Consider the following 51786-nt stretch of genomic DNA (forward strand, 5'->3'; position numbering starts at 1 on the left):
GTGCAAAAGCACAGAATTCCCACTCAATGCCTTGCTGAACCCATCCTTGCCAAAAATGAAGATGGATCCCAGAACTCCAAGGGAAAGATCTTGTTTTCTACCACCCTCTACTTCAAAATTAAAGGACTCATTCATCAGTCCTTCTTCCATGTCATCAACTGTGGGTCAGAAAACATGATTCTTGGCCTCCCTTGGCTACAAGAGAATAACCCTGTCATTGATTGGAGAATGGGAACCCTCTCCATCAATGAAGAGACTGATCGATCAAAAGAACTATCACACAACATCTCTTCTGTTGCTGTTGAGGAACCCCTGAAAAGAAAGGAATCAACAAGTGTATGGATTATGAAGAACCAGAAGATGAGACTATATGTGCCCACTTCATAATGGCACTAGGAAAACTTGTCAAAGAAGCAAAGAAGGTCAACCCAAAAAATAGCCTTCTTAGAAAAATCACCACTGCTACTGAGTTAGCACAAGAGGAACACAAGAAGAAACTGAAGGCAGTCCTCCCTGAAGATTACAAAGAGTTTGCCTCAGTTTTTGAGAAGCCATCTGACAGAGTACTACCTCCATCAAGACCCTATGACCATGCCATAAACCTTGTTGAGGACTTTGTCCCCAAGGTGGCCAAAGCATACCAACTCTCTCCCTCTGAAAGAGAGTCCACAGAGAAATTTATCAAAGAAAACCTTCAAGAGGGAAAAATCTGCCCCTTGAAGTCCCCTCAAGCTGCCCTGTTCTTCTTTGTTGGAAAGAAGGATGGCTCCTTCCACCCATGCCAAGATTACCAGTATCTGAACAAAAATACAGTGAAGGATGCATACCCCCTGCCTGTGATCTCAGATCACTTCAGTCAACCCCCCCCAGAGACCTATTAGGTCTGGAGATTTTGATATAAGTATTAACCTAATAGGTGTCATTTTAGTGGGAATTCCCAACTTTTGGGGATTCTCCACCACCATTCCTGGAGATTCTCCAGAGCAGCAATTTAATATGGTTGGAGAAAATGTTTTCTCCATAATATATATATATTATACATCAAATGAAAGGGTAGCTGGGGTCCAAATTGGACTTTCTCCAGGCCAAATAGACCCCCTTTCCAGGTTGATCCTGGGCTTTCCCCAGACCAAATAGACCCACTTGCCAGGGTGAACCTGGGCATTCCCCAGGCTAAACAGACCTGCTTTCCAGGTTGATCCTGGGATTTCTCCAGGATAAATAGACCCACTTGCCAGGGTGAACCTGGGCTTTCCCCAGGCTAAGTAGACCTGCTTGCCAGGTTGATCCTGGAATTTCCCCAGGCTAAATAGACCCACTTACCAGGGTGAACCTGGGCATTCCCCAGGCTAAATAGACCTACTTTCAAGGTTGATCCTGGGATTTCCCCAGGCTAAATAGACCCACTTACCAGGGTGAACCTGGGCTTTCCCCAGGCTAAATAGGTCCATTTTCCCAGGCCATGGCAAGTTGGAAGCCATTCTTACAGAGTGAAACAACTTGAGACCATCAATTATGGCACTTGCATTGGAATCCTAGGTGATCAGGAGGATTCCTTGAAAGGCAGGGGGGATGGAGAAGATCAGACAGCAGGTGAGTGGTACAGGGGGAGAAATGGGCAGGGCAGATGATAGAGGAAAGGGGAGGTAGAATGACACCTTCTGCATATGACATCAGAATCATCTGGGTGTTAACTCTCAGGAAACACCCCCCTGACCAAACACTCCACTCATCCTTATGCACTCAAACTATCCTACCCTGTGCTTTAGCTCACCCTGCCCCTCATGCTGCTCTAACAAGATGATGGAAGACAGTTTGGACACCAACAAACTCCCATGATGAAGTCAACAAATATACCATTGAAAGAACTCTGTGATTTTCAGAAGTTGGGACACTACCATCTCCTCTATGTCACCAGGAAATCACACAGGTGTGAGAGGATGGAGACAAGGAACATGAAGCAGAGGGTATTGTCCTATGAAAGAATGAACTGTTGAGTGGCTCAAACACTAACAACACCACAAGGTATATCAGCAGCTGGTGCAAAGGACAGAGAAGGTGGTCCTCTAAGTGCATACTCCATGTCCTGCTGGGGATTGAGTCTATGTCATGTTGGGGATTCTCCTTGTCAAGTGTGGGGATTCTCCATGTCATCTTGGAGATTACCTATGGCCTGTGGGGGTTCTCCATGTCAACTGTGGGGATTCTTCATGACCTGTGGTGATTCTCCATGTCAAGTGTGGGGATTCTCCATGACCTGTGGAGGTCCTCCATGACCTGTGGAGATTCTCCATGTCAAGGCAAACCATATAAATAGCACTGCAAGAAGCTTTCTATCTGGCTTGTTTCCTTTGAAAGGGGTTGAAGCCATCCATATTAAGGCTAAAGATATGTTGGCCTTCACCACAGTTAGGTGATATGAATCACTGTCCATCTGGGCCAAGAAAATTCTGGAGAGCAGGTGTGTCCCATATATCCTGATGGACACCTGACATCTGCTGTCTGCCAGATACTATTGGATTCTTCTCCAAGTGCTTTTCAATCTCTGGTCGTGAATAAAGGTGCCCAAGCCATTCTTTAAAGTTGTGATAAATGTAGAGTCATGTTGGAGGGTATCCCTGGGGTTCATCTACCTGTGACCTTCTTGTTGGTTGCTTTTGCAGTAGCCTCTGGCATATGGCGCTAGATGGGGTGTCCTGATTGGTGCATCGTTCAGGGAAAGACTCGAGTGGGTAGCAGCTGAAGCACTTGGGACAACAAACAAACTCCTTTGTGACAGGGGAAAGAGAGAGAGCATCCACAACTGATCTTATATCCTGGGGAACACTATCCGCATTATTGGCAGCCTCTCCCGATGACATTGACTGCACCAGAAGTGATAGTTTGAGCACCAAATGCAAGCCAGACAGTATGAATGTGCAGTGATCCATTGAAACACCACAGAGAAGGTGGAGAACAGCAGCGATTATGTGCATGAGGAGAGAGATGGGATCAAAGAATTGGAGTAGTGTGAAATAATGTTCTGGATAGGGCGAGATGAGTAGCTTATAGCAATTTAAGGTGGAAAACTAACCTGTCTGTACATCTGCAGAGGCACTGTGGGTGCCATGACCAATATACTGTTGCATCTGTTCTTTGTGATTTGACTCACAAAGGGAATGTATCTTGTTTGTAGCTGCAGTCTCTAGGGCTCTGGTGTTCAAGCATACATACACATTAGGATGCAAAGACACATTTTGTGCCGCAGCTAATGCACTGCATAACAATTCCTCATATTCCAAGATGTCAAAGTCTCCCTTCATATCATGGGTTAGGGACAAAGGACCATCAACAACATTGTCCATGCTCTGTGGGTGTGCAGATGAAGGGGATGGTGGGGCACAGAAGACAGGAGGATACAGAGCACCCTTCTGCACACAGCATTGTTTTTGTGCTGCCAATCAGCCTGACAGGTATTGCAAATACCATAGAATGTCTCCATCAGGTGGTTCGCGGGACCATTCCTCGGTCACAGCAGAAGCCTCATCTTGCAGAACTGAAGGCATACATGGTGGCCGAGATGGAGATGGCAAATCAGGATGATCGCAATGTGTGCTGATATATGAAACACCTGCAGAAAATACCATGTCTGGAGCTGCAGTGGGGAAAACCTGAGAACAGGTTGCAAGAGCAGTGGCTCTTGCATTCTGTGCAGCACAATGTGCTGCATATTCCTTTCTTCCAAGGTGGCATCCCCTCACTGGGAGCCCAGTGACAAGGTCAACAGTGGTGTGATCATAGCACTGCCAGCACAAGCAATGAGAAATGACACATGAATGCATTGGTACTCAACCTGTGTCAGGAACACTCAAACTTTGTGGAGAGAATAGTGTGACAAGCTTCACAGCATATCCAGATCCAGAGATGATTACATAAGTCGCAGGCCAAACAAAAGGTAGAAAAATTGCATTGAGTATAGAAGACCCCTAGATAGAAATATAAGATTCAAGGCAGTCTGTTGTTGGCCAACATGCCACACTCTTCATAGTATCTATCTCAGTATGCTGGCCTGTGTGAATGGAATCATGTTTCGATCCTGCCTTCTGTTGGGGTAAGAGGCTTGGATCGCTTTGCAGGGAGAAGAAGCTCACTAAGAAGACAAAAGCATGGCGATGAGATGACCAACACCTGAGAAGATTCAATAGGATAAAGTGATATGAGAACAGAGAATTGACCAGTGGAGAGATGATAATTGACAAATGTGATATTGGACTGGAACTGCGAGAAGAAGGCAGTCTCAACCCCTCTTTGTCATGCATATGCTGTTGGTCCTGATCTGCAGAGATGATTGATGACAACACAAGAAAACTTAAAATGAGAAGGCACATTACCACACCCTCTGCACCTGCAAGGATCTTCTGTGACTCTTCCTGCTCCTTCTTCAATTTGCACCTGGGCTTGTTGGATCAGAGAAGCACCTCCTGCACCCTTCGCATGTTGGGAATGGATTTGATGCAGAGGGAAGGGAAGGGATGTTAAGTCTAAGTGCAGGTGTAAACCTTGATTGGAAGGGACAGTTCCAGAATAGAGTTGTTGGGAGTGCAGAAGACTGCTTCAAATGGGGAGATCACGGGCATGTGTTTTGTTAGCCAAATACATAGTAGTAGTGGGGCAATGGTCAACCACTACAGTGAGGCTACGAAGGAGGGTCTATCCCAGTGCACAAGCATCGGATGAGCTGATGAGGGGAAGTTGCGACCATCTGAAGCATGTACACTGCATGCATGGTCGGTACATCTGTGGTGTGGGCCCAGGGGCAAGGTAGAAATGACATACAACATTACGAGGTGTATGACACTACAACTGTCACATATTGATGCATGTTTTTCCGACTCTTAGTTACCCTGCACTTTTTTTTTGTGTGTACCATGCACATGTTCAGAGTCCATCCCACTAGGGGAATTCACAGTTCATTTTTGATGGCTGTTTTTGACCTCATTTTTGATGTCCTTGATGAAAATGGCACGAAAACAACCCCTGACATTTTCATTTGATGCAGGCACTCCCCAGTGGACTTTGAAACATGATCCTTTGCCTAGTAAGTACAGTTATCCCATAAAATATACAAGCTGTGTCAGGGGCGCCCCAAAAAGGGTTAGCAGGGGGGTCACATGCCCCCCAGCAGCATTCTGTCCAGTTCTGAAGGGGGCAGCATTATGTAAGCGACTGAGTTTGGCATATGGGACACTGTTCGCGCAATTGCAAGGTTGTGAATGCATGTAGGGCACAAGCATGAGAGGCAGGCAGCTATGCACACACACAGCACCTTCCCCCATCGTGTCTGCACGTTTTTCCTGGGGTCTGAACAGTGTGATTGTGTAGTACTAGTGTTCAGTATCTCTGGTATCATTTCCATTGCCCCCCCTGCATATAGATTAGCATGTCCTGCTTTGGCCCTGGGCTGTGTGCAAGGTATTTGCTCATGTAGCTACATACATGTCATAAGGTATCCTCACAGATTTGGACAGAGCTTGCCATGTGCACCAGTGCAAAGTGCAGGTGTAAGCCTGTACATGCTGTGGGGCTGCGACTGTGGTGGATGATGTGGAGGGGTGGGATATGGCTTTGTAGCCAGGGACTGGGGGAGCTGACAGGTCCCTGACTCCCTCCTGACAGCATAGACCTTCGCTTATTGCAAAATATACAATGTTTATGCCAAACATTGTATATTTTACACCTTGGTATGGCACTCACCACTTACTTCCAACTTATCCCTGCCATTCTGTGCACTTTACACACTTTGTAGTCTGCTCTTTCTGTAGTTGTTTGTAGCCCTTTGGCCTCTACAATGTAGCACATCCACCAACTAATAGACCTTCCAGATCCAGTAAGCTTACTAAGCCATTGGTGTCAGGCTTGTCGCTGCCCATCCACCTGTGGCACTATGTGCACATCCACATTTGTGCTCAATGTGTCATATTTCATCAGTGTAGGTGTGTGCCATTGATGTCCATGCTCATGCTCAACCCATTTCCTGCCAGCTCTTCCCCATTGCCCTGTGGCATGCACACTCTCTGACCGCACATATCCCCTCCCAATGTTCTGGCTCACTTTGGAGTGCATACCCATCCCACTGTCAAAGACAAAGATGTTTGCATTTGCATTTGCTCTGAATGGTGATTGGTGGGTGAATTTTCACCCCCCATCCTTTGTTTTGTGCACTCACTGAGTCATCAAAGACACAGATGCTTTGTACTCACTTTGCCCACTGATCAGTAGACAAATTTTAGGCCCCCCACCCTCATTCTTTGTGCCTGCCCCATCACTGAACATGAAGGCATTCACATTTGCTCTGCCCACCAATCAGTAGGTGATTCTCGGCCCCTGACCTTTGTTTTGGGTACTCACCTGGTTGTTGAAGATGATGATGTCCACACTTGCTTTGCCCACTGATCAGCAGATGGTTTTTGGGCCCCACCCTGTCATTGCAGATGAGGTGTGTTTGTATTCCCTCCATGCACTGATCAGTAGGTGATTAGACATCCATGCTTGCTTTGCCCACTGATTGGTGAATGATTTTTGAGCCCCCACCCTGTCCTCAAAGATGAAGATGTTCACATATGTTCTGCCCACCGATTGTTGGGTGAATTTTTGCCCCTCCCCCCACTGAGGTCATTGAAGACAAAGATGTTTGCATTTGCATTCATGTTCACTCCACCCATCAGTTGGTAGGTGATTTTTGGCCCTACAGCTTTGATCTGCACACTCACTGTGTCCTCAAAGACACAGAGTTCATGCTCACCCCACCCACCGATTTATAGATGGTTTCTGGGCCCCTGCCCTTGTTTTGCATGCATACCTTGTTGTTGTCAGAGATGAGGATGGCTGGTCTTGCACACATGATTTACACCATGTGCCTGGACATTGGCCACACTGATGAATGTGTGCACAATGCCACTGCCTGTGCCTTTTCTGTTGTTGTGCCTGCACTGGGTATCCCAGCATCACTTCCCTTCCTCAAGCTGATTCACCATACTACATGAGAAGTCATGGCAGGCTTGTCACACAGGTGTCCATATCAGTTCAGCAGATTGCCATCCTGATTGGCTGTGCTGTCCTTCCAAAGTCATTGGCTGCATCCTATACAAACTCAACAACCTTGTCCAGCCCTATGTTCATAAAATTCTAGTCATCATCAAGCTGCTCTTGTAGATGAAGACTGCTATGCTCACTTTGATGGCCATGAGATCATTTCCAAGCCTTGCACACACAATTTCCACCATGCATCCGGACATTGACCATGCCAATGAATGTGCATGCAGTACCACTGGCTGTGTGTTTTCCATTGTCACACCTGCATGGGGCATCCCAGCATCACTTCCCTTCCTCAAGGCAGTTTGTCATATGACACAAGAAGTCATGGCAGGCCTGTCACACAGGTGTCCATATCATTCAGCAGACTGCCATCCTTCCAAAGTCATCAACCATGTCCTATACAAACTCAACAGCCTCGTCTGGCCCCATGTTCATAAAATCCTAGTCATTATCGAGCTGCTCCTTATAGATGAGGACTACTTGTGTTGGAGGCCATGAGGTCATTCCAACCTTGCAAAAAGTGGCCAGCCTCTTGCACACATGGTTTCCACCATCTGTCTGGACATTGACTGTGCTGATGAATATGTGTGCAATACCACAGCCTGTGCCTTTTCTGTTGTCGCACCTGCACTAGGCATCCCAACATTGCTTCCCTTCCTCAAGGCCATTTGTCATAGCCAGAAGTTGTGGCAGGCTCATTGTGCGGGTGTCCATATCATTCAGCAGATTGCCATCATGATGGGCTGTGCCATCCTTCCTCACTTGTGCAGCCTTGTCAGCTGTGTTGCTCGTGGTCTCACAGACAAATGGCAGAAAGTGCAGACAGTGACTGCACTTGCTACTGCTGCCCTAGCTGAAGTGGCTGCACCCTATAGAATCGAGTCTTCTGATGAGGTTCTATGGCCACTGTGGCTCAGTATTCACCAGCATCGCAGAAAGGGACTTGCTGCCTTCTTGAAGGTGATTGGTTTCATCATTCCTCTCATGGACCCAGAATATGCTTTGTACTACATGAAGGAGGTCATGGTCATCTTGATCCACAAATTCCAGATGTTGGATGAAGAGATGAAGAAGATTGTCTTGATGGTCATTAAGCAATGCACTGCCACCAATGGTGTAACTGCTCAATACATTAAGCAGGACATTCCTCCAGACTTCTTCAAGTTGTTCTGGGTCTGTCACATGGTGCTGGACAGGCAAAACTATTGTCAAATGGATGCAAAGAGCTGGGGTCTCCAAGATCGCAGGGAGGATCATGAATGAGTTGAAAGATGAAGCAGAGCTGTACTGTAAAATGGTCATGGAGACTATCACAAAAGTTGTTGCCACTCTCAGTGACTCTGATATTGACAAACATTTGGAGGTCTGTCTGGTCGATGGCATTGCATGCTCCTTCCAGGAGCAGACTATGGAAGGCCAAGTCATGCTGGATGGGTTCAGCACTGTTATTGACACTCTGGGTATCTGTGTCAAACTGTACCTTACACAGATTGTCTCTACTATCCTCTGGCAGCATTGAACAACAAATGTGCCAAAGTTTGTCAACAGACTGCTGATCTCACCACACAACTCACTATCATCATCATCAAGCAATGTGATGAGGACCAGCTTTTGAGCAAGCTTGGACTTGTCTTGTTTGAACAACTCAGAGAGGAGTACCCTGGCATGCTCGATAGTATCATTGCCACTGAGGGTGCTATCACAAATGTGGTCAGTATGATGCAAATGAACCTCCCCTCCCCCCCCCTGGTGAAAGATCTTTGCAAGTATTTATTACCTCTTGATTACTCAACATCTGACCCAACATATAGTTCCTCGAATGACCCCCATTCTTCATAGCCATCACAAGAAGGCCCAAGAGGCATCTATGAACTTGATTGGTCATATCATGGATTGTGGTGCCGAGTTCATTCCAGCCCAAGAATGGATGGGTATCTGCTTCGAGTCATTGGATCTCTTGAAAGCCCACAAGCAAGCTGTTTGTCATGCTGCTGTGGACTCATTCAGATACATCACAAAGAGCTTGGGTCCTCAAGATGTGCTGCTCTTGCTTCCAGTTCCCCTGTGTGCAGTATGGTTGCGATTGCCATCTGGGCATGAGCCCTCAACAAATACAGGACAGCTGAGTCAAACATCTGTGCTGGACATCTCAACACACTGATCACCCCTTGTAGGTGCATGGAAATGGAAATGGCAATGCCTTATCGGTGCCGAATGACCATGCATATATGTATTTAATATCACCACATGAGCCCCTTCTGCTTCACCCCAAGCTCGAGGGCCTCTGCCCCATGATCAACTGAATTATGAATTACAAGATGGAGACACTGTAGTGGCAGCACTGGTTGTACATATGTTTGCTATCCATTTCATCCATGTAATGTGTGTAGTGTGCTATGCATCCCCATAGTTGTGTGGGCCTGTGGTGTGGCTGCAACTAGTTACCTGACTTGAACCCTTCAGGTGTGACCTCTGCTCTGGCCTTCAGCACTCAGTGCCCAGCTGTGACACAGCTCCTTCTAAACCCCTGGCTTATCCCAGAAAATATATCTGACCTGATGGGTTGAAATCAAGAGTCGAAGAAGGCTCTGGTGGTGTTGCAGTCACTGCAGAAGAAGTTGAGTTGGAAGAGGCAGACCCCTGCAGTCAACACTGGCACTGCTGCAGCCATGTCTCTGAAGGACATCAACCAGCTGAAAGAGCAGGGGAAGCAGACACACCTCAAGGCAGCAAGAACAAGAACTGCCTAAGCTGCACATGTCCACCAAGGTCAAGAGTGGCTCAGCAGCTTTGCTGCCTCTGGAATGGAGAGCCAGCCTGAGGATGCTGGCCCAGCCCTGACTCCCATGGTGCACAACAACCCATACAGCAACCCAGAGTTCAGAACAGCCTTCGAGAGCACACCAAACAGCTGCTCTGACAAGGCATTGGCCTTGTACATGATGTGGAAGGGATTCCATGAGAATTTAGGCAAGAGCACTGTGGAGAGCATCAGGGCAGCATTCAAAGACATTTGGGCAAATGCATAAGCAGACCTTTGTCCCAGTGTTCAGACAGCCAGTGGGTGTGCAGACCACTGACTGGGCATTGGTGGATACCATGCCATTGCCATCTAACAGGGACAGAAATACCTTTCGAGGCAAGTGGGGGTTCAATGAGGTGAGGCAGTGCTGGGAGGGGAACCCAGCAGAATCAGCTGATGTTCAAGACGACGTCCTGACTTCGATCAAGCACAAGGCAAGTGTGGAAGCAGGTGATCGCAAGCACTCACTGCCCATCACATGGGATCACTTGGATTGGATGTTGCAGTGGGCATGCACAGTGTGCCCTGACCTTGATTTTGCCTTGAGTGTCCTTCAAATGACTTTCAGCATGCCTGGCAGTGGGCCCACACAACAGCCACTGTTGGAACTTCTTGGTCTCAAGGTGCAGACACTGGTGACATGCCACCTTGAGCAACTTGCATTTGCATCCACAGCATGGACACTATGGACAAGGTCAGTGAGGTGACTCCATTGTGGAGTGTATTGTGTGACCCCCATCTGAGAGATACACACAGTCACATAGGTGCTATGAGCTGATCCAACTCAAGCAGAGGCACATCACAATTGACTGCACAATGGTGGACCACACACTGGAAAAGTACCTTGGAAATGAGCCACTGATGCTGTCCAACAGGTCTGTCTACTTCGAGGTCTACCTAGCAAACTGAAAGGGGTGGCAGCACAAGGTTGACAAGAGGATGACTGAGGCTGATCTGCACAGTGAGTCCACCATTAGCCTGATCGCCTTGTTGGTAATGCACACAATAAGGCTGTGAGTGAGCTGACATCAAACCAAGCATGCATTTCCCTGCAGGCAACCAGTATAAAATCTTCCCCCAGCCTGAGCTCCCAGGAGCCGACTGCTTCCTGTGGCTGCCACTCTGGGTACACTGGCTTGAACGTGTCCACTACCAACAACCACTTGACCCTGATGACAATGTCTTCCCTGTGATGGGGGCTAATGGTGTTGTACAGCCCCATGAGCCAATCTCGCATGATGCCATGCAACAGTGGATCAACAAAGCAATGACTGGCATGGGAATTCAAGGCTCCTTCTTGACCCATTGCTTTCGACGGGGTGGAGCACAGTACAGGTTTATGCTGGCCCCTGTTGGCAAGTGCTGGTCCCTCAAAAAGGTCCACTGGTGGGGGGGCTGGGCTGAGGGGGAGCATGTAAGTGCTGAGTTTGAGTGTCCCATCATTCATAGCGTTGACCTGGATGCTTCACACCTGGTACTGTACTACTGACCTGCTCTGACATGGCCTCCAGCATAACACCCTCATCCAATACCTCCTAGATGAGCTTTACTGTTACAAGACAGACTACAGTGATGCACTTGCTCTGATTGTACAGGATGTGCAGGATTCTCTGGTAGGCGAATCTACCCTCATGCAACCTGTCACTGCAGAGGAGGTTCGCACAGCCCATGCATCCATCACCTCCAATGTTCATGGCCTGTGGACCAGGATGGGGCAGGTCAGCAAGTCCATTCATGAGCTTGCCACCATCATTTGCCAAGGTATGGCTGGTGCTCTGTGGCAGCCTTGCACTGGATCTACAACTCATGGTAGCTATGCTAGTGTACCCCATTCTGTCACACCACCCTCACAGTCACAGCTGCTGCATGGGCATCCCAGCTCAATCACACCCACACCTATCCCCCAGCTGGCACAGGCATCTGCCCTGGTCCTGCCAGTGGGCCCAATGGCCTGAGTCCCTGCAAATCACATTGTCACTGCTGGTGCTGGCCTGAGCCAGACAGCAAGCTGCCATGACTACCCTATCGTCCCCCTTGCCAAGCAGCCACCACTCTCTAGGCTCAGGATTCCAAACATACCCATCAAGCTGCTGGATGGCTCATGACATCCCAGAAGGGACTCCTGGCAGGACATCATCACCCATTGGCTCATCAGCAATCCCCCATGTGGCCTGAGTGTCCCATTGAAGGACTGGCCTGCAGACTGGTACCAGGGCTGCAACCGCACCTTCGCCTCCAAGTACAGCCAGTGGGCCACAATTGCACTGGAGTTTATTGACATGTGAGTGCCCCCATCCAGCCCTCTCCTTGAGTAGCCTGCCTGCTCACCCAATGCTTCCCATGCACTCGATGTGAATGTTTGACATCCACTGCCATATGACAGCTCCAAGTGTGATGAGGCTCACTTCCTCGCAGCCTACCCCAAGGCAGAAGAAGGGCACACACACCTCTTCCATGCCATCAACAAGGCATGACATGAGTGCTGGCAGCTGGAGTCGCAGGCCTGAAGCACTGCTGGGCCACCTGCAGCATCCACTGCTCCTGCTCGCCATTCCATTCCATCAATATTCAACCCCAACCCGTCACGTTCGAGCTTCAGAACTGCAATGTAGCCTACCCCCACCTCCTCTAATCATGTCCACAGCTCACTCGTGGTTGCACCCCCAACCTTCACTGCTTCCAGCTGTCAGCCCCTACTTGCTCTCCTGCCATCATTTCCTTTGTTCATCTTGTTTCTCCTTCTCCTTCTCCTTCTCCTTCTCCTTCTCCTTCTCCTTCTCCTTCTCCTTCTCCTTCTCCTTCTCCTTCTCCTTCTCCTTCTCCTTCTCCTTCTCCTTCTCCTTCTCCTTCTCCTTCTCCTTCTCCTTCTCCTTCTTCTCCATTTGTTTCTATTCTTCTTCTTTCCTGTTCTTTGCTTTGCCACCCTCGCTTTCTCACCTCTTTTCTCATCTAACTTGTCTTGCAATCGGTGTGCCCATTAGCATGCTCACACTCACACTTCCTGTCACATCCCATCCCTCATTTATGCACATACTAGCTGCTACCACTACCCTTTACATTCATGGCCTGTGTGCATGCCCGTTAATTGACACAGTTGCATGTCCTGCTCCGCTGCTCCATCCCTTTCCCATTCCAGGCCAAGGAGGCAGGGGGTCAGGGTTAAGGTTAAGGTCATGTGTCCCCACCTTGTTCAGGAGCCATTGGCACACATCAGGTTAGGGTTAAGGTCACATGACCCGGCATGACCCCACCTGCCACATGGGGCTGGCACCACCACTGCACCACTTGTATATTTTCCAGGATAAGTAGACACACCCACCGGTGACCCTATGCCATGTCTTCTTGGTAATTCCAGATGGATTTATGCCTCACATCAAGTCAATACCCACACCATCTGTTTTGGCCAGTCTGCCAGCAGCAAAATCACATGCGAAGAAGGCAAAATCCCCGAGGCACAGTGGTCTTTGATGTGATAATGATAATCATTTCAGAGTGTAACTACTATGTATTCAAACTCCAGAACTTTGTTGTGAGTGAAAACACGAGCAAAAATGATCCTGTGACAATTCCAGACTATGAGAGGCTTGATCAGTGAAAGCATATGCAGCCATCATAGGAAATTGTATGTGCACTGTTTGCATAGCTATGTTGATATTCAACTTGTTCATTTTGATTCTGGATGTACCACACATCACCACTATGCAAAGCAAGGTTGAACATTGAATGTTGAACCCCAGTCAAGTATAACTAACAAAAATGAAATTGTGCCCTTTGCTCCACAGCATGATGGTCAAATATTCTACATGTACAATTACTATTACAGATTCAGGATAAATTCAGCTGTGTAACATGATACTACCTGCTGAGTTCATGGGCAGATGGCCTACTGCAAGACATCCCTATCTGCCAGAATACTGTAAAGACCCATCAGTAAGTTGGCCCAGTGGTTACTAGGGGTGGCTTACCAGCATTCCACAAACTCAATGAGGGTATTTGCAAGTTCCATAAGGCCCTTGGTGCAACTCACTTGGAGTGGAGAGAATATTCTCTGAAGTGGAATGCTGAGCAAGTTAATTAACAAATGAGAGTAGAGGCGCACCCATTCTTTGTCCAAAATTGGCTCTCCAGCTTCTATTTTCAGTATGCTGCCATTGCTCTGAATGAACACTAGAACTCCTGAGGTATAACAAGGGTGGTACTCACATGTGCTGCTGCTCAACATACACAGCATCGACTGTTTCTGTGCAATTGCGAGCAAACACGAGGATCATAGAGTAGTATATATTGTCCTGCAGAAATTGGTTTTCATGAAAAGTGGCATGAACAAAGAAAGTATGCACCAGTGGAATACCATTGAGTACCGCTTGGTGCACAATGTCATACATAGAGGTACTCCCATGCATGTCAAGACCAACAGCAGGGACCAGATGAGGGCCAGAGGGGTTGCAAGGGCAGGTAGGGGTCCTCAAGGGAGTAGGTAGGGTCTCAAACATTTGGCAGGAGCCATGAGATCATAGATTGTATGGGGAATAGTGTCTGACACCTTTACGAGACATGGAGTGTGTTGTAGGGGACATTGTGTAAAAAACCTTGGGAGGGGATGTGAGCATTGGAATGTTCCCCATACAACAACCTCTTTATATAGCTAGCTGGCATTCAATGCACAAAGGAATAGTAGTAGTGGCACTCTGGGTTTTTTCATTAGAAAGAGAATGAGTGGTGCTGCAAGCCATGAGGACCTGGCCAATTGGTAGCTATAGATAAATGTCACCCACCCAATGAGTTACTTGATTGTCTTGCATGAGCACATACACCTTTGTGAACATGGCTAAAGCAAGTCACTCTTTCTTCAGCCCTTACCATTGGTTTGGGCATCAGCTCAATGCATATTCGATGGTCCAGTCAAACTCATCCCATCTATCTCTGATCTACTCATGAAAATAGTCCATATTATGACTTGATGTCTGAGCAAGTGACCTCACCCAGATAGCTGCCCTGCTTGATGAAAAACCTTTAGCTTGGACCAAAAGAGGTCAGGAATGAAAGGATTTGGTTATACTTCCTTGCATTGTGATCAGTGTAGTGTGGGGGGAGGGGGGGCCAAGCCTCCAGAATCCAGATAGTTGAAAAATAGGAATGAAAAAGTTAGTAATGGTTTGGCGCCCTGGCTGGCCTAGTGACTGTGCCCCTGTTTGGCTGCCCGCTGGTCAATTGACCTGCCGATGCCCTCTTGCAGGCCGTCAAAGATGTCCTCCCCATTGTCCCCACTAAAGTCACAGGCCCTGGGGCAATGTGCCGAACAATGAATCTCTCACTCTCAAAATGCATGATGCACCCACCATGCATTCTTCTGGTGCCACCACCATCAGCATTAACCCTATGGTGCTTCACAGAGCCAGCAATGACTCTGTGCCCAGTGGTGTCAAGGCTGAGTGCAGCTATTGTCCATACTTAATTAGAGACTATGGATTGAAATGATTCCATGCTTGCGTCCAAGTATTGGTATGTCAGAATCTCAAAGATCCAGCAGTAAATCATTGAATCATTCTGTGTAGTGTCACCTAACTGTCTAACTGGCATTTTGTTCATTCGAGCCATGTAGGTCGTAGAACTGGTTTTTCTCATGGCTCCTCATGCCTGGTGTGGCCAGGTCACAATCTTCAGGATCAACGACTTGCTGGATCCTTTCCATCGCCATATTGGACTTTCGAAGACATACAAATACAGATGTCTTGCTGAGGCAAGGGTCAATACATTGGATGTCCATGACTGACAAGGAATTTTCATGACCCCTGGCAAGTCTGATATGAAGGTTGCTGATGGTGATCTTGTCGAGGTTGAAGTAATACTCAAATTGTTGGTTCATCCCTGAATTTTTCCACCTGCTGTTCTCTAACAACCATGTTAGGTGATCCATCCAACCCAGTATGAAAAACCTTCATGGCTTTCATGTCTGTCAAATGATCCTATGCCTCGCATTTCAATAGCATGCATATGTATGTTGGTCAACATCAGTTGCTCTAAGCCCATACAAGTTACATAATCATGCATCCTATTTTCTTTATTGTGTCCCTTTGTAGAAAACCACAAAGACATGTGCTTTGTCTCCCTTGGCCAAGTACTGTATAAATCCCATCATGCCCATGAGTGGATGATGTCTCCATCCTCACCCTGCAATGGGCCATGTGCATGCCACCCATGTCTCTCACAAAAGCATACCTTATGACCTTCGATCTTGGCATCCTCACTCAAAGCAAGAAGATCATGAACCACCACACCTGAATGGTGGCCCCTTCTGGTCACCCCCTGAAACCTTTTCCCCCATTGTAAGCCACTGAAGATTTGGCAACATCTGTTTTAACTGCTGATCTTGTTCTCTTATGAATAATTTCAGATGTCCCTTTCTCTGTAGTGAGTGGATCCAAGTTGCTTTGATCCAAGTGACCCATGAAATTCCAACAGAAGCAGGAGGGCATTCAATCTCCAGCAAACTGTCGCTTCACTCCTGTCTTCCCTATGGCAAGTCAAGGAGGCTCGAAGGTGAACACTGATTATTGATCAACCTTTCCTTTTGTAGAAAGAGGCAGACCTATTGATGCCAGTTGCACATCCCAGCTATAGTGCTAACTTGGAAATGCAATACCCAGTTGTAAGTGGACACTTCTCAGTTCTCTGGTGAAAGCTTGTGAATATTGACTGGTTTAGAAGCAAGAATATCTGCAGTCACCACTGCTCTTGCAACAGCTACAGGGCTATCCCTCTTTCTCCATGGTAGTTCCAAGCAACATCTTTGGCTGAAATAAATATGACAATTGACCATATTGAATTACCAGATATTGGAAGCTGAGCCCATGACATCTGCAGCTCAGCCCTCAACATCTGCAAAGCACCAGGAAACATTATATTGATCCTGCTGCTCCTATCCCTCTTGTGAGTTCAAACTGAGATGATACACCCACAGCACCGCTGACTCATGCCAAAGAGTTCTTTGACCGATCCTGCAACTGGCAAGATCATTGTCGATGCCATGTCATTGGTGGGTGTCTACCACTGTTGTTATGAATTGCAGGCCAAGCTGTTCATTCTGCAGGAAATGCATACTTTTGCTGTAGCCTACAATCGTATGTTGGATGCTATGATAGATGTTGAATGAGTTGCGAGGTACACATTGGGGGCCTGATTTTTATTCACTAGCCAGGTGTTTATGTAAATGTCTACATGGGAAGTATACTAGTTAGGTATTAAGATATGCATGCCAAAGCATAACTTTGGATAGCTGACTGCATACCCACCCCTCACTAATTCATGATGCGTCCGTCGGTTGAACCTAATGGGTCAGGCTTGGATGTACCACTATTCCCTGGGTTGAATGGGCAGAACATAAGTACTTATTTATGAGGGGGAGAACAGTGCAAACACTCACACATGACAGCTGTGCTGCCAATACTTACACATTCACTTGATATCCTCACATCCTTCGCAAATTCACATTTGGATTCCTGAAGACCCTTATCGATGGTGCCTCTTTGATTGACTCAGTGAATTGTTTAGCTATCCTTCCCTGGTCTATTTTCAGAGACTACTGATCACGTATTGCTATCAAAATGACATGATCTAGACAAAAGCTTGCTACCTGAAACTAGCAGGACCCTCACTAGTGCAGATGTTCATTGGTGACAGTGCCAAGCTAGTGCACAACACCTTTGAGTTGGCAAAGGAAAAGGCACCTGCTATCATATTTATTGACGGACCCGATGCCACTGCTACCAAGCGGTTCAATTCCAAGAAAAGTGGTGAGTGTGAAATACAATGAATGATGTTGGAGCTTCTCAATCAACTCAATGGTTTCTCAAATGACAAGCATATCAAGGTGACTACTACCCATAAAGAAACAACCCTCTCCCAGGCCTTCTAATTAACTGTTAACCATCCAGGTCATCACAGCTACCAACTGGATCAATATCCTCGATCCTGCACTACTTCATTTGGGGCATTTAGATCGCAAGATCAAATTTCCAATTCTGAACGAGACTGCTAGGGCACATATTCTTGAGATCCATTCCCGTAAAATGACCATCAGCCCCGATGTCAATTATGAGGAACTTGCATGCAGTTCTGATGAGTTCAATGGAGCACAGCTCAAGGTTACATGTGTGGAAGCTGGTATGGTCACTCTCAGGGAGGGTGCTATGAAGGTAACCTATGAACACTTCTTGAGTGGGATTGCACTCAGTGAGTGTCTTCTTCCTGCTTCTTTTCAACCTGTCTGATGGACCTAAACAGTGCAAAGCAAGAAGAACAATCTTATGTATTTCATGTGGTTCTAGTCCTCATGGTGATTCTTTCTCACTTGCCTGAATGCAATCAACATTGTGCATGAAAGTCGAGGTGATGAATATACATGGGCAACCACCAGTTGGTATTGGTGGAGAATGTCAGACAACTGGCCTCACACATAATTGGTGTAAAGCATGAGCTCCAAGATGAGTGGGTTTGGTCACTATGGCCATGTGGCATGTGAATTACTGTAATGCAGAACTTGAGTTGTGCAGGTAACTGTAGAAGTAACTGAGACACCCCACTATATACAGTTTGGGTTGCCAGTCTAATCGCAACAATCCAAAACAGTAGTGACTGGTGTGATTGCAGCATTCCAGCGCACGAAGCCAAACTATGTGCAATCTTGGATGAAGATGTGGAGCCCTGATGCAGTAGAAAGGATGATATACCACCAGTTTCCAGCTTACTGCAGTTTGCGAAAATGATGACAATAGTCAAGGCCTGTCAATGGTGTGATGGATGGCCTTGTCACAGCACAAAAGACACCAGACATTTTAGGGTGTGGCAATAACTGAGTGTCAGCCACGAGCATCCAAAATTGGCTGGTTATGAGAATAACATCTTTGCTCAAGGACAGAGGGTGCATCAATGTAACCAATTGCCTCTGGAAAGCCAAAAACTTGGATTGACATTGCATTGTAATGAACCTCCACCATGTGGTATGTAGTTAGTTGAGCACATGCTCCCACAACAGACAAAAGATGATTCAAATCCACAGTGCTACCTTGGGCACTCAGATCTTCTGAGTGAACTTCTAGTATTTGGAGGTGGGGAGTAGTAAGGGATTCCAGCAGGAATGCCATATGCACTGCAGTAGCTTCCAAAATGACCATATGAAGACATGAAAATGATATTCTTGATGGGTTAGATGGAGGAACAGATTGCTGCAGGGCTTGGCAAATGACAAGGACCTGAAGGAGAGGCATATCCAGTAGAAATGCCATCAAATCATTCAGAGACAATCTGGAATCTGCAGGGAGACAGCAGAGAGTGAAATTCTGCAGATTACAAAAGCCTTCAGGGTGGAACAGCAGCCAGTGGATTCCGAAATTATTGCAGGTGGTGATTCTGTGGGAATTTCCCGAAATGGCAATCCCACCACTGGGAGGGGGTCGAGCATTCAAGTGGGCCCTGCAGGGCATCCATGAGGCCCGGGATGACTGGGGAGAGTGCCAATGAACTGTGTTCATGTCCTGCCTATGTTTATCTACTTTATCTGCCCTCCTAGCTAGTGCAAAGTGGTACAAAGTGGCTGTGTTAAAAAGTATGCAGGGGTAGTATAAAAAGTTGCACAGGAGCAGTACTAGGATGCTAAACCCGGCACCATCAAACACATGTTCACTCACTTTCTGAGTCAATCAGCTGTTGCCTGCAGCCCCTGCAAATAACATCCTTAGCAACCCCAGTCTCAAAACCTGTCCCAAATTCAACAATTCACATACCTCCACCACTAGATGCAGTGTCAGGCTACTCATTGGTCCAATCACAACTCTGTTGCAAGTGACGGCCCCAACAACAACCAGGACCCCTCTCCCCTGGGTGTGGCATCCCATAAGCGAAACCACCCATCCTTTACTATGCATGTTCTACAACAGCTTACTGTCAAATTCCCCTCTTTGTTTTCCAATGATTTCAGTCCTTCAGCTCTCTTATCAGCAATCCCCATGCTGACCACACACATGAGCTACAGCAAAGACATCACATGCTCTTCTTCCACATGTCATCATGCCTTAAGTATCTTCAGGAAACCATCGAACTCCAAGCATCAGTGACTGGTAGATGACCATTTTCAACAACATCCATCCCCCTGGGGCATTCGTGAAGCCTCACCAAGCCAGCCATGGGATGTTGTGGAGGATCAGTTGCAAAGCACAATGACCAGTACAACAACCATGGGCTGCCTCCTCAGCATCCCAGTGGGCAAGGACAAGCAAGTATGTTGCCACAATGAGCTCATCCATACTATGAATGTGAACTGCAGCCAGAGGCCTGCACCTTCAAATGTAGCCAGATCTATGGCTCACCTGCACCACAACTGCTAGTTCAAGAAGCTGTCCGATAAGTGACAGCCTTGGAGGGAAAATGCCAGGTGTGTCACTTCTCTCACATTAAATAGATGCTATATCCTGACATTACCACCTGTGAGTCTGTGACACAGTTGTCAGGCCTCTTTCACCCTCTGCTGGCTCTGGGAAGCACAAGTTTTTGGGCTCCTGTAATGACATGTCCTCTCTTAGATTCCTGTCACTCTTCTCCAACAAATTTGGCTCATCTGCCTTCCTTCACACTCAGCTGCCCTTTTCCAACACCACAAGTCATGGCAAAGACATCACCAACACAACTTCTCATGGCTTCAGCACTGTGTGCCCAACTATATATCTTCTTCTCAACAGACTCCTTAGCATTATCAAGCCTACCAAGGACATGCCTTACTACTGCTCACATCCAAGTATCAGTATGTCAAAATCTCAAAGATCCAGCAGTAAATTGTGAATAACATTGAATCATTCCACATAGTGTCGCCCAACCATCTAACTTGACGTCCAGCCTTGCCTCAGTATGTAGCTATCACTTCCTAGAGATGTATTTGCATTTATCGACCTGCAAAAAATTTAGTTGCCAGGATGATCTGAGGTCAAGCAGGGGATCTCACCTCCATACCTGGAAAATTGGGTGTGGCCTTTCCAGGTATGCTTTCCAGAATGGGCCACTTCTTTCATCAATCGAACTGAGGTCCTCTGACAACTGTTGCAAAAGACATTGGGACCACTGGGAAAGCTCTGGAGCAGCCAGAGCACTCTCAGGCAGCAGCCAGGATGAATGTGATCTACCACATCCAATTGCTACTGTGATGCTGGGTGTTTTGTTGAATAGGCTGCCGCCTCAGTGTGCTTCACTCATTTTGGGCTGAACACTCCTTCAGGATCCAGGTCCACTGATGATTATTTCCAAAACAGGATTTGGACCAGCTGTCATGTTAGTCACAAAGCCAGCATATTCTCTTTGTTCTGTGCTTGGCCACTGACAAAGTATCTTTTAGTGGGTCATTGGTTATGAGTTGGCATCTGTCTTTCAACATTCCATTGGCTCTACATGCAGTCCTCTCTCTTCAGTCACATTCTACACTATACTCTGTGGTGCAGGCACACTTTTGAGCCATACAAGCATGCTCATCAAGTCCGAAAGGAGAGAATTTCATGACATCATGAACTGGCAGAGGTGCCTAACATAACTCTAGCAGGCGATCCAAGTCCTGTGGATGAGGCAGATACTGAGCCACTTACTTCAGAGGTGCTCAACACAACTCTAGCAGATGATCCAAGTCCCACAGATGAAGCAGGCACTGAGCCACTTACATTAGAGGTGCCAGGTGAAGCTCTAACAGATGATCCAATCTCCATGGATATGGACGCCAAGCCATATACCCCTTCAGCTACACATCACGATCCCCTTGATGGTGTTAGTGCACCTGTCAGACTGGACCATGGACATATCAAGGTTTGCAACATTTGGCTGCTTCAGGTGTAGGCTGTCTCATCTTTGCTGTTTCATTCTCTCATAGGAAACGAGTTCACATCTAGGTTCTACTGTCAAGCTGCCTGGATTTTCTAACCCACTGCATTCTACATCGAAGAGGCCCAGGTCTCCTACCCTGCCAATCAAACTTACTGGTACAGCAAAACATGCAACCAGTCCACATCTCATGAAGAAGATGAAGACCAGTCATGCTGTCTCCAGTATGAGCTCTCATGGACAACAACCCACCGTAAAGCCCCATGTTGTCAGTCCCTCACAGGGGTCTAGGTCAAGATTGGAACAGGATTCCATACACACTGGACAGGATGCCAGAACCGATCATTCCAATTGTGTTGAGAGCATGGTATGTTGTTTCACCTTGTCAATACATTCATGTGTTCTATATTTTATATAGGAGTCTTCAGCCCAACTTGGCCCCATAAAGGAAGTTGATGTGGAGGGGGGCCAGGCCATCTGCTCCTTCACTTTCAGATTTCCAATGCCCCAAAGGATACTTATGGGTGCAATGGCAACACTACTTTTAGCTGGCCAAGAACAAAGTCATGAAGCCAACACCAGTCCTCACACCAAACATGATCCTGACCTGAATGATGGACCCTTTAGCAGCCTTCCACGTGATGTCAGATCTAATGCTCAATGGAATGAATCCACCTTGAATGGTACTGTCATGTGCACATTGTTTTCTGATGCACCACAGGACTCGAACAAAGCATTCTCATCTGCCTTGTTAACACCTAGCCCTCCTCTGTTCCCCTGCCTGTCACTTCCCAGTCCATCACCCCCGACTTTTACAGACCAGGATCAGTTGCAACTTCTGGAGGAGAGAACTTCATGTGTGCAGATCACACAGTGTGTACATCACCCATGGCCTTCCACCTTGTTGGGTGAGGACAGCACACCCAGTCTGACATCTAGTATTCTACAAAACCAGATTTTCGATGACAGTAGGGCACCTCGTCCTCATAGTGAATGACCCTCTGGAAGCCTGCCACATGGTGTCAGGCCTAATGTGCAACAGAATGAATTGACTTCCAATGGTATTTTCACACCTATGTTATTTTCTGAGGCACCACAAAACTTGGATGATCAACTCTCATCCATCTTGTCAACACCTGACTTGCATCTGCTCCCCTGCCCATTGCTTCCCAGTCTGTCACCCTCAACTTTTATAGACCAGGATCAACTGCAACCTCCAGAGGAGAGAGCTTTGCATGTGCAGATTGCACAGTCTGTACATCACCCATGGCCTTCCAACTCGCTGGGTGAGGACAGCATACCCGGTCCAACATCTGGTATTCTACAAAACCAGATTTTCGATGACAGTAGGGCACCTCGTCCTCATAGTGAACGACCCTCTGGAAGCCTGCCACATGGTGTTGGGCCTAATGCACAACAGAATGAATTGACTTCCAATGGTATTGCCACACCTACATTATTTTCTGAGGCACTGCAAAACTCAGATGATTGACTCTTGTCCATCTTGGCAATACCTGACCCTCATCTGCTCCCCTGCCCATCACTTCCCAGTCCGTCACTCCTGGCTTTTACAGACCAGGATCAGCTGCAACCTCTGGAGGAGAGAGCTTTGTGTGTGCAGATTGCACAGCCTGTACATCACCCATGGCCTTCCAACTCACTGGGTGAGGACAGCATACCCAGTCCAACATCTAGTATTCTACACAACCAGCATTGCTCAATTTTTGATGACAGCAGGGCACTATCTCCAACTCATACAGACCAGGGTCAGTTACAACTTCCAGAGGGGGGGATGTCATCTATGCATACTGTGCAACCTGCACATTACTGGGAGTTGCCCAGCTCCTTTGGTGATGGCTGTGGGGGGTCTCCCTCACGTTTTCAACCTGGTACTGTGTTTATTGATCTACTGTCACTGTTTTCTACTGACAAAATCCAAGTAACTGATTTCTGTGATGATTGTGCGATGGAATATGGAGAGGTTGATCATGGCAATGAAGGGTATGTTGCAGCTTCTACTGATGAATCCCAAGCCCCTGGTTTCGATGATGACCATGCCATGGAACATGGACATGACAATATCAATGCCAAGGATTATGATGAAGATCGGGGAGGCTATGGAGCAGACTCCAAAGGCGAAGACGAGCCTGTTGGTTTTAGGGCAGCTACATCAGAGAATCCAGGTGGAAGCGAGCAATTTGCAGGACAGCAGCCTTCAAACAAGGCAAGCGATAGATGTATGGTATGATCTTGCTCCGACATTCCTTCTTTATAACATGTACTGAAATAGCTGTACACAGGATATAGCTCTTGAAAGCTCTTGGAAGGTGACCAGGTACATACTACTGTACAAAGCTATGCTACATATGCTCATGAACATTCAGAACCAGTCCATGACAAAGGCAGATCTGATCGTACTCACATTGGCAGTACTAGACTTGTGTGATGCCATCATGATGCAGGGGGCAACAGAAAAATCATCTCCAGTGCTGAAAGCCCTCTCTACAGTTGCACCTGCCGACCCCACTCTCAGCTCTGAGGAAGATCAGGTGCCCAACTATGAATGAAAATACCAAGATGGTGCAATGCTCATTTTACAGGCAGGTCTAGCACCCTTAGTGAGGCATCTTGATACTAGGGCTAATATCTTACAGGAGAACATGCACCAGCATGCAGTCCACCTACTGGATTGAGGGAGCAAGTGGCATCCTTTTCTGATGGCAAGGGTTGCATCATCACAAGCAACTGCACTATATACTGCTACAGGACATGGAGGACCCACTGCTGAGGACTTCCATTTGGACTTCCATGGAGCACTTTCTTCGGACTGGAACAAACATGCTACAGAAGTCTTTGCATCTCACTTCTTTGAATGTGGATGGTATGGTTCTCCAAACAAACACACTATTAAGAAGGTCTTCCAGACTCACTTGCACACCCTACATGTGCAGTACATGAATTTGCAAGCTGATAGTGATCCTGACCATGAGCAGCGGCAAATCAAGCATGACAAAGAAAAAGAGAACACAAGAGATCAGAGGCACTGCTTGGTAAGACTTTCTGACATGGTGTAAGGCTCTGCTGAATCCTGGCTACTTTTTGTAGCTGTGACACTGTTGGGCTAACACTTGCTCAGCACATCTGGACCTTGTGCCCTTTAAGCCCCTTTGGAAAACCCTGCCCCACGATGCAATGAGTGGCAATGAGTCTGACCACCTGCCTGGCATGAAGCAGTATGCCATTACATGACTTAACTGGCGCTCTCAGACAGCTACCAATTGGCTACAAGTATTTGATTTTATTCATCTTTCCACCCATTTCAATGCCAATGGCCGAGCCAAATGGGGTGCTTTCCCACACATACGGGTCTCTTCATGCCGGGTGGAATCATTGGGTGCAGCAGTCCCTGGTTTACCAAGCAATTTCTATGATAGCACCTGGCTCCTGCATCTGGATGATGATGATAAATCCAGGCTTAACGTACTCCCAGAGATGGATTTATCACACATGGAGGCTGTTTTGAGGTAAGTTACAGTCGGTCCCCTTGCTTGTACCCTATGCCAAACATATCACACACTTCTAGGGTAGCAGAGAAATTCAAGGGCATGAAAGGGAGGAGGCTTGCAAGTAGTGAGATATGTGGTTCATAAGCTGGGATTACTATCTGGTTAGAAGGAGAACATCTGGTGGTCAATAGCTTTATATTTGAAATTTGTGCTGTCTGGGATTACAAGTTGAAGTTTGCAATGAAACTTGTCTGTAACTTATGTAAGAAAAGCTGTTTGCTCAATGATGGCAAGATGAATATTACAACTTGTGTTGGACCCATATCCCACTCATTTTTGCACTGCATCTCTCTCTTCTTGGCAGGATGGTACCACTCGACGATAGCTCCCTGTCGAGCACAGGATCATCCTGAAAGGCCAAGCAGTGCTGGAGTTACTCATGTTGCTGTGGAGAGATCTACCCTTGAGGTCTTGTTGTCATGTCATGTCTGTCTCTACTCTGTTCCTCTCGCTTGTTGGGCTGCTTGTTCCCCCCGCTGAGACCTCTCTGGAGATGTTTCATCTGTCCAATTCCGTGTGGCAGTTGTTGGGATATGCTGGTTTTTGTGGTCAGAAGGGCTGCCTTTAGAAGCACTTTGGCATGTAACTTTGGATTGGGTCATCCAATCGATGTTGTTCCTTTTTCTCTGTGTCTGCCTAGGAGTGCACTAACATGTCCCAGATTTCTGTACCAATTCCCCCAGCCATCATTATTCAAGGGACTCCCCTCTCCTTCCCTCCAGGTTCACTTGTGCATGTGCTGTGTCTCACCCATTTCGCTTTTTTGGGTCCTGGTACTACTCATTGAAGCTTTTGAATGGTGTATGGTGCGTCGCACCCATGGCTGTGGATGTGGAGATATTTTGGGGCCAAGTGTGCACATTCACCCCATTCCTTTTGCTCCATGTTCATTGTGGTCCCCACTGCAGTCTCCTCCAGTTTCATGCCATATCAACCAACCATTGTCATTTGGTAGTCTCCCCTTCCCCATCTCACAGCATCATGTATGCCATATCTTGCCCATTTCTCCACCAGATCTCTCACTTTCTAGGGATGTGGTACCAATTGATGAGTGCTTTCAAACAATATATTGTACGTTGCAGTAACTGCAGTGGATGTGGAGATACCTCGGGACTGGGAGTGTGGATCCTACATGCCAGAGAGCATACGATGCATATGAGTCTAGACTGGTAGTAATCACCCCAATTTGTGGTGATGGTGAGAAGAAAGACATCTGGCAGGCTGCTAAGTCCAGCCTATAATCCCAGGTGTGTGAGGCAATTTCAGAGGCCTGGCAATTTGCAGTCTGGGAATTACATTATTTGAGCAATATCATTGATTTAGTTTCAAATAACTCTTGTATATTCCATATCACATAATGCAAGCATTATCCAAGATGCCAATTCCAATATGTGGCGATGAAGTACAGGAAACATTATTTGAACAATATGACTAATTTTCATTCAAATATTGCAAGGTTACTTTTTGCATAATGTTGCTCCCATGATAATGGAATTACATTAAACCAATAATGACACATACACAGAAGATATTTGGACCAACTTTTTTTGATTTCATAAGCATATTGCACAATACAAGATGTTAACATTATACAAATTTGATTTAAGATATTTCTGTCATAATGTCACACATACTATTTTGAAGTTATTGAAACTAATGTTTACTATAATGTCCTGAAATATGGTAAACATTATTGGAATCTGCACCTTGTGTTATCAGATGATTGGAGACTCATGTATTGAGACAGTTGCCCACACTAACTTGAAACTTGGCAGCACTCACTGTGTACATGTCCTTGTAGACACTGTCATCCTTGAAAACAGCTTGGGCGATCATTGCTTGGACCTCCTTCTTGTTGTGGCCCACCAGTCTCTCAGTCAAAGTAGATGATAATGATGGGGGTAAGTCGCCTGAGTTTCTGTTGCTGAAAAGAATCCTGCAGTTAGCAGGATGGCTAAGAAGCCATTGGACAAGTATTTTGGTACGAGGAGTATCCCAATTGATGTTTTTTGGCTGGGCACTTTCCATCGAGGAGTCAGCTGCCAGCTGCTTGTTGGATGCTGGGCCCTTCCCTTTACTTCCACTCCCAGGTACTTGTGAGGACAATCCACCACCAGTAGTCACAGTTACAGAAGGCCTTCCTCAATGAGCTTGTCCACTTGATGAAGCCATGGGTTTTGATAAGAGTGACTGCAGGTGAGCAGACCATTGAGGGCATTGTCAATAGGGAGGCATAATTTTCAAACTCCATCATGGCATTGCTCTCAAATTTGCCACTTCCAGAGCACTTCCAGAGCACTTCCAAAGCCACCTTGAGTGCCACTATTGTTGTAGTCTGCATTAATGACAAGCCATGTTGAGCACTGCTTGACTCAGGATCACCTTCTGACTTTGTCTCTACCACGCTTGTAGACCAACTACAACTTCCTCTTGATCTACTCAAAAAACCCTTGAACCTCCAGCTTGTGGTCTCAGGATTGCACAGAAAGGTCAAAGCAACCACAACACCCTGGATCTTGTACCAGAATATTCATGAGAAGTGTGTACTAGATGTCACAAACCTTGACTCATATGACCTAATCTTAGGTATGCCATTCCTATTTCAACACCAAGTGTTACTTGGGTTTAACCCATCTCAGATCACTGTTTGCAGCAATAACTCACTGCCAGTCTGAGGACCACACACAATTGCACTGGAGTCATGTGCAGCCAAGCTGCTGGCAGATGAGAAGGAATGGTGCCAAGAGGAACTAAGAGCATATGTGAGGGATATATGCAAAGAAGCCATTGAAACCCTCCTTCCCCCTCTCTGTGATATTAACCATGTTATTCCATTGATTGACAAAAATAAAGTATATTCATGGCAACCATCTCATTGCCCTGAACCTCTTAAGCCCCTTAGGTGCTTGAAGTGTGATGATTATATTTGAACCAGACATTGGGAGTTCAGCAGCAGTACAAATGCAATCCCAATGCTAATGCTAAAAAAGGCCACAAAGGATGGATCACTAAGACTAACAATGGTAATAGATATGAGGGAATGAAATGCAAATACCAGGAAACTAGCATCCCCACTACCAGACATGGAGGAAATCCTCTGCAACGTCATATCTCACCCCTATGGGTCCCTGTTCAATGGCAAGGATGCTTATGAGCAGATCCACATCACTCCTGAGGATGTTCCCAAAATGCTATTTACAACACCCAATGGGACCATGATCAGTCATGTAATGCAGATCAGCAACTGCAATGCAGGCACAACTTATTAGTCATTAATGAACCACATATTTGCACCATACATAGGAATCTTCATGGATGTCTACCTGGATGGCATAGTGATCTACTCTGACTTACTCAAAGAACATGTAAAGCATGTTAAAATTGCCATTGACACTCTGCAAAGACACAAATTCTACCTAAGCGAACACAAACTGCAGTTTTTTATGGATGAATTACAAATCCTGGGACATGTGATTGATGCAGATGGTATTAGAATGGACCCTGACAAAGTAGATAAAATCATTAATTGGAGAACACCCACTAACAAGACCTACTCATGGGCTTCATCAGAGCAGTCAGGTATCTTGCACCCAGATGCAAAGGTGTTTGCATACCCCTTGGGCACCTGCACAAGACAGCAGCAGCCAACACTCCTTGGCACTGGTCATTCACAGAACAAAGGGCATTTGATTTAGTAAAGGAGTTAGTACATACACATTGCAAGATATGATGAACAATGCTAGGACATGCCCCAATAAACTTGTCTTGTGATGTGGTGCCTGTCAGGTGGAAGCAGTGTAATTTGGCAGGGAGAAACTATGGAAAAAGGGAACATTATCACATTTTGGTCTGGTAAATTTAACCCAGCCCAACAGAATTACCCCATGCATGAACAGGAACTATTAGCTATAGTTGAGTCATTGAAAAGATTCCAACACTTACTGCAAGGCACAAAATTCCACATATTCACTGACCATAAAGGACTTGAATGGATCCAGACACAACAACAGCTGTCCCCATGGCAGGCTAGGTGGCTTGAAACATTGGGCAACTTTGATTTTGAGATCATACATATACCAGGCAAGATGAATGTCATCACCAACACACTGAGCTGTATATACTCAGATGAACCTAAGGGGATGGTACAATCAGCCTCAGAATATGTCAGTGCTGAAGAGGAGCATGCACCTTCAATGCTGCTACTGAACTTGATTACCACCCCACTGTACATGGGCTCACCCATCTTCCTGGAAGCAACAAGGTGTCAGTCTAGTGCACAGGAAGCATTCCCTAATGTGAAGCGAGTGATCCTGAAGTTACCTGGTGACCCAACATGATCACTGGAGGGCAGGAGTATGCCAAAGCCTGACATATCACCTGATGTGCCAACAGTACCCAAGACACCTGCCAAGACAAAAATACCTATGACACATGTTGACAACAGTCCAGGCAATGACATTATGGCTGACACACCCAGTGAACAGGTACCAACCTCATTGCCTGAGTTAGTCACCATGGCAGAGTCAGACTTAGACATATGTGAGGACATACACCATCAATACCATAAGGATAAATTCTTTATTGACATTGTTAAAAACCCTAAGAACTACAAAAATTTTGAAGTAGACAACAGTCTGATTTACCTGAAAGACAAAGGACAGCAAATTCTTTGTATTCCTGATATAAGCATAGGTTCCTGCCACTTATGCAAGATCTTGATCTCACACACACATTCAATCTTAGCACACCTTGGGCCAGGGAAAACCACCAACTACCTGCAAGACAACATATGGTGGAAGGGTATCAATTCTGATGTAGATGAATTCTGTAAATCCTGTACACTATGTCAGACCTCTAAGTCCAGTGATCATCCCAGCTATGGACTATTGGAGATGCTAGATGTCCCTACCTACCCCTGGGAAACCATTGGAATTGACTTTGTCAGCCCTTTGCTGGAATCATGTACACTCAATGGAACCTTTGATATGACACTTGTCATAATTGATTACCTAACTGTCATGGTACACCTTGTCCCTATGAAACAGACTTACCATGCCAAAGACATTGCCAAGGTAATGTTTGACAGAGTGTACAAGCACCATGGAATGCCTTGGAATATCATCAGTGACTGAGACTCACTATTTATGAGTACATTCTGGAATAAACTAAATGAGCTGACAGGCACTGAACTAAGAATGTCATCAAGCTTTCATCCACAGACTGATGGAATCACTGAGCAGGCCAACCACACCTTCACTCAGATGCTACATGCATGCATATCCCCAAACCAGAAAGACTGGGCATTGAAACTACCAGCAATTGAATTTGCAATGAACTTGGCTCAGTCAGAAACTACCAGGTTTACCCCATTTATGCTAAACTACAGGCAGTCACCAAGATCCATGATCTGGGAAACCAACTCAGGATTCCCCAGTGTAAGAATATTTGCCCAGTCCATGAAAAATGCCATTATGCAAGCCCATGATTCAATTATTGCTGTGTGTATAAAACAAACTACTATGGCAAATGGAAACATAGGGACATGCCATTTGTTAAAGGTGACTTAGTATACCTATCTACAGCCAACATAGCATTACCTAAAGGGCATGCTCGAAAACTCACACCTAAGTTTATCAGCCCCTATAAGATCTTAGATGACTACTGGAACAACACATTCCTGCTTGATTTGCCAAATGACCTCAAACAGCACAGCATGCACCCCACCTTTCATGCCAGCCTGTTACATCTGCATGTCCCTAATGATGATCAACACTTCCCCAGGCAACAACTCCCTCAAATAATCAGCCTTGGGAAAACCAAACACCTCTCAGTCAAGTGGATTACAGATCACCATGGAAGGGGGAGAGATGCCCTCTTTCAGGTAGAATACTCAAGTGGTGACAAGGCTTGGCTCCCATTCCATGAGGTCTCACACCTTGAAGTGTTCACCCAATACCTAGAAGCACTGAATGTACCTAGTGCTGATAACCTTGCACCCAGGAACCAGAGTGACCACACTCCACAAGAGCTACCTCTACTCACTATATCCACACTTGATCGTGCTGCCTGTTGTGAAGCACTAGACATCATCAACAACATCACCATGAGCAACAGCTGGGCAACTCTGCCAGCTCTGTCCACTGATTACTCCTTGGCCTCAAGGACCACCCCCAGGAGGAGCCCAAGAACATTTAAAAAGTGAACTATGAATACCCAGTCAACCAGCACCCCACAATCAAACATGCACTTCATGCCACTCAAACTAGAACATTTCTGCATCACTGCTACAGCCATCTGTGATGGCTTGTTTGACATCAAATGAGATGTTGTTCCACCCAGTTATGTTAACTTCTGTGTCCTTCATGCAGATGATCCTGATCTGTATCTATGATACCCCCTTCCTCCTGCATTCAGGCAAGCTCAAACAGTGAAGCCCAAGAGAAATTCAACTTGACATGGTAACAATCAAGCTGGATACCTAACTCAGGTAATCTTCAACCATTTTGCTGCAGATACCACAACTCCAATGTGTCTCATGGTAATCCAAGGCACTGTCAACACAACCCCTATGCACCCAGGGGTCAAGGTGGAGGGTGCAAAAACCATGGTCATCCCAAGCAAGGAAGAACTACCTTCTTCAAGAACCATTCTTGCAATTTCTGCAATCAACCCTTTGAAGATGTCTCTCAGACCCCAGCTCAGCCCAATGCATCTTTCTTGTCCAATAATCCTTGCAACCCCTTCCACAAGTTCAATAACTACTCAGCAAATGTCGATGCCATGTTACAGAACCTAGAGATCAACTCTACCATCAACAGATCTCAGAATACCCCTACCAGCTCAGAGACCACTGGTCCATCCACAGGTTGGACTATCATCCTCATTTTCTCTGTGATTATACTTATGATCTACACAGCTGCTACTCCAATGGATAGTGTGGTAATGAACTAAATGATTTAACCTTCTTGTCGAAGGTCAGGAGGGCAAATGTAACAATTCATGATCTTACATGACCATTAATGCCTCAGAATATTAATGTTTTATGTCCCCTTTTCTTTCTCTTCCTTTATACCTCCCTTTTTAGGTACTTGTTTGTCTCCCACCACACTCTGAACATATATAAACCATAGTTACTGATGTACTTGCTCCCCAGTCTACCTCAAACAGAGACTTTTGTCCAGTTCTTCCTGAGTGACTGTAAGACTTACTCCTACAAGAACAGACTATGCCTGTGTGACTTAAATGAAGTTGCTTTCATCACAAAACCCCACCCTTGGCATGGAGAATCCTCACCCTTGACATGGAGAATCCCCAGGGGGTCATGGAGAATCTCCAATATGTCATGGAGAATCCCCAGTGGGCCATGGAGAATCCCCAACATGGCATGGAGAATCCCCATCCTTAACCTTCCTCTGGAGATCCACTACAAAGCCGAGAACATGTTCCTTGCTGGGATCATCCCAGGACCATATGAACCCTCCCTCCACCAAATTAACCATCTTCTTTGGCCATTGGTAGATGATCTTCTTACTGTGTGGCATGATGGGATCCAATTCTCCAGAACAACCTGTCATCCCACAGGTCACACAGTCCGATGTGCACTTGTACCACTCATTTGTGATCTCCCTGCTGCTCGTCAGATGGCTGGATATGCCTCCTACACATCTACTAATTGCTGCTCCTATTGCCATATGAAGCTGCAAGACATAGAGAATTTCGATGAATCAACCTGGCCACACTTGACCCAAGAAGAACACTTATCTATTGCACAACAATGGAGGGATGCACCTTCAGAAACTGCCCATTGCATGCTTTATGAAGAGTATGGCATATGATGGTCAGAACTCCTCTGACTACCATACTGGGATCCTCTAAAGTTTGTTCTCCTCAACTCGATGCACACTTTTCTGCTTGTCCTCATTCAGAAGCACTGCTGTGAAGTGTGGGGAATGGATGACCAGCTTGATGATGGTCTCATAGCAACATATGACAAACTCATAATGAACCAGCCTCCATCATATGATCAAGTTCAAAGTGGTCTTCACATTCTCTGATCTGGGACTGTCAAGGCCCTGTGCAAGTTGAGCAAGCCTGTGCTTCGCTTCATGTGTTGGGAGCTTCAAATCTGTTTCAGTGGCAAGAAAGGCAAGCTCATTAAATGACTTATGAGATTCATGAGTCCGGTTTGTGCACTCTTTCTTGAATCTTTTTGAATATGATTTCTTTTGCAGAGAAACCAGATGGACTGGAACAAAGAACCAGATTTTCCCCATGTGACTTCTGACTCTAGCACACCTGCTGCAACTACTGGTGAATCAAATGATTTACCATCTGCTGATCTTCTGCTAGCACCTAATGCCATTCCCCCAGGGTCAAGTTCAGTTCACCATGTGCCCCCTGTGCACATGCCAGGGGGCCTGACTGATGACAATGATGATGACCATGTGATATGCTGTGCTCTCAATCTGCTGGAAGGTGAGAGAGAAAAGGCCTTGAATGTACTGCTCAAAGCTCCCAGTCACTCAACCTTGATGTGTCTCAAGAAAGCCTTGCTAGTGTTCTTGTGTTCCCTGAAACTTCCAGCTCCATTTGTATCTGGGAGGCTATTAGATGCAGAAGAGTGAGTCGCTTACTACACTGCATGAGTAAAAGAGGAGCTGGTAAATGACCTTGTATGCTCCTCCTATTTGAATTGCTTGTCTGCAAACTGATTAACTTATTATGTTGTTGTGATGGATAGTGCAAGCATATAGAGGCCACAAATCCAGCTGAGTTGGGAAACTGGAAAGCGGACACTTCATGAGGGCAGCCCAACCATTCTACAGATTGTGTTCAACCTGAAATGGAGATCCCAGGTGATAATGGACATGAGGAAGCACTAGCAGTGTTGGGGACCATGACAGGCACGAAAGCGCTATGTTGACTTCATAGGGCTTCTCTAGTTGCGCTTTGTGTTGCGAAGCTTGGCAGGAGTGAAGGTGCCCATGAAACAAGTGATCATCCATCTTATGATGGACTTTCTAAGCTCGAATTGGCTCTGAAGTTGGATGATTGGGTATGTCTGCAACACCTCATCCTCATGAACAGTGCACTCACAGTATTTTGTTGTTGGATGGTCCCAGTGGAAAAAGACAGGCATTGTGGACAATGGTAATTTGGTGGAGACTCATGCACTGAAGGCAAGCAAGTGCCAGCAACAAAGGAAAGCTAAGAAGACGAGAGTACTCAGTCATACCACCCTAGCCTCCATTTGGGAGCATATGGATCGCTTGTCTCTCCCTTCCTGGATTGCCCCTGTGCCATGGGGAGTCAGGAGTGCTCGGAATGGAAAACTGTCTGCTGATCAATATTGAACTCTGTTCACAGTTAACCTCCTGTTCACCCTTGGACACCTCTGGGGGACAAAAGATCCACATTCTGTCGAGTACAAGATGTTCGCCAACTTCATGGACTTAGTCTCAGCAACCAGGTTAGCTATGATGCATACCATGATGTCTGACCACATATCCAAGTACAAATTCTACATGAAGTGGTACTTGCAGACATTACTGGACCTCTATCCAGGTCTTTGCCTTGCACCTGCCCATCACATTTGCCTTCATCTTGTAGAACTCCTTCAGGATTTTGGTCCAGTTCATGCCTGGAGGTGCTTTCCATTTGAGAGGTATAATGGCATGCTTCAGAAGATCCCAACTAATGGAAAACATGGTAAGCACACAATACGATTTTATTGGGTTATAAGACTATATCCACATGATAGGTGAAATGGAGCAGACCATGCTGCACCACTTCTGTATGGGCCAACATTTATGGGCTTTGTTATCTTCCAAGTCCATGCCTCCTGAGGCAATGAGTCTGCTTCTCGACTTCGATCATATCTTTCAGACAAATATGCAGGGAACTTTGTTCAATGATATGTTGTCATTTGATGGATCACTGGATGAAGTGGCACAGGGTGCAAATGGCAGCGAATTGGATCTCAAACTGTTGCATAAAGATGACTACCACCTCCTCAATGAATGGCTCTTGAGACATACAAGTGACTATGATGTGACTAAAGGTGTTAGGCCCTATGCCTATCCTCGCCAGTCCATTAGTTGGCATGGAGAGTCCTTTTCAGTGGAATCCAAGTCCCCCCCAAACAGCTGCATCATCTTCCAGATCGACGGTGGGCTTGCAGCAGGAATAATTCAGTGCATTTTCTACCATGCAAGAACGACAACTAGTGGGCAGAAGGCAGCACAGATGTTCTTTATTGTGGCTCGATATGCTGGATTATCAGAAGAGTTGGCACTTGCCAATGTATACATGGCCTTCCCAGATGCAGGAATATATTGTGTCTCCACAAGTACTCTTCCCGATGCATTGCTGATAACTAGCGCAGATGTAGTGTGCTACTTCACATCTGCCATAATACCCACAAATGAAGTTGGGCATGATATATTGTATGTACAATCCTTGGATAAGGTAGGCATCACATCTGTCCTGTTGGTCCTGTGAGCTGACATCTGGAAACGGTTCTTTCCAGGATTGATATCTATAATTCTGGTTGACAGTTAGCATTCCCCACACAGTTATTATGTACAGTAAATCTTAGTGCAGTAAAAACAGAGTGCAAAGACATCATTGTATTCCTGGACACCATTAGGCTTATGGCAATATAATGTGTAACAATATCAAATTGTTGGCAAGTATCCTATCTCACCCAAATCCAACCAGGGCAGCTCACATCCCACCCAATCCTACACAGTTTTCATTGGCGATAAGTCCCAATAATCAGGAAAACTTACATGCTGTGCCACCATGTCTGGTATGTGGGGTTCTCTGGAAAATCCCAGGGTCAGTTTGGTTACCACATATGGTAAGGCATATGTGCACAGGCAGGGGCTCTTGTGGGCCCAACACATCACCAAGCACCACACTGCACGAACTGTGAGTGGACTCCATTGTGGGTGATGGTCCATGGTGAAATATTGGGCTGTACCTTGGTCATCAGATCCCTGTACCTCTGACAAAATTCATCCAGAGTCATACCAACCTCAAACATACATGCATTCCTCTTCACAATCTCAACCAACCCTGAGCTGCATACCTGACCCTTGACTGACCATCCTTCCAGCTGGTTTGGGAGTTGGGAGTTGTTCAGGTTGATACAGAACATGAACCAATTGTGTGTGTCTCCCAACGTATTGAAGAGTGTATCAAGGGCAACACAGAACTCACCTGTGATGCATGGAGTACCTGTGTTCTGGGAAGTAGTGACATCCTCGTCCTCATGTTCTTCTTCAATGATGGGAGGAGTCATGCCAGTGGCATACAATGAATGGTATTCTTCAGGCAGGTGGAAGGAGCACACATGGGTTTGACAGGTTGTTGGGCCACAATGATCATGTCCTCACTCTTGGGATGGGCCTGTGTGGCAGTGGCTTTCCCTGAGAAGAGACCTTTGATGAAGGGATTGATGGACCCTGCCCCTTCAGCACCATCCCTGAGGCCAGCAACAGCCACCATGCCGCAAAGAAGAGCCACAAAATTGGGGTTAAGAGCATTGAGGTTGCACTCTAAAAATGCCTCTGAGGAATATGTCACCGGGTCATTGAAATGGCAAATGGTGAATGTTGGGAAACCAGACCCACCTCCTAGTTTAAAGGAAGAATGGTTTCCCCATCACTTGGCAAAGGTGTTGGCCATGGTGTGATCCATCTTTTTGTGGGATCAGTGAGCTTGGTCATCCATGATGTGAATAAGGCCACCAGATTCATTCCAGAGGAGTTGGATGCATTCAGAGTTGTCAAAGTAAGGAATGAGGGGGACATATTTAGATATGCCTTCTGATTGGTATTCATTGATGTGGGACTCAAACAGCCATTGTTGAATGAAACAGTGCAGTCATTCATTGGTGAAGTTAATGCAGAATTGGTCCAGCAAGTTGGATCTGCCTGACATGTTCTGTGGACCAGGGAGATCAAATAAACTGATAAAAGTGTCAAAGAGATATATTGTCCATCATAGATTGACCAAGTTCTTCTTTGGCTGCTCAAGTGTAAAAAAATCATGATATTGCAAGTGCAAAAGCCACATACCTTCTTCATGAATGGTGCTGGTGTGTGCGAACATGCTTGGAACATTCCTTGCCACCCTTGCTTGCGATGGAGCAAGGGGGGCAGCTTGGTATGTGTGGCTGGTAGTTCAATATTACAAGACTATAAGGGCTGAGAGTGGCATGCTACAACTTCACTATTAGTCACACTTGTGTAGATATTCTCAATATAGGCTGGCACAACTGCTGGCAAAACAATTCAGATTCAGACAGTACTATGGACATTAGGGAGTGATAAGTAGCAAGTGAAAAAAATGCAAGTATCACAAATCAATGTCAGAAATATCTCCATCCTTCACTGTTGTTGTCTGTTCAAATTGCACAAACCATGGATTTGGCAGAGATGGGGCATTGTCATCGCTGTCAGATAAGAAATCTTTCACTTCAACAGGGCCAGAAATGGACCCCCCAGGCTGATGAGGCCAAGCAGGTTGGGCATCAGCATTTACTTAGTGCAGATATTGTGTGATTAGTATGTTACTGTAAGTCAACTAAATACAAACATACAGCCTTTGCATTTCTTGCAGAAGGACTGCCTATTGGAGTCCATAGCCTCAGTGGAGGATAAGACATTAATAGAATGCAACCTCTTGCCTAGAAAAAAAAAGTTGATTTTGATGGTAAAAACAACAGTACTTAACTTACCAGTCCCAGTCACCATAGTGATTTTGAGGTCAGCAATGGAACTCAATAGCTCAACCACCTCATCGTCACTCTCACTCATAGCCTCTTCATCAGTTCCCATTACATCTGATCCAACCTTCCACTTGTCAAAAATATGATTGGGGACAGGATTTCAAGTGACTGTCCAAAAAATAAGGATGGCCAAAGTTGTAATATTTTAGCCACATACAGAACCACAGGTTACTATCAGCAATGCCAGACTTCTGACGTCCTTTGAAATGGGTGAGAACAATACCATTTGGTCGAACAGCCATAGAGAGTTTGAGTCTGCCATTAGTGGGAACAAGAAGCTGCCAGTCAGGTTGGGTTTGGGACCTCATATTGGCTTTCTTGTGATGACAGTCAAAATATTGAAAAACATTCAGGAACCATGAACACAGCTGAGCTGTAACATCTTCATGTGACCAAGAAGAGTTAACTTCAATCATTTGTTGGAGATAGCATCCATGGTTTTCCAAGTGTTGGATGAACAGTCTCTTCTCCACAGTCATCTGCAGCAAGATCGGGTCCTTCATTAACTGGCCATTTGCCTGTATTTCAATTTGCGAAGTAAGAGTCTGTGCAATAAAAATTTAAAAAGAAAAAATACATCTATTCCGCATGTAATGATCATGACAGAGCTGACATGGAATGTCTGACCACTGGTTTGCTGTTGAGAAGGCTGGAATAAAAATGTCAGCCCAAGCAGTCCCAAGGCACTACAAATGCCTACCTTGCATTTGTTAGAAGCAGTCATCCATAATGTTGAAAGCAGCTTCAGCTTTGAAGATTTAGTTTCCAGCACCTCCTGGCAGGGATTCAGTTGAGAAGTGCCAGTGAGATGTCTTGAAGTATGTCCTTCAAATATTTTTGCCACATTTGATGAGCCACATACAGCAGGCTGTGATTGGGTGATGGCTGGGGCATTGACAGCTGGGGAATTGTCAGCATGCAGGTGCTTACTGAACCCATGTGAACATTCCCAGCAATGAGTGGGGTCATCTGCCTTAGGCCTAAAGCACTCGCAATCGCATTGACCACCTCCACCCTGGCAGAGGTTTGTCCAGGTTGATGCACTTGACATGCTAAGTGAGGATGGGGTGAATGCAGTTGGTGTTACTGCAGTAAAATTCAGATGTATTTATACAAATCATGAGCCATGGCTCATTAAGTAGAATGATAATGTAGACAACACCTGGCACCATAGGCATGCCCGGGAATACCAAATCGCATCAGCCAATGAAATATCTACCTCTTTTTGTGTGTGGTGCCCAATGTGTATAGTCTCAATCAATGGGTATGTGTCAGAGTCCCACTCTGTTGCTGTCAACCCGAAATTTTCCAGCATGATGTCCTGCATGACTACCTGTTGAAGACCCCTGAAGAAGGTTAGTTCTTCTTCATCATTCTGAAAAGGGTGCCAAAGAGACAGTATATGCACAGCCTCATGTTTAATGTGAACTTGCTGTTGGTGTGCAATCGCATCAGCTGTCTCCATTACTTCATCATTGGCAAGGTTACATCCTTCACAATCTTCATGCTCTTGGTAGATTCCAAATTGAATCTGACCAAGCAGATGCATATCCTGTATTTCATGAGATGAAGAGTATAAACTAATAAAATTTGAGATTTACCAATGGACTCTTGTTGTTAGTACCTGCACCACCCATTGGGTGGCAGTTCCACTCCTCCTGAAACACCTGGCAGTCATGATTGATATCTTCAAGGAACAGTGTGTGGAGTAACCAGATATGTGATGGGTTTTCAATATTGAGCATATGAACATGTTCAAGCTGTGCAAAAAAAGCATGCCAGCATCTGGCAAATTGGGATCCAACTTTGACCCATAAGCACTCAATGCAACAATTCCGAGTTGAACTATCCATATGATCAGCAATGATGAATACAAAAATAATGTAAAACTCACGTTCCCCAGATAAATGAGCCACAGTGGTGGCCATTCTTCATGATCATGTATGTCGCAACATCAATGTTCTCACCACCACAGTCTCCATGTACATGAGAAGGTATTCCATATTGTTGAGTAGTGTGTTTGAATAAGCAAAGGACATTCGATGACTGGTTGTTGTCGCTAGCATGAATTGCAGTAACCTATGAGTGAATCAACAAATGTGACAAACTTGAGAAGGAGATAGACATACTGTGCAGCAAAAGCCATTGATAAACCCATGGATGACAATTCCCCACCAGATCAGCTTGTGTTGGCTGTTGATGTGCCACAGCACATTTGGCCATTTGATGTGATACTTGCATCTCATTTTCATGCAGCAGTCTCATAAAGCTTGACCTAGTCGATCGATCCTTCGAAGCAACTGAATTACATGGTGATGTTGCACATGGATCCCCTGTGCTCGCATAAACCCCATGATATAGTGAAGGCTGGACTTGGGCCATCTCTTCTTGAATGCAGTAACAAGCTTATCAAGCTCCATATCTGTGATCTTCATGTATCTTCATTTGATGCTGTGAGACTTCATGTAAGAACATAAGGTGTTTCTGTGGATTCCAAGGACATGCGCAAGCTTGGTGGTGTGGATTTGCCTTGAAGTTGAAATGGCCTCCTTGAGAATGCCAATGTTAATGACTTTCCTTGGTCATCCTCATAAGCCGGTGTGAATTTCCATCACAGGCTCTAGGATCTCTACAGTGTTATCAACACTAATCATGAGTTGGCATGACAGACTGTTAGTGTCAGCGACCATTTATTCAAATGTACTCACTGAGTCCTCATGCTGTCTCAATAACATGTAAGTGCTGCATGCAGTCTTCCAATTGACTCGGCCACCAGTGAGAGCCAGTCAGACAGATCAGATCCTAGATGGTCTTCTTCAATTGCAGTAAGGAGATGCATTGCATTGCCTTCCAGAAAGCCAAGGTGGCAGTCTAAGCAAACCGGGTCATCATCCTCTTGAGTCCAGGCATGGAGAGCACACTGGTAAATTTTGGATAGCGAGTCAAAAGTGGTGAGGAGATCGGGTGGCCATGGTGTGGTGCTCGCAGGTAGCTGAGGGATGGCACTTGGGAGCGAAGTTGCCATCGATAACAGAGTACATACATAGGTCTGGACACATGAAACCTAAACCCACATACAGCCAAACAAATAACTGACATAATTTTGATGCACAATTTTCTAGGCCTAACCCTTCCAGTGTTTTGCCCTAATCATGACTAGTCCTTCAGCACCAGCAACTGTGATGGCCACCTGCCATCCCAACTTTTATTTTGAAAATGGCACATACATTATCCTGGTCAAAAATTTCCTTTACAAACTCAACCACAACATCTTGGTGAACGAGTCAGCCTTCTTTTCTGACCTCTTTTCACTTGGCAAATTTGTGCTAGAGGACAAGGATATGGAGGGGCATGCTGATCAGAACCCAATTATTGTGAAGGATGGATTTCTCACTACAGAAATTTCTGACTTGTGCCTCAAGATCAAGTTCACATGGTAAGTCTATGAGTTTCTGCTCTGATGCATGTACTGATTTCACCTACTAAAGTCCCTGCCCACCTGCTAAATATTCTGCAGATGACCTCAAGAACCTCCTGGAGTTTATCCACAAGTTCCAATGCAGTGCATGCCTACTCAGCTTCATTACTTCCTGCATCATTGAGAAATCATATTCCTTCCATCCTTCTGAACTCATTTATCTGGGCATTGAGTACAAGATTCAGGCACTCTTCAAAAGAGGTTTTATGAGGCTCTGCAACCTCCCTCTGACGAAGATCAAGAAGATTCACTGTTGCTGGATGGGGATGGAAACTTACATCACCTACATTTATGTCAGGTCCCTCCTGGATGAGTATGTCTGCACAGTTGCTGTGGAGGCCCCCCCTATCATACATGCTGCTCGCTGTCAGGATCATAAGGGGTGTGAAGAAGACTGGGGTGCAGTGTGGTGGAATGGCATGGGGCAACTCCTCCTCAATGGAAGGAGCCCATACAGTTTTGATGATGCTATTGATCTCTTCAGGAAATTGCAGTTTGGCTGTGTCAGTGAAGATTGCAAGAGGTATATGTTTTCAAATATAATGCACATAAATAAACCACTTGCCCACTCCCACCGATTCATTACCCATGTTAGAGATTGTCTTGTCCAGAGCATTATACCTATGTAGGTCTCGTCATGTATCATTTGTTACTTCTTGTAATTGTATGTAGAAATGTGGTGGCACATCATATAAATTGACAAGACTTCATTTAAGTCAAAGTTATCTTGGCCTGGCTCATAAGCCAATTTCGAAGCACAACTAAGTTGTACTATATACAATAATACAATTACATGGTGGTACAGTTAAAAATAACAGGCATGGCAGTGAGGCAGTGAGGCCACAACATATGGGTGACATGGCTGATTGGATGCAGTGGTGAGGCCATGGCATATAGGTATCATGGCTGAACAGATGCAGTGATGTGGCGATGCAACTGCAAAAAATAAACATGCAGATTTTATGCCATACATAGATGCATGTTTTTCCAACTCTTAGTTACCTTGCACTTTTTTTTGTGTGTACCATGCACATGTGTGGAGTCCATCCCACTAGGGGAATTCACAGTTCATTTTTGATGGCTGTTTTCGACCTCATTTTTGATGTCCTTGATGAAAATGGCGCAAAAATGACCCCTGACATTTTCATTTGATGCAGGCACTCCCCAGTGGACTTTGAAACATGATCCTTTGCCTAGTAAGTAGACACACCCACTGGTGACCCTATGCCATGTCTTCTTGGTAATTCTGGATGGATTTATGCCTCGCATCAAGTCAATACCTGTGCCATCTGTTTTGGCCAGTCTGCCAGCAGCAAAATCACATGCGAAGAAGGAAAAATCCCTGAGGGACAGTGGTCTTTGATGTGAGAATGATAATCATTTCAGAGTGTAACTACTGCATATTCAAACTCCAGAACTTTGTTGCAAGTGAAAACACGAGCAAAAATGAGGGATATCAGAGAAAAACACCATTTTCGGCCAACTCCACACAACAAAAATGAAAACACATGAAAACAGCTGTCAAAAATGAACTGTGAATTCCCTTATTGTAAATATACAAAACATAGTGCACAAAATTTATGTGAACCGTCTACATTGGAATGCCAACTAAACATGAACACAGGCAAGAGGCAAGAAGTTGTCATGTACAATGTTATTGTCAAGGACTGAGTTAGAGACTTTTGAGAAGCACAGGTGTGCCTTTCTTGAGGAGGCCACAGAAGCACACATACTCTGCAAGGATTGGACACATGAAGTATGATGCAGCATCATAGAAATGCACACAGTACCTCAGAAAAAAATGCAGGGGGCATCAGAAAAACACATGTGTAAGTGATGCTGCTGTTCAACTTGTAGCAATCATTCTTCCTGTGACGATTCCAGACTATGAGAGGCTTGATCGGTGAAAGCATACACAGCCATCATAGGAAATTGTATGCACACTGTTTGCATAGCTATGTCGATATTCAACTTGTCTGTTTTGATTCTGGATGTACCACACATCACCACTATGCAAAGCAAGGTTGAATGTTGAACATTGAAACCCAGTCAAGTATAACTAACAAAAATGAAATTGTGCCCTTTGCTCCACAGCATGACAGTCAAATATTCTACATGTACAATTACCATTACAGATTCAGGATAAATTCAGCCGTGTAACATGATACTACCTGCTGAGTTCATGGGCAGATGGCCTACTGCAAGACATCCCTATCTGCCAGAATACTGTAAAGACCCATCAGTAAGTTGGCCCAGTGGTTACTAGGGGTGGCTTACCAGCATTCCACAAACTCAATGAGGGTATTTGCAAGTTCCATAAGGCCCTTGGTGCAACTCACTTGGAGTGGAGAGAATATTCTCTGAAGTGGAATGCTGAGCAAGTTAATTAACAAATGAGAGTAGAGGCGCACCCATTCTTTGTCCAAAATTGGCTCTCCAGCTTCTATTTTCAGTATGCTGCCATTGCTCTGAATGAACACTAGAACTCCTGAGGTATAACAAGGGTGGTACTCACATGTGCTGCTGCTCAACATACACAGCATCGACTGTTTCTGTGCAATTGCGAGCAAACACGAGGATCATAGAGTAGTATATATTGTCCTGCAGAAATTGGTTTTCATGAAAAGTGGCATGAACAAAGAAAGTATGCACCAGTGGAATACCATTGAGTACCGCTTGGTGCACAATGTCATACATAGAGGTACTCCCATGCATGTCAAGACCAACAGCAGGGACCAGATGAGGGCCAGAGGGGTTGCAAGGGCAGGTAGGGGTCCTCAAGGGAGCAGATAGGGTCTCAAATGTTTGGTGGGAGCCACGAGATCATAGATTGTATGGGGAATAGTGTCTGACACCTTTATGAGGCATGGAGTGTGTTGTAGGGGACATTGTGTAAAAAACCTTGGGAGGGGATGTGAGCATTGGAATGTTCCCCATACAACAACCTCTTTATATAGCTAGCTGGCATTCAATGCACAAAGGAATAGTAGTAGTGGCACTCTGGGTTTTTTCATTAGAAAGAGAATGAGTGGTGCTGCAAGCCATGAGGACCTGGCCAATTGGTAGCTATAGATAAATGTCACCCACCCAATGAGTTACTTGATTGTCTTGCATGAGCACATACACCTTTGTGAACACAGCTAAAGCAAGTCACTCTTTCTTCAGCCCTTACCATTGGTTTGGGCATCAGCTCAACACATATTCGATGGTCTGGTCAAACTCATCCCATCTATCTCTGATCTACTCATGAAAATAGTCCATATTATGACTTGATGTCTGAGCAAGTGACCTCACCCAGATAGCTGCCCTGCTTGATGAAAAACCTTTAGCTTGGACTGAAAGAGGTCAGGAATGAAAGGATTTGGTTATACTTCCTTGCATTGTGATCAGTGTAGTGTGGGGGGAGGGGGGGCCGAGCCTCTGGAATCCAGATACATAGTTGCAAAATAGGAATGAAAAAGTTAAAGATTAGGCTTACATAATAGCACTTCGCTCTTTCACTCTGTTGATTACTGTTGATTGGTGAAATTCAGTCCTCCTGTGCTATTTTAAACTCAGAAATGTTCCTAAGTTTCGTATTATCAGTACTGGCCGAGCACAACTTCTACTGCTGGGCAAGTATTGGACAATGCTACCATATAATGGTTAAGTGACCCCACAAAACTCATGTCAACTGTCAGAACAACTGAGCACAGACATGGTAAAAGGGTATGGCAATCAAAATCAGGAGGTCCAGGTCCAGGAGTGGGTAGGATGCTGCAGAAGTGCATCTAATAGGCTAGTTGACGACATCCTGTAGATGCTCAGGTGTTGCACAGCTGGATACATTAACAGGATTTTGGTCCAGGTACGAATGGGAATTCTGTTGTGACAATCCATGCCAAAGATGAAATGTAGACACTGTACATGCAGAAGAGAGGGAAAGGAGCTGGCCATACAGGTGGCATTCCAGGGAATGGCACTGGACCATTCTAAGGATAAATGGATGACATGCGGGACAGAGGGTGTGTCAATGTAACCAATCGCCTCTGGAAAGCCAAAAACTTGGATTGACATTGCATCATAATGAACCTCCACTGTGTGGTATGTAGTTAGTTGAGCACATGCTCCCACAACAGACAAAAGATGATTCAAATCTGCAGTGCTACCTTGGACACTCAGATCTTCTGAGTGAACTTCTAGTAGTTGGAGGTGGGGAGTAGTAAGGGATTCCAGCAGGAATGCCATATGCACTGCAGTAGCTTCCAACATGACCATATGAAGACATGAAAACAATATTCTTGATGGGCTAGATGGAGGAACAGATCACTGCAGGGCTTGGTGAATGACAAGGACCTGAAGGAGAGGCATATCCAGTAGAAACGCCATCAAATAATTCAGAGACAATCTGGAATCTGTGGGGAGATGGCAGAGAGTGAAATTCCACAGATTACAAAAGCCTTCAGGGTGGAACAGCAGCCAGTGGATTCTGAAATTTTCGATATGCAGATCACGAAGAGCTGGTGCTCTGAGCTCGAGTATGGGAATTGTTGGTCTAGCGAGCACTTCAGAAGAGTTGTAGCCAACCAGCATGAGCATTCCCAGGTTGGGTGTAAACCTTGGGATGCATGCCACCATTATCATCATGTGTTCAAGGGGTAGGTGTAAGTAAACAGAGTGGACCTGATGTGGTGTGGCAAACACCCAAGAGACATTGTTCTCTGCAGTTAGTATGTCCCACTGATAAACAATCAATCCAAAGATATTCTCCAAGCAGTTGAACATGTAATCCCAGGAGACATCCAGCAGATGTGGCATAGAGTGCTGTATCATCATTGCTACCCTCCCTCCATTATCATTGGCAAAATTGATTGCACAAGCCCAAAGTCGGGGAGAAGTAGTGGTGATTGCCCACCACCAGCAGCACACATGACTGCAGGCTACCAGTGAGTGACTCCCAACTTCTGAGTCTGTGACATATTGAAAGATATCTAGAAGGAGCTCCACTGGAAGCTTTGTAATGGGCAAAGAGGAGTTCAGCCCCTCACACAAGTGCTGGACAAGTTCAAGGAGATGCACAACCTCTGTCCTAATTACTGCAGGATCAGCAGTGCTCAGTGGAAATGGTGCCTGGTATTGGGGCTGTAACTGTCCATTGGCAGATCGCAATTTTTGGGACTGCTGATACCAAAGAGTAAATAGTACTGCACCAAAAATTGAGATCACCAACAAGAATATTGGAATTCCACACTCACCAGGAATCATGGTTTCCACACACAAGATTAAGGATGTGATTGTCATACTGACACATGCACCCAACAATGAAGTTGGTAACCAGTGAATTACCAGAGACTAACGTGTCGATATCCTGTAGATTCCTTTCCTTTGACCACCTCAGAACAAAGGAAAAGTGGCCAGGTGGAGAAACAAAGGAAGAGTGGCCAGGCAGAGACTTATGCCGACACCTGCCAGAAATCATGGGAATTCACACATGCTTTGTTATGCTAGCATTTATGTGCATTGCCAGAAGGTCAGAGGCCAAGGTTTAGATTATTACATGGGAGTAATTTGACAGTGTGACCAGCTTGCTGAGAGTGAGTTCTTGAAGGCATGATTAGTGGTGGCTGGTACAGTGCAGTAAGCAGTGTGATGGGTTGAGATATGAAATGGAACACAGCCTCCCTTTGCAATGGAAAACCAACAATGTGGCACACACTTCTGGATATTTCACTGAGTCTCTTTGTCAAGTTCGACCTCATCATCTCATGCCAGTGCCCAACCAAGTTCACAACCATCATTGAAGGCTTTGCATAACACTCGTGAATGAGGGTAGACACATGATTCGGATTCAGACTGAGGTAGGACATCTTCTGGATTGAAACCAGAAGGACAGGATTGAGTCTGTGGTAATCATCCTGAAGCTTGTTGTGATGACTCTACATCTGCAAATCGCTTAGTGCTCTAAGAGCACCATTAGAGTGCTTAGCATCAGTAACAGTGCATGCTGAGCACTCAAACAATTCAAAAACTGTCTGAAGCACATGCTGTAATTCAACCATCTTGCACATGTACTCTGACTCGAAGGGCTGATTGCGATTGGGGTGTGCATCGGTGGTGCTGGAGTTACTGGTGGTGGGCTGGAAGTTTCATCCTTCATCATCAGAGCCTCGATGTGAGACTTACTGCAAGCAGGCTTAGCAGGCTAGATGTAACTTTCCTGATGCATGTACTTCTTGTATTCTGTATAGGTAATGTAAGTATCAGAAGTTGTTGCTACAACTTGGCCACTTACATAACAGCACCTACCTTTGGAACTGGACAGAAATGTGGCTGGGCTGTGTGCCCCTCCTGCTAACCCATTTTGGGATGCCCCTGACATAGCATGTATATTTTATGGGTGTCTGCTACTCAGCTGGGGTGCAGTTGCCTCTAGATCATATCACACCTCAGCTGGCTCCCTCTCAAGCTCGACCCCCTACTGCACATCCTGAACCCACAGACATTTGATGGTCGGAATTCATATCTTTGCTCGTGTGAGAGGGCCATTCTGGTAGCATGTGGTCAAACGAGTTTGGGAATGGGTTTCTAGGAAGCAGTGAAGGCACAAGGGGAAGAGGATTATATCAGATTTTTCTGCAGGGAGGATGTTCTATAGTGCATTCACATCTAGTTTTCATCCATACAATATTGATGTTCAGGGATAACCAACTCATTCATATACTATCTACAATACACAAGATTGACAGTGGGCTTCCCACCAAGCATCCCTTCATATCCTCTTCAAGTATCACCAATGAATGAATTCAACACAGGCACCAATTGGACCTGACTTGCTGCAAGCACCCCTCGCATTTCCCTAGCAACAGCACTCATCCCATCCAACAGTCCATGCAGAGTAAAGGCTGGTATGGGTGCACTTGTGGCATGGTTGTGGCATGTGGGGCAAGTGTGCTGTGAAGATGGACATCTTTCCACCTGCTTTGCAAAGAAACTTTCCAGGCATGAATGACAGTAGGTGTGTCTGCAGTCAGGTAACCTATGGTCATAGTATTGTGTTAGCACAACTTGTCCAGGGATTGATAATGACTCATGTGAGTGGTTGGCAAAGCATGCCAAGGCATATGGCACAGGACAAGTCATGCTCAGCCATAGCAAATATCTTAAAACAGTCCATCAGTGGCTTCATACTTGACCAGCAGAATACAACCATTACCTTCTGGATAGCCTCCCAAAAATTGTTTCTAGTGGTAGCAAGCTCCCTGCATAACACTGTGTTGCAATCCATCTGAATCTCACACATGCAAGCAGACCTGAGTTGTAAATCATAATAAAATGGGAGACAAACCAGCAGTCTGATGATGGAAATAATCCCTGTTCCAGGTTCTGCAGGCTTAAGGGCATTATGGGAGATAACAATGAAGCCTTCATCATCATCCATCCTGTCAGGGTTGGGGGGGTGTGCTTTATTTATGTAGCTGTTAAGGCTTCTTACAGTCAGAATATAAGAGTGAGCAGTTAGGGAGGTTGCATGCAAGTCGCATTCTACCTTTAAGCATTGTCATTGCACTGTTGAAGCTTCATTTGACCTGGAATACAATCACAAATTTCAGTGCACCAACCCAACAAATGGGGACATTACGACAAATGACATTCTTGATACAAAGTCCAACACAGCCTCTTTATCACCCCTGCTGAGCTAGAAAACAGCAAGGATCACACAGTGAACTGGCAGAACACATAAGGATGAGGAGGCCCTTGGTTATATCAGTGAAGATCTGTGAAAATGTTGAATTTTGGCTGAGTTTTTCAATACCAGAGTGTGCACTCTGATTCATGGACAGAGACAAGGTTTATAACAAACTAACCTTAGCAAAGTGGGTTTGGATTGCCATCCCATCGACCTGGGCCCACCACGAAGTTGAAAGATGGAGCCACATGTAAAGCTGTCATGGCACCACTCTGCAGTGAAAGAACCATGAAAGAAAATGGTCACTATCTGCTGCTCGCCTTTCTGTCTCCTTTCTGTCAACTCTATCTAAGAGGTTTGCCCAGTTGTCCTGCTGGTAGTTGCAATAGACTTGGAGATACTGTTCCAGGGTCTGGTTAGTCTGCTCAGTGTCAAGTATGGGTTTACCCTCAGGTGACCAGGCTTCAAGACCAGGTGACAGGGGCTAAGTCTGGCTGACCAAAGTCAAGGCTGGGAGACAGGGGCCAAGTCTGGTTGGACCAGAGTTAAGGCTGGAGGTCAGGGGCTAAGTCCAGAGGACTGGACTTAAGGCTAGGAGCATGGGAAACCAACCAGGCTTGGAGCACACACAGGGGAAAGCCAGTCCAGGGTTGGATCTACCTCCCTTGGTCTCAGCTTATGTGCTGTACCCTTATGCAAGCCAGGGAGAGGTCTGGGACAGGGGCTGGGGATAGCTTAAGGCTTTGCCTTAGCTATAGAGTAGATTTGGGGTGTAGTACAGAGTTGAGGGTAATACTAAATTGATATTCTGACTGGAGTGCTACAAAGTATGTACAGGGGTTAAATACATGAGGCCAGTCTGGGATAATGAACATGAAGCTGGACTTGTGAATAAGCTATTAGCAAGATGATTAGCAAGAGCATGGACAGCCATAGGGGCTGTGCTGAGGCTAATAGTCAAAGTCCAGGTGACTGACATAACTGGGGTCAGATACAAGATTTGTACAGTAAGCAGAGTCAGACAAAAGGAGACTAGACTAAATATAGTACAAACAAAGGAAAAGACCTGGGAGGACTGGGGTGGAGCAGCACAAGGCCAGGAGGCCAGAATGGACCAGAGATAGGGGTAAAAGACCAGACTTGAGTTATTCAAGCTGGAGTTGGGTTATCTAGGGCCAGAGTTGGGTTTTCTAGGCTGGACTAGGACCAGGCTTGACCAGAGATAGGGGCTAGGGGTCTAGACTGGACTGGGATTGAGTCTGAGAGTCATGGATATGACACTCAGTCTGGCCATCACCCTCAGGGTGGTAGCCTGAGGTGAAGTGTAGCTTCATGTCTAGGGCCTTGCCAAGTGACCAGAAGAAGTGTGAGACAGACTCTGAGCCTCAGTCTGGGGTTACATGGGCTGGCATTCCATGCTTGGAAAAGACATGGAGTAGGAATAGTTTGGTGAATTCTGGGGCCATGATAGTGTTGTGGGTGGGAATGAAGATGGCCTGCTTGGAAAGCCAGTCAACTACTATGAGGATGGCCATGAAGTTGGATGAGGTTGGGAGTTGCTCAATGAAATCCATAGATATGGAATTCCATGGCTTCTCCAGCACTGGAAGTTGCTTGAGGAGGCCATAAGGCTGGTGGTGGGGGACCTTAGCCTGAGCACAGGCAGTGCAAGATTAGACATAGTCTTTGATGAATGTCCTGAGGCTGGGCCAGGTGTACTCATGCCTGGATGAGCTCTAAAGTGTGATTTTGGCTGAAGTGGCCAGACAGGGGATGGTCATGCTTAAGCTGCAAGACCCTAAGGCAGAGATCATTCGAGTCTGGCATGTAGATCCTTCCATTGAGACAAAGGAAGCTGGTGTCATCTATGGACCACTGGGGATCAGACATGTTGGACAGACAAAGTTGTGAGACCAGGTTGTCCAGCAGTGCTGCCAGGAATGTCATTATGGAGTTTCTTGACATCCATTAATACAACTGCATGTAAGACCAGGTGCTCAAGGTATGTAGTGCAGACTGAGACTGCTAGTTGCTCCTGGGTGAAGACTGGTCTCAGGTTTTGCAGGTTCACTTGGGCATAGCTGCTATCCCCCTCTTTGGGGTAGACATCCCATTGTCTAATTAGGGCATTGGGCTTAGCCCCAAGCTTATTGTGCCTGAACCAGATGATCATATTGAACTGGGAGAGGAACTCAGACCAGTGAGTACCTTAGAGGTAGAAAAGTACTCTAGATTCTTGTGGTTGGTGACAATATCAACCAGTGAGGCTGAGCCCTCAAGGTAGTGATGCCATGTCTGGAATGCTTCAAAGATGGCAAACAACTCCTTATTTGTCCTTGACCTTGCAAGGCTTGGGCCAGTTGCAAACAGTCTGGACCTTTTCCTTTGACATTGTGAGGCTGGCAGGGGAAAGATGGAAGCCAAGATACTCCACTGAGTCTGAGTGGAACTCACATTTCTCTGGCTTTGCATAAAGGCCATGAAGCTGAAGCCAGTGGAGTACCTCTTGGACATGCTGCCTGTGAGAGTCCCAATCTCTGGAGTAGATCA

At 45.8% G+C, this 51786-nt stretch overlaps 14 protein-coding genes across 14 annotated transcripts; 7 read left to right on the forward strand and 7 right to left on the reverse strand.

Annotated features, from left to right (window-relative positions):
* Positions 1-2654: 2654 nt before the first annotated feature.
* F5J12DRAFT_678078 (uncharacterized protein) lies at positions 2655-2996 on the reverse strand (the record flags this gene model as incomplete). Its single annotated transcript, XM_051740216.1, has 1 exon — positions 2655-2996. A coding segment is annotated over one exon (342 nt), but the record flags the coding sequence as incomplete, so codon positions are not given.
* A 4618-nt stretch (positions 2997-7614) lies between these two features.
* Positions 7615-9235, forward strand: F5J12DRAFT_959079 (armadillo-type protein; the record flags this gene model as incomplete). Its single annotated transcript, XM_051749905.1, has 4 exons — positions 7615-8247; positions 8315-8534; positions 8588-8788; positions 8886-9235. The coding sequence occupies 4 exons, from the start codon at positions 7615-7617 to the stop codon at positions 9233-9235; spliced, it is 1404 nt and encodes a 467-aa protein (XP_051603302.1).
* A 685-nt stretch (positions 9236-9920) lies between these two features.
* On the forward strand, positions 9921-11832 carry F5J12DRAFT_714485 (uncharacterized protein; the record flags this gene model as incomplete). Its single annotated transcript, XM_051740895.1, has 7 exons — positions 9921-10055; positions 10132-10425; positions 10501-10571; positions 10642-10756; positions 10790-10838; positions 10933-11291; positions 11389-11832. 7 exons carry the CDS (start codon positions 9921-9923, stop codon positions 11830-11832), a joined length of 1467 nt encoding a protein of 488 aa, XP_051603303.1.
* A 756-nt stretch (positions 11833-12588) lies between these two features.
* F5J12DRAFT_888786 (uncharacterized protein) lies at positions 12589-12826 on the reverse strand (the record flags this gene model as incomplete). Its single annotated transcript, XM_051747282.1, has 2 exons — positions 12589-12765; positions 12815-12826. 2 exons carry the CDS (start codon positions 12824-12826, stop codon positions 12589-12591), a joined length of 189 nt encoding a protein of 62 aa, XP_051603304.1.
* Positions 12827-13760: 934 nt separating this feature from the next.
* F5J12DRAFT_779981 (uncharacterized protein) lies at positions 13761-14370 on the reverse strand (the record flags this gene model as incomplete). The annotated part of the gene is made up of 5 exons (XM_051742444.1): positions 13761-13791; positions 13843-13925; positions 13977-14022; positions 14081-14166; positions 14218-14370. 5 exons carry the CDS (start codon positions 14368-14370, stop codon positions 13761-13763), a joined length of 399 nt encoding a protein of 132 aa, XP_051603305.1.
* A 3123-nt stretch (positions 14371-17493) lies between these two features.
* Positions 17494-17704, forward strand: F5J12DRAFT_959082 (uncharacterized protein). Its single transcript, XM_051749906.1, has one exon. It carries the CDS (start codon positions 17541-17543, stop codon positions 17688-17690), a length of 150 nt encoding a protein of 49 aa, XP_051603306.1. The 5' UTR covers positions 17494-17540; the 3' UTR covers positions 17691-17704.
* F5J12DRAFT_888787 (P-loop containing nucleoside triphosphate hydrolase protein) lies at positions 17694-18204 on the forward strand (the record flags this gene model as incomplete). The annotated part of the gene is made up of 3 exons (XM_051747283.1): positions 17694-17747; positions 17812-18109; positions 18161-18204. 3 exons carry the CDS (start codon positions 17694-17696, stop codon positions 18202-18204), a joined length of 396 nt encoding a protein of 131 aa, XP_051603307.1.
* A 1828-nt stretch (positions 18205-20032) lies between these two features.
* On the forward strand, positions 20033-25380 carry F5J12DRAFT_959084 (uncharacterized protein; the record flags this gene model as incomplete). Its single annotated transcript, XM_051749907.1, has 21 exons — positions 20033-20151; positions 20287-20306; positions 20334-20358; positions 20620-20672; positions 20735-20774; positions 20841-20905; positions 20975-21103; positions 21175-21193; positions 21258-21436; positions 21469-21715; positions 21780-22097; positions 22149-22603; positions 22904-23169; positions 23305-23394; positions 23491-23972; positions 24031-24057; positions 24115-24279; positions 24331-24334; positions 24497-24780; positions 24998-25254; positions 25314-25380. The coding sequence occupies exons 1-21, from the start codon at positions 20092-20094 to the stop codon at positions 25378-25380; spliced, it is 3252 nt and encodes a 1083-aa protein (XP_051603308.1). The 5' UTR covers positions 20033-20091.
* Positions 25381-33536: 8156 nt separating this feature from the next.
* Positions 33537-35796, forward strand: F5J12DRAFT_888789 (uncharacterized protein; the record flags this gene model as incomplete). Its single annotated transcript, XM_051747284.1, has 5 exons — positions 33537-33916; positions 34228-34351; positions 34419-34611; positions 34663-35004; positions 35057-35796. 5 exons carry the CDS (start codon positions 33537-33539, stop codon positions 35794-35796), a joined length of 1779 nt encoding a protein of 592 aa, XP_051603309.1.
* Positions 35797-36292: 496 nt separating this feature from the next.
* On the reverse strand, positions 36293-36517 carry F5J12DRAFT_705360 (uncharacterized protein; the record flags this gene model as incomplete). Its single annotated transcript, XM_051740559.1, has 1 exon — positions 36293-36517. A coding segment is annotated over one exon (225 nt), but the record flags the coding sequence as incomplete, so codon positions are not given.
* An 80-nt stretch (positions 36518-36597) lies between these two features.
* Positions 36598-36912, reverse strand: F5J12DRAFT_714621 (uncharacterized protein; the record flags this gene model as incomplete). The annotated part of the gene is made up of 1 exon (XM_051740901.1): positions 36598-36912. A coding segment is annotated over one exon (315 nt), but the record flags the coding sequence as incomplete, so codon positions are not given.
* Positions 36913-37302: 390 nt separating this feature from the next.
* On the reverse strand, positions 37303-39143 carry F5J12DRAFT_779986 (uncharacterized protein; the record flags this gene model as incomplete). Its single annotated transcript, XM_051742445.1, has 9 exons — positions 37303-37329; positions 37380-37499; positions 37547-37611; positions 37904-37990; positions 38042-38146; positions 38250-38637; positions 38670-38741; positions 38793-38992; positions 39023-39143. The coding sequence occupies 9 exons, from the start codon at positions 39141-39143 to the stop codon at positions 37303-37305; spliced, it is 1185 nt and encodes a 394-aa protein (XP_051603312.1).
* A 66-nt stretch (positions 39144-39209) lies between these two features.
* F5J12DRAFT_714311 (uncharacterized protein) lies at positions 39210-39945 on the reverse strand (the record flags this gene model as incomplete). The annotated part of the gene is made up of 2 exons (XM_051740884.1): positions 39210-39644; positions 39694-39945. 2 exons carry the CDS (start codon positions 39943-39945, stop codon positions 39210-39212), a joined length of 687 nt encoding a protein of 228 aa, XP_051603313.1.
* A 1299-nt stretch (positions 39946-41244) lies between these two features.
* F5J12DRAFT_779988 (uncharacterized protein) lies at positions 41245-42452 on the forward strand (the record flags this gene model as incomplete). Its single annotated transcript, XM_051742446.1, has 4 exons — positions 41245-41528; positions 41581-42093; positions 42200-42234; positions 42376-42452. 4 exons carry the CDS (start codon positions 41245-41247, stop codon positions 42450-42452), a joined length of 909 nt encoding a protein of 302 aa, XP_051603314.1.
* Between the last annotated feature and the right edge of the window lie 9334 nt (positions 42453-51786).

This window comes from Pisolithus orientalis, assembly GCF_024613125.1.
Source record: "Pisolithus orientalis strain OTSU chromosome Unknown F5J12scaffold_4, whole genome shotgun sequence".
Taxonomy (NCBI): domain Eukaryota; kingdom Fungi; phylum Basidiomycota; class Agaricomycetes; order Boletales; family Pisolithaceae; genus Pisolithus; species Pisolithus orientalis.

Bases quoted from the DNA above. Each gene is read 5' to 3' on its own strand.
- F5J12DRAFT_959082 (XM_051749906.1), top strand. From the start codon at position 17,541: ATGTTCATTGGTGACAGTGCCAAGCTAGTGCACAACACCTTTGAGTTG.